The sequence below is a fragment of the Triturus cristatus genome, chromosome 1_1 (assembly GCF_964204655.1).
Source record: "Triturus cristatus chromosome 1_1, aTriCri1.1, whole genome shotgun sequence".
Classification (NCBI taxonomy): domain Eukaryota; kingdom Metazoa; phylum Chordata; class Amphibia; order Caudata; family Salamandridae; genus Triturus; species Triturus cristatus.
The window spans coordinates 172,623,189-172,695,277 of record NC_140579.1 but is presented as its reverse complement, the minus strand read 5'-3'; positions in this window follow the sequence as shown (position 1 = coordinate 172,695,277).

Here is a 72,089-nt window from a genome sequence, read left to right as displayed (position 1 = left end):
GTTCCATCTGGTCCAAAACCGAAACCATATTTACTCAAAAAGTAATTAGAGACTGTCTAAGGCTGGACCACTGTTTGCATATTCCCTGGCTCAGACATATTTATTACTGGTATAAGCTCCTTTTTAATTTGGATCCTTTTTTAATACCCGAGGAAGCTGCCAGTATATCTAAATTAGATCTCAAGGTGTCTCTCTTACGTCATTGAAGACAATCTAGAGATCTTGTCTGTGTCAAACAATGCACCTATGTTTTTTACCGCGAAAATAACTTAAGTGAAGGTTTCCAGCCTTACTTGACAGAAGTTACAAGAAGATCTCACCGTTTTGTTCTTACTCGCCTAAGGCTTGGTATAGTACACCACCTTGTGTCTTTCCCTATCACTAGGCAGCACAGTAATACTTTATGCCCCTGTGATGATTTATCCAAACAGAGTTGTTGTCATTTCATGCTGTTTTGTAAATTTTATGTGTTTTTAAGACGACATTTTTTAAAACCCATCTTTTTAACATATAATGTACGGTCTACTAGGAGTGCAATGCAGCTAATGTTTAATCTGGAAAGTGCAGATATATGTTTTTATATAGCTAACTATATTTTGAAATGTATGAGTGCCAGGAAATCCATTGTTACGTAATTCATTGGATCTCCAGTAAGTTGCACCGTCACTTTATCAAGTATCGCAAGCGCTTTCTTTGCACATGTCCAGAATTGCGGATTGCACTTTATTCTGTATATTTTGCACATTTACCGGCACGTTAGTTTTTAGGATATATAAATTATAAAGCTTATCAGAACTATCTTATCTGTTTTATATTGTTCATCCCATCATGCATTGGCTCTTTTATGGGGATGGTATCATAATTAATTTGTGGGGATAGTATCACAATTAATTTGTTTTGTATATACTCATGCAATTGGTCTATACTCTGCCTTTTTATAGTTTTACTGTATGATTGTTGTATGTTTTTATTTCATGTTTGCTATGTGGCGGTATATACATGCCGAATAAAGCATTTTTGAACTGAACTGAACTGAGACCATGCTGTCTCTTCTCCATCCAGTAAGAAGCATGGTGGCAATCTTCTGACGTGGAGAGTGAGACCATACTGTCTATTATCTATCCAGCATGAGGCGCTGTGACAGCATTCAGGCCTGGGGAGTGAGACCATGCTATCTCTTCTCCATCCAGCATTAGGCGCAGGGACAGCCTTCAAACCTGGGGAGTGAGACCATGCTAACTCTTCTCCATCCAGCAAGAAGCATGGTGACAATCTTCTGACGTGGAGAGTGAGACCATACTGTCTATTATCCATCCGTCAGGAGGCGCTGTGACAGCCTTCAGACCTGGGGAGTGAGACCATGCATTCTCTTCCCCACCCAGCATGAGCTGCTGTGACAGCCTTCAGACCTGGGGAGTGAGACCATGCTTTCTCTTCTCCATCCAGCATGAGGCGCAGGGACAGCCTTCAGACCTGGGGAGTAAGACCATGCTGTATCTTCTCCATCCAGCAAGAAGCATGGTGACAATCTTCTGACGTGTAGAGTGAGACTATACTGTCTATTGTGCAACCATCACGAGGTGCTGTGACATCCTTCAGACCTAAGAAGTGAGACCATGCATTCTCTTCCCCACCCAGCATGAGGTGCTGGGACAGCCTTAAGACCTGGGGAGTGAGACTATGCTGTCTCTTCTCCAGCCATCATGAGGTGCTTTGACAGCCTTCGACCTGGGGAGTTAGACCATACTGTCTCTTCTCCATCCAGCATGAGGCGCAGGGACAGCCTTCAGACATGGGGAGTGAGACCATGATGTCTCTTCTCTATCCAGCAAGAAGCATGGTGAAAATCTTCTGACGTGGAGAGTGAGACCATACTGTCTATTATCTATCCATCAGGAGGCGCTGTGACAGCCCTTTAGACCTGGAGAGTGAGACCATGCATTCTCTTCCCCACCCAGCATGAGGCGCTGGGACAGTCTTCAGACCTAGGGAGTGGGACCATGTTGTCTCTTCTCCATCCAGCATGAGGCGCTGGGACAGCCTTCAGACCTGGAAAGTGAGACCATGCTGTCTCTTCCCCATCCAGCATGAGGCGCTGGGACAGCCTTCAGCCCTGGGGAGTGAGACCATGCTGTCTCTTCTCCACCCAGCATGAGGCGCTGGGACAGCCTTCAGACCTAGGGGGTGAGACCATGCTGTCTCTTCTCGATCCAGCATGAGGTGCTGGGACAGCCTTCAGACCTGGGGAATGAGACCATGCTGTCTCTGCACAATCCAGCTTGGGGCGCTCGGACAGCCGTCAGACCTAGGGAGTGAGACCATGCTGTCTATTCTCCATCCAGCATGAGGCGCTGGGACAGCCTTCAGACCTGGGGAGTGAGATCATACTGTCTATTATACATCAATCAGGAGGAGCTGTGACAGCCTTCAGACCTGGGGAGGGAGACCATACTGTCTCTTCTCCATCCAGCATGAGGCACAGGGACAGCCTTCAGACCTGGGGAGTGAGACTATGATGTCTCTTCTCCATCCAACAAGAAGCATGGTGACAATCTTCTGACGTGGAGAGTGAGACCATACGTTCTATTATCCATCCATCAGGAGGCGCTGTGACAGCCTTCAGACCTGGGGAGTGAGACCATGCTGTTTCTTCTCCATCTAGCATGAGGTGCTGGGACTGGGACAGCCTTCAGACGTAGGGAGTGGGACCGTGCTGTCTCTTACCCATCTAGCATGAGGTGCAGGGACAGCCTTCAGACCTAGGGGGTGAGACCATGCTTTCTCTTCTCCATCCAGCATGAGGCGCTGGGACAGCCTTTAGACCTGGGGAGTGAGACCATGCTGTCTCTTCTCCATCCAGCATGAGGCGCTAGGACAGCATTCAGACCCAGGAAGTGCGACCATGCTCTCTCTTCTCCATCCAGCATGAGGCCCTTGGATAGCCTTCAGACCTCGGGAGTGAGACCATACTGTCTATTATCCATCCATCAGGAGGCGCTGTGACAGCCTTCGGACCTGGGGAGTGAGACCATGCATTCTCTTCTCCACCCAGCATGAGGCGCTGGGACAGCCTTCAGGCCTGGGGAGTGAGACCATGCGGTCTCTTCTCCATCCAGCCTGAGGCTCTGTGACAACCTTCAGACCTGAGGAGTGAGACCATACTGTCTCTTCTCCATCCAGCATGAGGCGCTGTGACAGCCTTTATACCTGGGGAGTGAGACCATGCTGTCTCTTCTCCATCCAGCATGTGCGCAGGGACAGCCTTCAGACCTGGGCAGTGAGACCATTCTGTCTCTTCTCCATCCAGCAAGAAGCATGGTGACAATCTTCTGAAGTGGAAAGTGAGACCATACTGTATTTTATCCATCCAGCATGAGGCGCTGTGACAGCCTTCAGGCCTGGGTAGTGAGACCATGCTATCTCTTCTCCATCCAGCATTAGGTGCAGGGACAGCCTTCAGACCTGGGGAGTGAGACCCTGCTGTCTCTTCTCCATCCAGAAAGAAGCATGGTGACAATCTTCTGACGTGGAGACTGAGACCATACTGTCTATTATCCATCCATCAGGAGGCGCTGCGACAGCCTTCAGACCTGGGGAGTGAGACCATGCATTCTCTTCCCCACCCAGCATGAGCCGCTGTGACAGCCTTCAGACCTGGGGAGTGAGACCATGCTATCTCTTCTCCATCCAGCATGAGGCACAGGGACAGCCTTCAGACCTGGGGAGTGAGACCATGCTGTCTCTTCTCCATCCAGCATGAGATGCTGCGACGGCCTTCAGACCTAAGGAGTGAGACCATGCTGTCTCTTCTCCATCCAGCATGAGGCACTTGGACAGCCTTCACACCTGGGGAGTGAGATCATACTGTCTATTATCCATCAATCAGGAGGTGCTGTGACAGCCTTCAGACCTGGGGAGTGAGACCATGCATTCTCTTCCCCACCCAGCATAAGGTGATGGGACAGCCTTCAGACCTCAGGAGTGAGACTATGCTTTCTCTTCTCCAGCCAGCATGAGGCGCTGTGACAGCCTTCGGACCTGGGGAGTGAGACCATACTCTCTCTTCTCCATCCAGCATGAGGCGCAGGGACAGCCGTCAGACCTGGGGAGTGAGACCATGCTGTCTCTTCCCTATCCAGCATGAGGTGCTGGGACAGCCTTCAGACCTAGGGAGTGAGACCATGCTGTCTCTTCTCCACCCAGCATGAGGCGCTGGGACAGCATTCAGACCTAGGGGGTGAGACCATGCTGTCTCTTCTCGATCCAGCATGAGGCGCTGTGACAGCCTTCAGACCTGGGGAGTGAGACCATGCTGTCTCTTCTCCATTCAGCTTGAGGCACAGGGACAGCCTTCAGACTTAGTGAGTGAGACCATGCTGTCTCTTCTCCATCCAGCATGAGGCGCTGGGACAACATTCAGACCTAGGGGGTGAGACCATGCTGTCTCTTCTCCATCCAGCATGAGGCGCTGGGACAGCCTTCAGACCTGGGGAGTGAGACCATGCTGTCTTTTCTCCATCCAGCTTGAGGCGCAGGGACAGCCTTCAGACCTGTTGAGTGAGACCATGCTGTCTCTTCTCCATCCAGCATTAGGTGTGGGACAGCCTTCAGACCTGGGGAGTGAGACCATGCTGTCTCTTCTCCATCCAGCATGAGGCACTGTGACAGCCTTTATACCTGGGGAGTGAGACCATGCTATCTCTTCTCCATCCAGCATGGGCGCAGAGACAGCCTTCATACCTAGGGAGTGAGACCATGCTGTCTCTTCTCCATCCAGAAAAAAGCATGGTGACAATCTTGTGACGTGGAGAGTGAGACCATACTGTCTATTATCCATCCAGCATGAGGCGCTGTGACAGCCTTCAGGCCTGGGGAGTGAGACTATACTATCTCTTCTCCATCCAGCATTAGGCGTAGGGACAGCCTTTAGACCTGGGGAGTGAGACCATGCTTTCTCTTCTCCATCCAGCAAGAAGCATGGTGACAATCTTCTGACTTGGAGAGTGAGACCATACTGTCTATTATCCATCCATCAGGAGGCGCTGCGACAGCCTTCAGACCTGGGGAGTGAGACCATGCATTCTCTTCCCCACCCAGCATGAGCCGCTGTGACAGCCTTCAGACCTGGGGAGTGAGACCATGCTGTCTCTTCTCCATCCAGCATAAGGCACAGGGACAGCCTTCAGACCTGGGGAGTGAGACCATGCTGTCTCTTCTCCATCCAGCATGAGATGCTGCGACGGCCTTCAGACCTAAGGAGTGAGACCATGCTGTCTCTTCTCCATCCAGCATGAGGCACTTGGACAGCCTTCACACCTGGGGAGTGAGATTATACTGTCTATTATCCATCAATCAGGAGGCGCTGTGACAGCCTTCAGACCTGGGGAGTGAGACCATGCATTCTCTTGCCCACCCAGCATGAGGTGATGGGACAGCCTTCAGACCTCAGGAGTGAGACTATGCTTTCTCTTCTCCAGCCAGCATGAGGCGCTGTGACAGCCTTCAGACCTGGGGAGTGAGACCATACTCTCTCTTCTCCATCCAGCATGAGGCGCAGGGACAGCCGTCAGACCTGGGGAGTGAGACCATGATGTCTCTTCTCCATCCAGTAAGAAGCATGGTGACAATCTTGTGATGTGGAGAGTGAGACCATGCTGTCTCTTCTCCATCCAGCATGAGGCGCTGGGACAGCCTTCAGACCTAGGGAGTGAGACCATGCTGTCTCTTCTCCACCCAGCATGAAGCGCTGGGACAGCCTTCAGACCTAGGGGGTGAGACCATGCTGTCTCTTCTCCATCCAGCATGAGGCGCTGGGACAGCCTTCAGACCTGGGGAGTGAGACCATGCTGTCTTTTCTCCATCCAGCTTGAGGCGCAGAGACAGCCTTCAGACCTGTGGGGTGAGACCATGCTGTCTCTTCTCCATCCAGCATTAGGTGTGGGACAGCCTTCAGACCTGGGGAGTGAGACCATGCTGTCTCTTCTCCATCCAGCATGAGGCACTGTGACAGCCTTTATACCTGGGGAGTGAGACCATGCTATCTCTTCTCCATCCAGCATGGGCGCAGAGACAGCCTTCATACCTAGGGAGTGAGACCATCCTGTCTCTTCTCCATCCAGAAAAAAGCATGGTGACAATCTTCTGACGCGAAAAGAGTGAGACCATACTGTCTATTATCCATCCAGCATGAGGCGCTGTGACAGCCTTCAGGCCTGGGGAGTGAGACCATACTATCTCTTCTCCATCCAGCATTAGGCGTAGGGACAGCCTTCAGACCTGGGGAGTGAGACCATGCTGTCTCTTCTCCATCCAGCAAGAAGCATGGTGACAATCTTCTGACTTGGAGAGTGAGACCATACTGTCTATTATCCATCCATCAGGAGGCGCTGTAACAGCCTTCAGACCTTGGGAGTGAGACCATGCATTCTCTTCCCCACCCAGCTTGAGCCGCTGTGACAGCCTTCAGACCTGGGGAGTGAGACCATGCTGTCTCTTCTCCATCCAGCAAGAAGCATGGTGACAATCTTATGACTTGGAGAGTAAGACAATACTGTTTATTATCCATCCATCAGGAGACGCTGTGACATCCTTCAGACCTGGGGAGTGAGACCATGCTGTTTCTTCTCCATTCAGCATGAGGTGCTGGGACTGGGACAGCCTTCAGACCTAGGGAGTGAGACCATGCTGTCTGTTATCCATCAATCCGGAGGCGCTGTGACAGCCTTCAGACCTGGGGAGTGAGACGATGCATTCTCTTCCCCACCCAGCATGAGGCGCTGGGACAGCCTTCAGACCTGGGGAATGAGATCATACTGTCTGTTATCCATCAATCCAGAGGCGCTGTCACAGCCTTCAGGCCTGAGGAGTTAGACCATGCATTCTCTTCCCCACCCAGCATGAGGTGCTGGGACAGCCTTCAGACCTGGGGAGTGAGACCATGCTGTCTCTTCTCCATCCAGCATGAGGCGCTGTGACAGCCTTCAGACCTCGGGAGTGAGACCATACTGTCTCTTCTCCATCAAGCATGAGGCGCAGGGACAGCCTTCAGACCTGGGGAGTGAGACCATGAATTCTCACCCCATCCAGCATGAGGCGCTGGGACAGCCTTCAGACCTAGGGAGTGGGACCATGCTGTCTCTTCCCCATCCAGCATGAGGCGCTGGGACAGCCTTCAGACCTAGGGGGTGAGACCATACTGTCTCTTCTCCATCCAGCATGAGGCGCTGGGACAGCCTTCAGACCTGGGGAGTGAGACCATGCTGTCTCTTCTCCATCCAGCTTAGGGCGCCGGGACAGCCGTCAGACCTGGGGAGTGAGACCATGCTGTCTCTTCTCCATCCAGCATGAGGCGCTAGGACAGCCTTTCAGACCTAGGGAGTGAGACCATGCTGTCTCTTCTCCAACCAGCAAGAAGCATGGTGACAATCTTCTGACGTGGAGAGTGAGACCATACTGTCTATTATCCATCCAGCATGAGTCCCTTGGACAGCATTCAGATCTGGGGAGTGAGACCATACTGTCTATTATCCATCCATCAGGACGCGCTGTGACAGCCTTCGGACCTGGGGAGTGAGACCATGCATTCTCTTCCCCACCCAGCATGAGGCGCTGAGACAGCCTTCAGGCCTGGGGAGTGAGACCATGCTGTCTCTTCTCCATCCAGCCTGAGGCGCTGTGACAACCTTCAGACCTGAGGAGTGAGACCATACTGTATCTTCTCCATCCAGCATGAGGCGCTGTGACAGCCTTTATACCTGGGGAGTGAGACCATACTGTCTCTTCTCCATCCAGCATGGGCGCAGGGACAGCCTTCAGACCTGGGGAGTGAGACTATGCTGTCTCTTCTCCATCCAGCAAGAAGCATGGTGACAATCTTCTGACGTGGAGAGTGAGACCATACTGTCTATTATCCATCCAGCATGAGGCGCTGTGACAGCATTCAAGCCTGGGGAGTGAGACCATGCTATCTCTTCTCCATCCAGCATTAGGCGCAGGGACAGCCTTCAGACTTGGGGAGTGAGACCATGCTGTCTCTTCTCCATCCAGCAAGAAGCATGGTGACAATCTTCTGACGTGGAGAGTGAAACCATACTGTCTATTATCCATCCATCAGGAGGCGCTGTGACAGCCTTCAGACCTGGGGAGTGAGACCATGCATTCTCTTCCCCACAAAGCATGAGCTACTGTGACAGCCTTCAGACCTGGGGAGTGACATCATACTGTCTATTATCCATCAATCAGGAGGCGCTGTGACAGCCTTCAGACCTGGGGAGTGAGACCATGCATTCTCTTCCCCACCCAGCATGAGGTGCTGGGACAGCCTTCAGACCTGGGGAGTCAGACTATGCTGTCTCTTCTCCAGCCAGCATGAGGTGCTGTGACAGCCTTCAGACCTGGGGAGTGAGACCATGCTGTCTCTTCTCCATCCAGCAAGAAGCATGGTGACAATCTTCTGAAGTGGAAAGTGAGACCATACTGTATTTTATCCATCCAGCATGAGGCGCTGTGACAGCCTTCAGGCCTGGGTAGTGAGACCATGCTATCTCTTCTCCATCCAGCATTAGGTGCAGGGACAGCCTTCAGACCTGGGGAGTGAGACCCTGCTGTCTCTTCTCCATCCAGAAAGAAGCATGGTGACAATCTTCTGACGTGGAGACTGAGACCATACTGTCTATTATCCATCCATCAGGAGGCGCTGCGACAGCCTTCAGACCTGGGGAGTGAGACCATGCATTCTCTTCCCCACCCAGCATGAGCCGCTGTGACAGCCTTCAGACCTGGGGAGTGAGACCATGCTATCTCTTCTCCATCCAGCATGAGGCACAGGGACAGCCTTCAGACCTGGGGAGTGAGACCATGCTGTCTCTTCTCCATCCAGCATGAGATGCTGCGACGGCCTTCAGACCTAAGGAGTGAGACCATGCTGTCTCTTCTCCATCCAGCATGAGGCACTTGGACAGCCTTCACACCTGGGGAGTGAGATCATACTGTCTATTATCCATCAATCAGGAGGTGCTGTGACAGCCTTCAGACCTGGGGAGTGAGACCATGCATTCTCTTCCCCACCCAGCATGAGGTGATGGGACAGCCTTCAGACCTCAGGAGTGAGACTATGCTTTCTCTTCTCCAGCCAGCATGAGGCGCTGTGACAGCCTTCGGACCTGGGGAGTGAGACCATACTCTCTCTTCTCCATCCAGCATGAGGCGCAGGGACAGCCGTCAGACCTGGGGAGTGAGACCATGCTGTCTCTTCCCTATCCAGCATGAGGTGCTGGGACAGCCTTCAGACCTAGGGAGTGAGACCATGCTGTCTCTTCTCCACCCAGCATGAGGCGCTGGGACAGCCTTCAGACCTAGGGGGTGAGACCATGCTGTCTCTTCGCGATCCAGCATGAGGCGCTGTGACAGCCTTCAGACCTGGGGAGTGAGACCATGCTGTCTCTTCTCCATTCAGCTTGAGGCACAGGGACAGCCTTCAGACTTAGTGAGTGAGACCATGCTGTCTCTTCTCCACCCAGCATGAGGCGCTGGGACAGCCTTCAGACCTAGGGGGTGAGACCATGCTGTCTCTTCTCGATCCAGCATGAGGCGCTGTGACAGCCTTCAGACCTGGGGAGTGAGACCATGCTGTCTTTTCTCCATCCAGCTTGAGGCGCAGGGACAGCCTTCAGACCTGTTGAGTGAGACCATGCTGTCTCTTCTCCATCCAGCATTAGGTGTGGGACAGCCTTCAGACCTGGGGAGTGAGACCATGCTGTCTCTTCTCCATCCAGCATGAGGCACTGTGACAGCCTTTATACCTGGGGAGTGAGACCATGCTATCTCTTCTCCATCCAGCATGGGCGCAGAGACAGCCTTCATACCTAGGGAGTGAGACCATGCTGTCTCTTCTCCATCCAGAAAAAAGCATGGTGACAATCTTGTGACGTGGAGAGTGAGACCATACTGTCTATTATCCATCCAGCATGAGGCGCTGTGACAGCCTTCAGGCCTGGGGAGTGAGACTATACTATCTCTTCTCCATCCAGCATTAGGCGTAGGGACAGCCTTCAGACCTGGGGATTGAGACCATGCTGTCTCTTCTCCATCCAGCAAGAAGCATGGTGACAATCTTCTGACTTGGAGAGTGAGACCATACTGTCTATTATCCATCCATCAGGAGGCGCTGCGACAGCCTTCAGACCTGGGGAGTGAGACCATGCATTCTCTTCCCCACCCAGCATGAGCCGCTGTGACAGCCTTCAGACCTGGGGAGTGAGACCATGCTGTCTCTTCTCCATCCAGCATAAGGCACAGGGACAGCCTTCAGACCTGGGGAGTGAGACCATGCTGTCTCTTCTCCATCCAGCATGAGATGCTGCGACGGCCTTCAGACCTAAGGAGTGAGACCATGCTGTCTCTTCTCCATCCAGCATGAGGCACTTGGACAGCCTTCACACCTGGGGAGTGAGATTATACTGTCTATTATCCATCAATCAGGAGGCGCTGTGACAGCCTTCAGACCTGGGGAGTGAGACCATGCATTCTCTTGCCCACCCAGCATGAGGTGATGGGACAGCCTTCAGACCTCAGGAGTGAGACTATGCTTTCTCTTCTCCAGCCAGCATGAGGCGCTGTGACAGCCTTCAGACCTGGGGAGTGAGACCATACTCTCTCTTCTCCATCCAGCATGAGGCGCAGGGACAGCCGTCAGACCTGGGGAGTGAGACCATGATGTCTCTTCTCCATCCAGTAAGAAGCATGGTGACAATCTTGTGATGTGGAGAGTGAGACCATGCTGTCTCTTCTCCATCCAGCATGAGGCGCTGGGACAGCCTTCAGACCTAGGGAGTGAGACCATGCTGTCTCTTCTCCACCCAGCATGAAGCGCTGGGACAGCCTTCAGACCTAGGGGGTGAGACCATGCTGTCTCTTCTCCATCCAGCATGAGGCGCTGGGACAGCCTTCAGACCTGGGGAGTGAGACCATGCTGTCTTTTCTCCATCCAGCTTGAGGCGCAGAGACAGCCTTCAGACCTGTGGGGTGAGACCATGCTGTCTCTTCTCCATCCAGCATTAGGTGTGGGACAGCCTTCAGACCTGGGGAGTGAGACCATGCTGTCTCTTCTCCATCCAGCATGAGGCACTGTGACAGCCTTTATACCTGGGGAGTGAGACCATGCTATCTCTTCTCCATCCAGCATGGGCGCAGAGACAGCCTTCATACCTAGGGAGTGAGACCATCCTGTCTCTTCTCCATCCAGAAAAAAGCATGGTGACAATCTTCTGACGCGAAAAGAGTGAGACCATACTGTCTATTATCCATCCAGCATGAGGCGCTGTGACAGCCTTCAGGCCTGGGGAGTGAGACCATACTATCTCTTCTCCATCCAGCATTAGGCGTAGGGACAGCCTTCAGACCTGGGGAGTGAGACCATGCTGTCTCTTCTCCATCCAGCAAGAAGCATGGTGACAATCTTCTGACTTGGAGAGTGAGACCATACTGTCTATTATCCATCCATCAGGAGGCGCTGTAACAGCCTTCAGACCTTGGGAGTGAGACCATGCATTCTCTTCCCCACCCAGCTTGAGCCGCTGTGACAGCCTTCAGACCTGGGGAGTGAGACCATGCTGTCTCTTCTCCATCCAGCAAGAAGCATGGTGACAATCTTATGACTTGGAGAGTAAGACAATACTGTTTATTATCCATCCATCAGGAGACGCTGTGACATCCTTCAGACCTGGGGAGTGAGACCATGCTGTTTCTTCTCCATTCAGCATGAGGTGCTGGGACTGGGACAGCCTTCAGACCTAGGGAGTGAGACCATGCTGTCTGTTATCCATCAATCCGGAGGCGCTGTGACAGCCTTCAGACCTGGGGAGTGAGACGATGCATTCTCTTCCCCACCCAGCATGAGGCGCTGGGACAGCCTTCAGACCTGGGGAATGAGATCATACTGTCTGTTATCCATCAATCCAGAGGCGCTGTCACAGCCTTCAGGCCTGAGGAGTTAGACCATGCATTCTCTTCCCCACCTAGCATGAGGTGCTGGGACAGCCTTCAGACCTGGGGAGTGAGACCATGCTGTCTCTTCTCCATCCAGCATGAGGCGCTGTGACAGCCTTCAGACCTCGGGAGTGAGACCATACTGTCTCTTCTCCATCAAGCATGAGGCGCAGGGACAGCCTTCAGACCTGGGGAGTGAGACCATGAATTCTCACCCCATCCAGCATGAGGCGCTGGGACAGCCTTCAGACCTAGGGAGTGGGACCATGCTGTCTCTTCCCCATCCAGCATGAGGCGCTGGGACAGCCTTCAGACCTAGGGGGTGAGACCATACTGTCTCTTCTCCATCCAGCATGAGGCGCTGGGACAGCCTTCAGACCTGGGGAGTGAGACCATGCTGTCTCTTCTCCATCCAGCTTAGGGCGCCGGGACAGCCGTCAGACCTGGGGAGTGAGACCATGCTGTCTCTTCTCCATCCAGCATGAGGCGCTAGGACAGCCTTTCAGACCTAGGGAGTGAGACCATGCTGTCTCTTCTCCAACCAGCAAGAAGCATGGTGACAATCTTCTGACGTGGAGAGTGAGACCATACTGTCTATTATCCATCCAGCATGAGTCCCTTGGACAGCATTCAGATCTGGGGAGTGAGACCATACTGTCTATTATCCATCCATCAGGACGCGCTGTGACAGCCTTCGGACCTGGGGAGTGAGACCATGCATTCTCTTCCCCACCCAGCATGAGGCGCTGAGACAGCCTTCAGGCCTGGGGAGTGAGACCATGCTGTCTCTTCTCCATCCAGCCTGAGGCGCTGTGACAACCTTCAGACCTGAGGAGTGAGACCATACTGTATCTTCTCCATCCAGCATGAGGCGCTGTGACAGCCTTTATACCTGGGGAGTGAGACCATACTGTCTCTTCTCCATCCAGCATGGGCGCAGGGACAGCCTTCAGACCTGGGGAGTGAGACTATGCTGTCTCTTCTCCATCCAGCAAGAAGCATGGTGACAATCTTCTGACGTGGAGAGTGAGACCATACTGTCTATTATCCATCCAGCATGAGGCGCTGTGACAGCATTCAAGCCTGGGGAGTGAGACCATGCTATCTCTTCTCCATCCAGCATTAGGCGCAGGGACAGCCTTCAGACTTGGGGAGTGAGACCATGCTGTCTCTTCTCCATCCAGCAAGAAGCATGGTGACAATCTTCTGACGTGGAGAGTGAAACCATACTGTCTATTATCCATCCATCAGGAGGCGCTGTGACAGCCTTCAGACCTGGGGAGTGAGACCATGCATTCTCTTCCCCACAAAGCATGAGCTACTGTGACAGCCTTCAGACCTGGGGAGTGAGATCATACTGTCTATTATCCATCAATCAGGAGGCGCTGTGACAGCCTTCAGACCTGGGGAGTGAGACCATGCATTCTCTTCCCAACCAGAATGAGGTGCTGGGACAGCCTTCAGACCTGGGGAGTCAGACTATGCTGTCTCTTCTCCAGCCAGCATGAGGTGCTGTGACAGCCATCAGACCTGGGGAGTGAGACCATACTGCCTATTATCCATCCATCAGGAGGTGCTGTGACAGCCTTTGGACCTGGGGAGTGAGACCATGCATTATCTTCCCCATCCAGCATGAGGTGCTGGGACAGCCTTCAGACCTAGGGAGTGAGACCATGCTGTCTCTTCTCCACCCAGCATGAGGCGCTGGGACAGCCTTCAGACCTAGGGGGTGAGACCATGCTGTCTCTTCTCGATCCAGCATGAGGTGCTGGGACAGCCTTCAGACCTGGGGAGTGAGACCATGCTGTCTCTTCTCCATCCAGCTTGAGGCACAGGGACAGCCTTCAGACTTTGTGAGTGAGACCATGCTGTCTCTCTCCATCCAGCATGAGGCGCTGGGACAACCTTCAGACCTAGGGGGTGAGACCATGCTGTCTCTTCTCCATCCAGCATGAGGCGCTGGGACAGCCTTCAGACCTGGGGAGTGAGACCATGCTGTCTTTTCTCCATCCAGCTTGAGGCGCAGGGACAGCCTTCAGACCTGTGGAGTGAGACCATGCTGTCTCTTCTCCATCCAGCATTAAGTGTGGGACAGCCTTCAGACCTGGGGAGTGAGACCATGCTGTCTCTTCTCCATCCAGCATGAGACACTGTGACAGCCTTTATACCTGGGGAGTGAGACCATGCTATCTCTTCCCCACCCAGCATGAGGCGCTGGGACAGCCTTCAGACCTGGGGAATGAGATCATACTGTCTGTTATCCATCAATCCGGAGGCGCTGTGACAGCCTTCAGGCCTGAGGAGTGAGACCATGCATTCTCTTCCCCACCCAGCATGAGGTGCTGGGACAGCCTTCAGACCTGGGGAGTGAGACCATGCTGTCTCTTCTCCATCCAGCATGAGGCGCTGTGACAGCCTTCAGACCTGGGGAGTGAGACCATACTGTCTCTTCTCCATCAAGCATGAGGCACAGGGACAGCCTTCAGACCTGGGGAGTGAGACTATGATCTCTTTTCTCCATCCAGCAAGAAGCATAGTGACAATCTTCTGACGTGGAGAGTGAGACCATACAGTCTATTATCCATCCATCAGGAGGTGCTGTGACAGCCTTCAGACCTGGGGAGTGAGACCATGAATTCTCTTCCCCATCCAGCATGAGGCGCTGGGACAGCCTTCAGACCTAGGGAGTGGGACCATGCTGTCTCTTCCCCATCCAGCATGAGGCGCTGGGACAGCCTTCAGACCTAGGGGGTGAAACCATGCTGTCTCTTCTCCATCCAGCATGAGGCGCTGGGACAGCCTTCAGACCTGGGGAGTGAGACCATGCTGTCTCTTCTCCATCCAGCTTAGGGCGCCGGGACAGCCGTCAGACCTGGGGAGTGAGACCATGCTGTCTCTTCTCCATCCAGCATGAGGCGCTAGGACAGCCTTCAGACCTAGGGAGTGAGACCATGCTGTCTCTTCTCCAACCAGCATGAGTCCCTTGGACAGCATTCAGACCTGGGGAGTGAGACCATACTGTCTATTATCCATCCATCAGGACGCGCTGTGACAGCCTTCGGACCTGGGGAGTGAGACCATGCATTCTCTTCCCCACCCAGCATGAGGCACTGAGACAGCCTTCAGGCCTGGGGAGTGAGACCATGCTGTCTCTTCTCCATCCAGCCTGAGGCGCTGTGACAACCTTCAGACCTGAGGAGTGAGACCATACTGTCTCTTCTCCATCCAGCATGAGGCGCTGTGAAAGCCTTTATACCTGGGGAGTGAGACCATACTGTCTCTTCTCCATCCAGCATGGGCGCAGGGACAGCCTTCAGATCTGGGGAGTGAGACTATGCTGTCTCTTCTCCATCCAGCAAGAAGCATGGTGACAATCTTCTGACGTGGAGAGTAAGACCATACTGTCTATTATCCATCCAGCATGAGGCGCTGTGACAGCATTCAAGCCTGGGGAGTGAGACCATGCTATCTCTTCTCCATCCAGCATTAGGCGCAGAGACAGCCTTCAGACTTGGGGAGTGAGACCATGCTGTCTCTTCTCCATCCAGCAAGAAGCATGGTGACAATCTTCTGACGTGGAGAGTGAAACCATACTGTCTATTATCCATCCATCAGGAGGCGCTGTGACAGCCTTCAGACCTGGGGAGTGAGACCATGCATTCTCTTCCCCACAATGCATGAGCTACTGTGACAGCCTTCAGACCTGGGGAGTGAGATCATACTGTCTATTATCCATCAATCAGGAGGCGCTGTGACAGCCTTCAGACCTGGGGAGTGAGACCATGCATTCTCTTCCCCACCCAGCATGAGGTGCTGGGACAGCCTTCAGACCTGGGGAGTGAGACTATGCTGTCTCTTCTCCAGCCAGCATGAGGTGCTGTGACAGCCATCAGACCTGGGGAGTGAGACCATACTGCCTATTATCCATCCATCAGGAGGCGCTGTGACAGCCTTTGGACCTGGGGAGTGAGACCATGCATTCTCTTCCCCACCCAGCATGAGGCGCTGGGACAGCCTTTATACCTGGGGAGTGAGACCATGCTGTCTCTTCTCCATCCAACATAAGGTGCTGTGACAGCCTTTATACCTTGGGAGTGAGACCATGCTGTCTCTTCTCCATCCAGCATGTGCGCAGGGACAGCCTTCAGACCTGGGGAGTGAGACTATGCTGTCTCTTCTCCATCCAGCAAGAAGCATGGTGACAATCGTCTGACGTGGAGAGTGAGACCATACTGTCTATTATCCATCCAGCATGAGGCGCTGTGACAGCATTCAGGCCTGTGGAGTGAGACCATGCTATCTCTTCTCCATCCAGCATTAGGCACAGGGACAGCCTTCAGACTTGGGGAGTGAGACCATGCTGTCTCTTCTCCATCCAGAAAGAAGCATGGTGACAATCTTCTGACGTGGAGACTGAGACCATACTGTCTATTATCCATCCATCAGGAGGCGCTGTGACAGCCTTTAGACCTGGGGAGTGAGACCATGCATTCTCTTCCCCACCCAGCATGAGCCGCTGTGACAGCCTTCAGACCTAGGGAGTGAGACCATGCTGTCTCTTCTCTATCCAGCATGAGGCACAGGGACAGCCTTCAGACCTGGGGAGTTAGACCATGCTGTCTCTTCTCCATCCAGCATGAGGCCCTGCGACAGCCTTCAGACCTAAGGAGTCAGATCATGCTGTCTCTTCTCCATCCAGCATGAGGCACTTGGACAGCCTTCACACCTGTGGAGTGAGATCATACTGGCCATTATCCATCAATCAGGAGGCGCTGTGACAGCCTTCAGACCTGGGGAGTGAGACCATGCTGTCTCCTCCCCATCCAGTATGAGGCGCTGGGACAGCCTTCAGACCTGGGGAGTGAGACCATGAATTCTCTTCCCCACCCAGCATGAGGTGCTGTGACAGCCTTCAGACCTAGGGAGTGGGACCGTGCTGTCTCTTACCCATCTAGCATGAGGTGCTGGGACAGCCTTTAGACCTGGGGAGTGAGACCATGCTGTGTCTTCTCCATCCAGCTTAGGGCGCCGGGACAACCGTCAGACCTGGGGAGTGAGACCATGCTGTCTATTCTCCATCCAGCATGAGGTGCTAGGACAGCCTTCAGACCTAGGGAGTGAGACCATACTGTCTATTATCCATCCATCAGGAGGCGCTGTGACAGCCTTCGGACCTGGGGAGTGAGACCATGCATTCTCTTCCCCACCCAGCATGAGGCGCTGGGACAGCCTTTAGGCCTGGGGAGTGAGACCATGCAGTCTCTTCTCCATCCAGCCTGAGGCGCTGTGACAACCTTCAGACCTGAGGAGTAAGACCATACTGTCTCTTCTCCATCCAGCATGAGGCGCTGTGACAGCCTTTATACCTGGGGAGTGAGACCATGCTGTCTCTTCTCCATCCAGCATGTGCGCAGTGACAGCCTTCAGACCTGGGGAGTAAGACCATGCTGTCTCTTCTCCATCCAGCAAGAAGCATGGTGACAATCTTCCGACGTGGAGAGTGAGACCATACTGTATTTTATCCATCCAGCATGAGGTGCTGTGACAGCCTTCAGGCCTGGGGAGTGAGACCATGCTATCTCTTCTCCATCCAGCATTAGGTGCAGGGACAGCCTTCCGACCTGGGGAGTGAGACCATGCTGTCTCTTCTCCATCCAGAAAGAAGCATGGTGACAATTTCTGAGGTGGGTAGTGAGACCATACTGTCTATTATCCATCCATCAGGAGGCGCTGCGACAGCCTTCAGACCTGGGGAGTGAGACCATGCATTCTCTTCCCCACCCAGCATGAGCCGCTGTGACAGACTTCAGACCTGAGGAGTGAGACCATGCTGTCTCTTCTCCATCCAGCATGAGGCACAGTGACAGCCTTCAGACCTGGGGAGTGAGATCATGCTGTCTCTTCTCCATCCAGCATGAGGCGCTGCGACGGCCTTCAGACCTAAGGAGTGAGACCATGCTGTCTCTTCTCCATCCAGCATAAGGCACTTGGACAGCCTTCAGACCTGGGGAGTGAGATCATACTGTCTATTATCCATCAATCAGGAGGCGCTGTGACAGCCTTCAGACCTGGGGAATGAGACCATGCATTCTCTTCCCCACCCAGCATGAGGTGCTATGACAGCCTTCAGACCTCGGGAGTGAGACTATGCTTTCTCTTATCCAGCCAGCATGAGGCACTGTGACAGCCTTCAGACCTGGGGAGTGAGACCATACTGTCTCTACTCCATCCAGCATGAGGCGCAGGGACAGCCGTCAGACCTGGGGAGTAAGACCATACTATCTCTTCTCCATCCAGCATTAGGCGTAGGGACAGCCTTCATACCTGGGGAGTGAGACAATGCTGTCTCTTCTCCATCCAGCAAGAAGCATGGTGACAATCTTCTGACTTGGAGAGTGAGACCATACTGTCTATTATCCATCCATCAGGAGGCGGTGTTACAGCCTTCAGACCTGGGGAGTGAGACGAAGCATTCTCTTCCCCACCCAGCTTGAGCCGCTGTGACAGCCTTCAGACCTGGGGAGTGAGACCATCCTGTCTCTTCTCCATCCAGCATTAGGTGTGGGACAGCCTTCAGACCTGGGGAGTGAGACCATGCTGTCTCTTCTCCATCCAGCATGAGGCGCTGTGACAGCCTTTATACCTGGGGAGTGAGACCACGCTGTCTCTTCTCCATCCAGCATGGGCGTAGGGACAGCCTTCATACATAGGGAGTGAGACCATGCTGTCTCTTCTCCATCCAGCAAAAAGCATGGTGACAATCTTCTGACGTGGAGAGTGAGACCATACTGTCTATTATCCATCCAGCATGAGGCGCTGTGACAGCCTTCATGCCTGGGGAGTGAGACCATACTGTCTCTTCTCCATCCAGCATGAGGCACAGGGACAGCCTTCAGACCTGGGGAGTGAGACTATGATGTCTCTTCTCCATCCAACAAGAAGCATGGTGACAATCTTCTGACGTGGAGATAGAGACCATACGTTCTATTATCCATCCATCAGGAGGCGCTGTGACAGCCTTCAGACCTGGGGAGTGAGACCATGCTGTTTCTTCTCCATCCAGCATGAGGTGCTGTGACTGGGACAGCCTTCAGACGTATGGAGTGGGACCGTGCTGTCTCTTACCCATCTAGCATTAGGTGCTGGGACAGCCTTCAGACCTAGGGGGTGAGACCATGCTTTCTCTTCTCCATCCAGCATGAGGCGCTGGGACAGCCTTTAGACCTGGGGAGTGAGACCATGCTGTCTCTTCTCCATCCAGCTTAGGGTGCCAGGACAGCCGTCAGACCTGGGGAGTGAGACCATGCTGTCTCTTCTCCATCCAGCTTGAGGCGCTAGGACAGCATTCAGACCCAGGGAGTGAGACCATGCTCTCTCTTCTCCATCCAGCATGAGGCCCTTGGATAGCCTTCAGGCCTGGGGAGTGAGACCATACTGTCTATTATCCATCCATCAGGAGGCGCTGTGACAGCCTTCGGACCTGGGGAGTGAGACCATGCATTCTCTTCCCCACCCAGCATGAGGCGCTGGGACAGCCTTCAGGCCTGGGGAGTGAGACCATGCGGTCTCTTCTCCATCCAGCCTGAGGCGCTGTGACAACCTTCAGACCTGAGGAGTGAGACCATATTGTCTCTTCTCCATCCAGCATGAGGCGCTGTGACAGCCTTTATACCTGGGGAGTGAGACCATGCTGTCTCTTCTCCATCCAGCATGTGCGCAGGGACAGCCTTCAGACCTGGGGAGTGAGACCATGCTGTCTCTTCTCCATCCAGCAAGAAGCATGGTGACAATCTTCTGAAGTGGAGAGTGAGACCATACTGTATTTTATCCATCCAGCATGAGGCGCTGTGACAGCCTTCAGGCCTGGGGAGTGAGACCATGCTATCTCTTCTCCATCCAGCATGAGGTGCTGGGACAGCCTTAAGACTTTGGGAGTGAGACTATGCTCTCTCATCTCCAGCCCTCATGAGGTGCTTTGACAGCCTTCAGACCCGGAGAGTGAGACCATACTGTCTCTTCTCCATCCAGCATGAGGCGCAGGGACAGCCTTCAGATCTGGCGAGTGAGACCATGCTGTCTCTTCTCCATCCAGCAAGAAGCATGGTGACAATCTTCTGACGTGGAGACTGAGACCATACTGTCTATTATACATCCATCAGGAGGCGCTGCGACAGCCTTCAGACCTGGGGAGTGAGACCATGCATTCTCTTCCCCACCCAGCATGAGCCGCTGTGACAGCCTTCAGACCTGGGGAGTGAGACCATGCTGTCTCTTCTCCATCCAGCATGAGGCACAGGGACAGCCTTCAGACCTGGGGAGTGAGACCATGCTGTCTCTTCTCCATCCAGCATGAGATGCTGCGACGGCCTTCAGACCTGTGGAGTGGGACCATGCTGTCTCTTCTCCATCCAGCATTAGGCGTTGGACAGCCTTCAGACCTGGGGAGTGAGACCATGCTGTCTCTTCTCCATCCAGCATGAGGCGCTGTGACAGCCTTTATACCTGCGGAGTGAGACCATGCTGTCTCTTCTCCATCCAGAAAGAAGCATGGTGACAATTTCTGACGCGGAGAGTGAGACCATACTGTCTATTATCCATCCATCAGGAGGCGCTGCGACGGCCTTCAAACCTAAGGAGTGAGACCATGCTGTCTCTTCTCCATCCAGCATGAGGCACTTGGACAGCCTTCAGACCTGGGGAGTGAGACCATGCTGTCTCTTCTCCATCCAGCATGAGGCACAGGGACAGCCTTCATACCTGGGGATTGAGACCATGCTGTCTCTTCTCCATCCAGCATGAGGCGCTGCGACGGCCTTCAAACCTAATGAGTGAGACCATGCTGTCTCTTCTCCATCCAGCATGAGGCACTTGGACAGCCTTCAGACCTGGGGAGTGAGATCATACTGTCTATTATCCATCAATCAGGAGGCGCTGTGACAGCCTTCAGACCTGGGGAGTGAGACCGTGCATTCTCTTCCCCACCCAGCATGAGGTGCTGGGACAGCCTTCAGACCTCGGGAGTGAGACTATGCTTTCTCTTATCCAGCCAGCATGAGGCGCTGTGACAGCCTTTAGACCTGGGGAGTGAGACCATACTGTCTCTTCTCCATCCAGCATGAGGCGCAGGGACAGCCGTCAGACCTGGGGAGTGAGACCATTATGTCTCTTCTCCATCCAGCAAGAAGCATGGTGACAATCTTGTGATGTGGAGAGTGAGACCATACTTTCTCTTCTCCATCCAGCATGAGGCGCTGGGACAGCCTTCAGACTTGGGGAGTGAGACCATGCTGTCTCTTCCCCATCCAGCATGAGCTGCTGGGACAGCCTTCAGACCTAGGGAGTGAGACCATGTTGTCTCTTCTCCACCCAGCATGAGGCGCTGGGACAGCCTTCGGACCTAGGGGGTGAGACCATGCTCTCTCTTCTCGATCCAGCATGAGGTGCTGGGACAGCCTTCAGACCTGGGGAGTGAGACCATGCTGTCTCTTCTCCATCCAGCTTGAGGCACAGGGACACCCTTCAGACTTAGTGAGTGAGACCATGCTGTCTCTTCTCCATCCAGCATGAGGCGCTGGGACAACCTTCTGACCTAGGGGGTGAGACCATGCTGTCTCTTCTCAATCCAGCATGAGGCGCTGGGACAGCCTTCAGACCTGGGGAGTGAGACCATGCTGTCTTTTCTCCATCCAGCTTGAGGCACAGGGACAGCCTTCAGCCCTGTGGAGTGAGACCATGCTGTCTCTTCTCCATCCAGCATTAGGCGTTGGACAGCCTTCAGACCTGGGGAGTGAGACCATGCTGTCTCTTCTCCATCCAGCATGAGGCGCTGTGACAGCCTTTATACCTGGGGAGTGAGACCACGCTGTCTCTTCTCCATCCAGCATGGGCGTAGGGACAGCCTTCATACCTAGGGAGTGAGAGCATGCTGTCTCTTCTCCATCCAGCAAAAAGCATGGTGACAATCTTCTGACTTGGAGAGTGAGACCATACTGTCTATTATCCATCCAGCAAGAGGCGCAGTGACAGCCTTCAGGCCTGGGGAGTGAGACCATACTATCTCTTCTCCATCCAGCATTAGGCATAGGGACAACCTTCAGACCCGGGGAGTGAGACAATGCTGTCTCTTCTCCATCCAGCAAGAAGCATGGTGACAATCTTCTGACTTGGAGAGTGAGACCATACTGTCTATTATCCATCTATCAGGTGGCGCTGTAACAGCCTTCAGACCTAGGGAGTGAGACCATGCATTCACTTCCCCACCCAGCTTGAGCCTCTGTGACAGCCTTCAGACCTGGGGAGTGAGACCATACTGTCTCTTCTCCATCCAGCATTAGGCATGGGACAGCCTTCAGACCTGGGGAGTGAGACCATGCTGTCTCTTCTCCATCCAGCATGAGGCGCTGTGACAGCCTTCGGACCTGGCGAGTGAGACCATACTGTCTCTTCTCCATCCAGCATTAGGCACAGGGACAGCCTTCAGACCTGGGGAGTGAGACTATGATGTCTCTTCTCCATCCAACAAGAAGCATGGTGACAATCTTCTGACGTGGAGAGTGAGACCATACGTTCTATCATCCATCCATCAGGAGGCGCTGTGACAGCCTTCAGACCTGGGGAGTGAGACCATGAATTCTCTTCCCCACCCAGCATGATGTGCTGGGACAGCCTTCAGACGTAGGGAGTGAGACTTTGCTGTCTCTTACCCATCTAGCATGAGGTGCTGGGACAGCCTTCAGACCTAGGGGGTGAGACCATGCTGTCTCTTCTCCATCCAGCATGAGGCGCTGGGACAGCCTTTAGACCTGGGGAGTGAGACCAAGCTGTCTCTTCTCCATCCAGCTTAGGGCGCCGGGACAGCCGTCAGACCTGGGGAGTGAGACCATGCTGTCTCTTCTCTATCCGGCATGAGGCGCTAGGACAGCCTTCAGACCTAGGGAGTGAGACCATGCTCTCTCTTCTCCATCCAACATGAGGCCCTTGGATAGCCTTCAGACCTGGGGAGTGAGACCATACTGTCTATTATCCATCCATCAGGAGTCGCTGTGACAGCCTTCGGACCTGGTGAGTGAGACCATGCATTCTCTTCCCCACCCAGCATGAGGCGCTGGGACAGCCTTCAGGCCTGGGGAGTGAGACCATGCGGTCTCTTCTCCATCCAGCCTGAGGCGCTGTGACAACCTTCAGACCTGAGGAGTGAGACCATACTGTCTTTTCTCCATCCAGCATGAGGCGCTGTGACAGCCTTTATACCTGGGGAGTGAGACCATGCTGTCTCTTCTCCATCCAGCATGTGCGCAGGGACAGCGTTCAGACCTGGGGAGTGAGACCATGCTGTCTCTTCTCCATTCAGCAAGAAGCATGGTGACAATCTTCTGACGTGGAGAGTGAGACCATACTATATTTTATCCATCCAGCATGAGGCGCTGTGACAGCCTTCAGGCCTGGGGAGTGAGACCATGCTATCTCTTCTCCATCCAGCATTAGGTGCAGGGACAGCCTTCAGACCTGGGGAGTGAGACCCTGCTGTCTCTTCTCCATCCAGAAAGAAGTATGGTGACAATCTTCTGACGTGGAGACTGAGACCATACTGTCTATTATCCATCCATCAGGAGGCGCTGCGACAGCCTTCAGACCTGGGGAGTGAGACCATGCATTCTCTTCCCCACCCAGCATGTGCCGCTGTGACAGCCTTCAGACCTGGGGAGTGAGACCATGCTGTCTCTTCTCCATCCAACATGAGGCACAGGGACAGCCTTCAGACCTGGGGAGTGAGACCATGCTGTCTCTTCTCCATCCAGCATGAGGCGCTGCGACGGCCTTCAGACCTAAGGAGTGAGACCATGCTGTCTCTTCTCTATCCAGCATGAGGCACTTGGACAGCCTTCACACCTGGGGAGTGAGATCATACTGTCTATTATCCATCAATCAGGAGGCGCTGTGACAGCCTTCAGACCTGGGGAGTGAGACCATGCATTCTCTTCCCCACCCAGCATGAGGTGATGGGACAGCCTTCAGACCTCAGGAGTGAGACTATGTTTTCTCTTCTCCAGCCAGCATGAGGCTCTGTGACAGCCTTCAGACCTGGGGAGTGAGACCATACTGTCTCTTCTCCATCCAGCATGAGGCGCAGGGACAGTCGTCAGACCTGGGGAGTGAGACCATGAAGTCTCTTCTCCATCCAGCAAGAAGCATGGTGACAATCTTGTGATGTGGAGAGTGAGACCATGCTGTCTCTTCTCCATCCATCATGAGGCGCTGGGACAGCCTTCAGACCTGGGGAGTGAGACCATGCTGTCTCTTCCCCATCCAGCATGAGGTGCTGGGACAGCCTTCAGACCTAGGGAGTGAGACCATGCTGTCTCTTCTCCACCCAGCATGAGGCACTGGGACAGCCTTCAGACCTAGGGGGTGAGACCATGCTGTCTCTTCTCGATCCAGCATGAGGTGCTGGGACAGCCTTCAGACCTGGGGAGTGAGACCATGCTGTCTCTCCTCCATCCAGCTTGAGGCACAGGGACAGTCTTCAGACTTAGTGAGTGAGACCATGCTGTCTCTTCTCCATCCAGCATGAGGTGCTGGGACAACCTTCAGACCTAGGGGGTGAGACCATGCTGTCTCTTCTCCATCCAGCATGAGGCGCTGGGACAGCCTTCAGACCTGGGGAGTGAGACCATGCTGTCTTTTCTCCATCCAGCTTGAGGCGCAGGGACAGCCTTCAGACCTGTGGAGTGAGACCATGCTGTCTCTTCTCCATCCAGCATTAGGTGTGGGACAGACTTCAGACCTGGGGAGTAAGACCAAGATGTCTCTTCTCCATCCAGCATGCGGCGCTGTGACAGCCTTTATACCTAGGGAGTGAGACCACACTGTCTCTTCTCTATCCAGCATGGGCGCAGGGACAGCCTTCATACCTAGGAAGTGAAACCATGCTGTCTCTTCTCCATCCAGCAGAAAGCATGGTGACAATCTTCTGATGTGGCGAGTGAGACCATACTGTCTATTATCCATCCAGCATGAGGCGCTGTGACAGCCTTCAGGCCTGGGGAGTGAGACCATACTATCTCTTCTCCATCCAGCATTAGGCGTATGGACAGCCTTCAGACCTGGGGAGTGAGACCATGCTGTCTCTCTTCTCCATCCAGCAAGAAGCATGGTGACAATCTTCTGACTTGGAGAGTGAGACCATACTGTCTATTATTCATCCAGCAGGAGGCGCTGTAACAGCCTTCAGACCTGGGGAGTGAGACCATGCATTCTCTTCCCCACCCAGCTTGAGCCGCTGTGACAGCCTTCAGACCTGGGGAGTCAGACCATGCTGTCTCTTCTCCATGCAGCAAGTAGAATGGTGACAATCTTATGACTTGGAGAGTGAGACAATACTGTTTATTATCCATCCATCAGGAGGCGCTGTGACATCCTTCAGACCTGGGGAGTGAGACCATGCTGTTTCTTCTCCATCCAGCATGAGGTGCTGGGACTGGGACAGCCTTCAGACCTAGGGAGTGAGACCATGCTGTCTCTTCTCCATCCAGCATGAGGCGCTGGGACAGCCTTCAGACCTGGGGAATGATATCATACTGTCTGTTATCCATCAATCCAGAGGCGCTGTGACAGCCTTCAGACCTGGGGAGTGAGACCATGCATTCTCTTCCCCACCCAGCATGAGGTGCTGGGACAGCCTTCAGACCTAGAGAGTGAGACCATGCTGTCTCTAATTCATCCAGCATGAGGCGCCGTGACAGCCTTCAGACCTGGGGAGTGAGACCATACTGTCTCTTCTCCATCCAGCATGAGGCGCTGGGACAGCCTTCTGACCTGGGGAGTGAGACCATGCTGTCTCTTCCCCATCCAGCATGAGGTGCTGGGACAGCCTTCAGACCTAGGGAGTGAGACCATGCTGTCTCTTCTCCACCCAGCATGAGGCACTGGGACAGCCTTCAGACCTAGGGGGTGAGACCATGCTGTCTCTTCTCGATCCAGCATGAGGCACTGGGACAGCCTTCAGACCTAGGGGGTGAGACCATGCTGTCTCTTCTCCATCCAGCTTGAGGCACAGGGACAGTCTTCAGACTTAGTGAGTGAGACCATGCTGTCTCTTCTCCATCCAGCATGAGGTGCTGGGACAACCTTCAGACATAGGGGGTGAGACCATGCTGTCTCTTCTCCATCCAGCATGAGGCGCTGGGACAGCCTTCAGACCTGGGGAGTGAGACCATGCTGTCTTTTCTCCATCCAGCTTGAGGCGCAGGGACATCCTTCAGACCTGTGGAGTGAGACCATGCTGTCTCTTCTCCATCCAGCATTAGGTGTGGGACAGCCTTCAGACCTGGGGAGTGAGACCAAGATGTCTCTTCTCCATCCAGCATGAGGCGCTGTGACAGCCTTTATACCTGGGGAGTGAGACCACGCTGTCTCTTCTCCATCCAGCATGGGCATACCTGGGGAGTGAGACCACGCTGTCTCTTCTCCATCCAGCATGGGCGCAGGGACAGCCTTCATACCTAGGAAGTAAAACCATGCTGTCTCTTCTCCATCCAGCATGAGGCGCTGGGACAGCCTTCAAACCTGTGGAGTGAGACCATGCTGTCTCTTCCAAATCCAGCATGAGGCGCTGGGACAGCCTTCAGACCTGGGGAGTGAGACCATGCTGTCTCTTCTCACCCAGCATGAGGCGCTGTTACAGCCTTCAGGCCTGGGGAGTGAGACCATACTATCTCTTCTCCATCCAGCATTAGGCGTAGGGACAGCCTTCAGACCTGGGGAGTGAGACCATGCTGTCTCTTCTCCATACAGCAAGAAGCATGGTGACAATCTTCTGACTTGGAGAGTGAGACCATACTGTCTATTATCCATCCATCAGGAGGCGCTGTAACAGCCTTCAGACCTGGGGAGTGAGACCATGCATTCTCTTCCCCACCCAGCTTGAGCCGCTGTGACAGCCTTCAGACCTGGGGAGTCAGACCATGCTGTCTCTTCTCCATGCAGCAAGAAGCATGGTGACAATCTTATGACTTGGAGAGTGAGACAATACTGTTTATTATCCATCCATCAGGAGGCGCTGTGACATCCTTCAGACCTGGGGAGTGAGACCATGCTGTTTCTTCTCCATCCAGCATGAGGTGCTGGGACTGGGACAGCCTTCAGACCTAGGGAGTGAGACCATGCTGTCTCTTCTCCATCCAGCATGAGGCGCTGGGACAGCCTTCAGACCTGGGGAATTAGATCATACTGTCTGTTATCCATCAATCCGGAGGCGCTGTGACAGCCTTCAGACCTGGGGAGTGAGACTATGCATTCTCTTCCCCACCCAGCATGAGGTGCTGGGACAGCCTTCAGACCTAGGGAGTGAGACCATGCTGTCTCTAATTCATCCAGCATGAGGCGCTGTGACACCCTTCAGACCTGGGGAGTGAGACCATACTGTCTCTTCTCCATCCAGCATGAGGCGCTGGGACAGCCTTCAGACCTGGGGAGTGAGACCATGCTGTCTCTTCCCCATCCAGCATGAGGTGCTGGGACAGCCTTCAGACCTAGGGAGTGAGACCATGCTGTCTCTTCTCCACCCAGCATGAGGCACTGGGACAGCCTTCAGACCTAGGGGGTGAGACCATGCTGTCTCTTCTCGATCCAGCATGAGGCGCTGGGACAGCCTTCAGACCTGGGGAGTGAGACCATGCTGTCTCTTCTCCATCCAGCTTGAGGCACAGGGACAGTCTTCAGACTTAGTGAGTGAGACCATGCTGTCTCTTCTCCATCCAGCATGAGGTGCTGGGACAACCTTCAGACCTAGGGGGTGAGACCATGCTGTCTCTTCTCCATCCAGCATGAGGCGCTGGGACAGCCTTCAGACCTGGGGAGTGAGACCATGCTGTCTTTTCTCCATCCAGCTTGAGGAGCAGGGACAGCCTTCAGACCTGTGGAGTGAGACCATGCTGTCTCTTCTCCATCCAGCATTAGGTGTGGGACAGCCTTCAGACCTGGGGAGTGAGACCATGATGTCTCTTTTCCATCCAGCATGGGCGCAGGGACAGCCTTCATACCTAAGAAGTGAAACCATGCTGTCTCTTCTCCATCCAGCAAAAAGCATGGTGACAATCTTCTGATGTGGAGAGTGAGACCATACTGTCTATTATCCATCCAGCATGAGGCGCTGTGACAGCCTTCAGGCTTGGGGAGTGAGACCATACTATCTCTTCTCCATCCAGCATTAGGCGTAGGGACAGCCTTCAGACCTGGGGAGTGAGACCATGCTGTCTCTTCTCCATCCAGCAAGAAGCATGGTGACAATCTTCTGACTTGGAGAGTGAGACCATACTGTCTATTATCCATCCATCAGGAGGCGCTGTAACAGCCTTCAGACCTGGGGAGTGAGACCATGCATTCTCTTCCCTACCCAGCTTGAGCCGCTGTGACAGCCTTCAGACCTGGGGAGTCAGACCATGCTGTCTCTTCTCCATTCAGCAAGAAGCATGGTGACAATCTTATGACTTGGAGAGTGAGACAATACTGTTTATTATCCATCCATCAGGAGGCGCTGTGACATCCTTCAGACCTGGGGAGTGAGACCATGCTGTTTCTTCTCCATCCAGCATGAGGTGCTGGGACTGGGACAGCCTTCAGACCTAGGGAGTGAGACCATGCTGTCTCTTCTCCATCCAGCATGAGGCACTGGGACAGCCTTCAGACCTGGGCAATGAGATCATACTGTCTGTTATCCATCAATCCGGAGGCGCTGTGACAGCCTTCAGACCTGGGGAGTGAGACCATGCATACTCTTCCCCACCCAGCATGAGGTGCTGGGACAGCCTTCAGACCTAGGGAGTGAGACCATGCTGTCTCTAATTCATCCTGCATGAGGCGCTGTGACAGCCTTCAGACCTGGGGAGTGAGACCATACTGTCTCTTCTCCATCCAGCATGAGGCGCTGGGACAGCCTTCAGACCTGGGGAGTGAGACCATGCTGTCTCTTCCCCATCCAGCATGTGGTGCTGGGACAGCCTTCAGACCTAGGGAGTGAGACCATGCTGTCTCTTCTCCACCCAGCATGAGGCACTGGGACAGCCTTCAGACCTAGGGGGTGAGACCATGCTGTCTCTTCTCGATCCAGCATGAGGCGCTGGGACAGCCTTCAGACCTGGGGAGTGAGACCATGCTGTCTCTTCTACATCCAGCTTGAGGCACAGGGACAGTCTTCAGACTTAGTGAGTGAAACCATGCTGTCTCTTCTCCATCCAGCATGAGGTGCTGGGACAAACTTCAGACCTAGGGGGTGAGACCATGCTGTCTCTTCTCCATCCAGCATGAGGCGCTGGGACAGCCTTCAGACCTGAGGAGTGAGACCATGCTGTCTTTTCTCCATCCAGCTTGAGGCGCAGGGACAGCCTTCAGATCTGTGGAGTGAGACCATGCTGTCTCTTCTCCATCCAGCATTAGGTGTGGGACAGCCTTCAGACCTGGGGAGTGAGACCATGATGTCTCTTCTCCATCCAACATGAGGCGCTGTGACAGCCTTTATACCTGGGGAGTGAGACCACGCTGTCTCTTCTCCATCCAGCATGGGCGCAGGGACAGCCTTCATACCTAGGAAGTGAAACCATGCTGTCTCTTCTCCATCCAGCAAAAAGCATGGTGACAATCTTCTGATGTGGAGAGTGAGACCATACTGTCTATTATCCATCCAGCATGAGGCGCTGTGACAGCCTTCAGGCCTGGGGAGTGAGACCATACTATCTCTTCTCCATCCCGTATTAGGCGTAGTGACAGCCTTCAGACCTGGGGAGTGAGACCATGCTGTCTCTTCTCCATCCAGCAAGAAGCATGGTGACAATCTTCTGACTTGGAGAGTGAGACCATACTGTCTATTATCCATCCATCAGGAGGCGCTGTAACAGCCTTCAGACCTGGGGAGTGAGACCATGCATTCTCTTCCCCACCCAGCTTGAGCCGCTGTGACAGCCTTCAGACCTGGGGAGTCAGACCATGCTGTCTCTTCTCCATTCAGCAAGAAGCATGGTGACAATCTTATGACTTGGAGAGTGAGACAATACTGTTTATTATCCATCCATCAGGAGGCGCTGTGACATCCTTCAGACCTGGGGAGTGAGACCATGCTGTTTCTTCTCCATCCAGCATGAGGTGCTGGGACTGGGAGAGCCTTCAGACCTAGGGAGTGAGACCATGCTGTCTCTTCTCCATCCAGCATGAGGCACTGGGACAGCCTTCAGACCTGGGGAATGAGATCATACTGTCTGTTATCCATCAATCCGGAGGCGCTGTGACAGCCTTCAGACCTGGGGAGTGAGACCATGCATTCTCTTCCCCACCCAGCATGAGGTGCTGGGACAGCCTTCAGACCTAGGGAGTGAGACCATGCTGTCTCTAATTCATCCAGCATGAGGCGCTGTGATAGCCTTCAGACCTGGGGAGTGAGACCATGCTGTCTCTTCCCCATCCAGCATGAGGTGCTGGGACAGCCTTCAGACCTAGGGAGTGAGACCATGCTGTCTCTTCTCCACCCAGCATGAGGCACTGGGACAGCCTTCAGACCTAGGGGGTGAGACCATGCTGTCTCTTCTCGATCCAGCATGAGGCGCTGGGACAGCCTTCAGACCTGGGGAGTGAGACCATGCTGTCTCTTCTCCTTCCAGCTTGAGGCACAGGGACAGTCTTCAGACTTAGTGAGTGAGTCCATGCTGTCTCTTCTCCATCCAGCATGAGGCGCTGGGACAGCCTTCATACCTGGGGAGTGAGACCATGCTGTCTTTTTTCCATCCAGCTTGAGGCGCAGGGACAGCCTTCAGACCTGTGGAGTGAGACCATGCTGTCTCTTATCCATCCAGCATTAGGTGTGGGACAGCCTGCAGACCTGGGGAGTGAGACCATGATGTCTCTTCTCCATCCAGCATGAGGCGCTGTGACAGCCTTTATACCTGGGGAGTGAGACCACGCTGTTTCTTCTCCATCCAGCATGGGTGCAGGGACAGCCTTCATACCTAGGAAGTGAAACCATGCTGTGTCTTCTGCATCCAGCAAAAAGCATGGTGACAATCTTCTGATGTGGAGAGTGAGACCATACTGTCTATTATCCATCCAGCATGAGGCGCTGTGACAGCCTTCAGGCCTGGGGAGTGAGACCATACTATCTCTTCTCCATCCAGCATTAGGCGTAGGGACAGCCTTCAGACCTGGGGAGTGAGACCATGCTGTCTCTTCTCCATCCAGCAAGAAGCATGGTGACAATCTTCTGACTTGGAGAGTGAGACCATACTGTCTATTATCAATCCATCAGCAGGCGCTGTAACAGCCTGCAGACCTGGGGAGTGAGACCATGCATTCTCATCCCCACCCAGCTTGAGCCGCTGTGACAGCCTTCAGACCTGGGGAGTCAGACCATGGTGTCTCTTCCCCACCCAGCATGAGGTGCTGGGACAGCCTTCAGACCTAGGGAGTGAGACCATGCTGTCTCTAATTCATCCAGCATGAGGTGCTGCGACAGCCTTCAGACCTGGGGAGTGAGACTATGATCTCTTTCCTCCATCCAGCAAGAAGCATAGTGACAATCTTCTGACGTGGAGAGTGAGACCATACTGTCTATTATCCATCCATCAGGAGGCGCTGTGACAGCCTTCAGACCTGGTGATTGAGACCATGAATTCTCTTCCCCATCCAGCATGAGGCGCTGGGACAGCCTTCAGACCTAGGGAGTGGGACCATACTGTCATTTCCCCATCCAGCATGAGGCGCTGGGACAGCCTTCAGACCTAGCGGAGTGAGACCATGCTGTCTCTTCTCCATCCAGCATGAGGCGCTGGGACAGCCTTCAGACCTGGGGAGTGAGACCATGCTGTCTTTTCTCCATCCAGCATGAGGCGCTAGGACAGCCTTCAGACCTAGGGAGTGAGATCATGCTGTCTCTTCTCCAACCAGCATGAGTCCCTTGGACAGCCTTCGGACCTGGGGAGTGAGACCATGCATTCACTTCCCCACCCAGCATGAGGCGCTGGGACAGCCTTCAGGCCTGGGGAGTGAGACCATACTGTCTATTATCCATCCATCAGGAGGCACTGTGACAGCCTTCGGACCTGGGGAGTGAGACCATGCATTCTCTTCCCCACCCAGCATGAGGCGCTGGGACAGCCTTCAAACCTGGGGAGTGAGACTATGCTGTCTCTTCTCCAGCCAGCATGAGGCGCTGTGACAGCCTTCAGACCTGGGGAGTGAGACCATACTGTCTATTATCCATCCATCAGTAGGCGCTGTGACAGCCTTCGGACCTGGGGAGTGAGACCATGCATTCTCTTCCCCACCCAGCATGAGGCGCTGGGACAGCCTTCAGGCCTGGGGAGTGAGACCATGCGGTCTCTTCTCCATCCAGCCTGAGGCACTGTGACAACTTTCAGACCTGATGAGTGAGACCATACTGTCTCTTCTCCATCCAGCATGAGGCGCTGTGATAGCCTTTATACCTGGGGAGTGAGACCATGCTGTCTCTAATCCATCCAGCATGTGCGCAGGGACAGCCTTCAGACTTGGGGAGTGAGACCATGCTGTCTCTTCTCCATCCAGAAAGAAGCATGGTGACAATCTTCTGACGTGGAGACTGAGACCATACTGTCTATTATCCATCCATCTGGAGGCGCTGTGACAGCCTTCAGACCTGGGGAGTGAGACCATGCATTCTCTTCCCCACCCAGCATGAGCCGCTGTGACAGCCTTCAGACCGGGGATTGAGACCATGCTGTCTCTTATCCATCCAGCATGAGGCACTTGGACAGCCTTCACACCTGGGGAGTGAGATAATACTGTCTATTATCCATCAATCAGGAGGCGCTGTGACAGCCTTCAGACCTAGGGAGTAAGACCATGCATTCTCTTCCCCACCCAGCATGAGGTGATGGGACAGACTTCAGACCTCAGGAGTGAGACTATGCTTTCTCTTCTCCAGCCAGCATGAGGTGCTGTGACAGCCTTCAGACCTGGGGAGTGAGACCATACTGTCTCTTCTCCATCCAGCATGAGGCGCAGGGACAGCCGTCAGACCTGGTGAGTGAGACCATGATGTCTCTTCTCCATCCAGCAAAAAGCATGGTGAGAATCTTGTGATGTGGAGAGTGAGACCATGCTGTCTCTTCTCCATCCAGCATGAGGCGCTGGGACAGCCTTCAGACCTCGGGAGTGAGACCATGCTGTCTCTTCCCCATCCAGCATGAGGTGCTGGGACAGCCTTCAGACCTGGGGAGTGAGACCATGCTGTCTCTTCTCCATCCAGCTTGAGGCGCTGGGACAACCTTCAGACCTAGGGGGTGAGACCATGCTGTCTCTTCTCCATCCAGCTTGAGGCGCAGGGACAGCCTTCAGACCTGTGGAGTGAGAACATGCTGTCTCTTCTCCATCAAGCAATAGGTGTGGGATAGCCTTCAGACCTGGGGAGTGAGACCATGCTGTCTCTTCTCCATCCAGCATGAGGTGCTGTGACAGCCTTTATATCTGGGAAGTGAGACCACGCTGTCTCTTCTCCATCCAGCATGGGCGTAGGGACAGCCTTCATACCTAGGGAGTGAGACCATGCTGTCTCTTCTCCATCCAGCAAAAAGCATGGTGACAATCTTCTAACGTGGAGAGTGAGACCATACTGTCTATTATACATCCAGCATTATGCGCTGTGACAGCCTTCAGGCCTGGGGAGTGAGACCATACTATCTCTTCTCCATCCAGCATTAGGCGTAGGGACAGCCTTCAGACCTGGGGAGTGAGACCATGCTGTCTCTTCTCCATCCAGAAAGAAGCATGGTGACAATCTTCTGACTTGGAGAGTGAGACCATACTGTCTACTATCCATCCATCAGGAGGTGCTGTAACAGCCTTCAGACCTGGGGAGTGAGACCATGCATTCTCTTCCCCACCCAGCTTGAGCCGCTGTGACAGCCTTCAGACCTGGGGAGTGAGACCATGCTGTCTCTTCTCCATCCAGCAAGAAGCATGGTGACAATATTCTGACGTGGAGAGTAAGACCATACTGTCTATTATCCATCCATCAGGAGGCGCTGTGACAGCCTTCAGACCTGGGCAGTGAGACCATGCATTCTCTTCCCCACAAAGCATAAGCTACTGTGACAGCCTTCAGACCTGGGGATTGAGATCATACTGTCTATTATCCATCAATCAGGAGGCGCTATGACAGCCTTCAGACCTGGGGAGTGAGACCATGCATTCTCTTCCCCACCCAGCATGAGGTGCTGGGACAGCCTTCAGACCTGGGGAGTGAGACTATGCTGTCTCTTCTCCAGCCAGCATGAGGCGCTGTGACAACCTTCAGACCTAGGGGGTGAGACCATGCTGTCTCTTCTCTATCCAGCACGAGGCACTTGGACAGCCTTCACACCTGGGGAGTGAGATAATACTGTCTATTATCCATCAATCAGGAGGCGCTGTGACAGCCTTCAGACCTAGGGAGTGAGACCATGCATTCTCTTCCCCACCCAGCATGAGGTGATGGGACAGACTTCAGACCTCAGGAGTGAGACTATGCTTTCTCTTCTCCAGCCAGCATGAGGCGCTGTGACAGCCTTCAGACCTGGGGAGTGAGACCATACTGTCTCTTCTCCATCCAGCATGAGGCGCAGGGACAGCCGTCAGACCTGGGGAGTGAGACCATGATGTCTCTTCTCCATCCAGCAAAAAGCATGGTGACAATCTTGTGATGTGGAGAGTGAGACCATGCTGTCTCTTCTCCATCCAGCATGAGGCGCTGGGACAGCCTTCAGACCTCGGGAGTGAGACCATGCTGTCTCTTCCCCATCCAGCATGAGGTGCTGGGACAGCCTTCAGACCTAGGGAGTGAGACCATGCTGTCTCTTCTCCACCCATCATGAGGCGCTGGGACAGCATTCAGACCTATGGGGTGAGACCATGCTGTCTCTTCTCGATCCAGCATGAGGTGCTGGGACAGCCTTCAGACCTGGGGACTGAGACCATGATGTCTCTTCTCCATCCAGCTTGAGGCGCTGGGACAACCTTCAGACCTAGGGAGTGAGACCATGCTGTCTCTTCTCCATCCAGCTTGAGGCGCAGGGACAGCCTTCAGACCTGTGGAGTGAGACCATGCTGTCTCTTCTCCATCAAGCAATAGGTGTGGGACAGCCTTCAGACCTGGGGAGTGAGACCATGCTGTCTCTTCTCCATCCAGCATGAGGTGCTGTGACAGCCTTTATATCTGGGGAGTGAGACCACGCTGTCTCTTCTCCATCCAGCATGGGCATAGGGACAGCCTTCATACCTAGGGAGTGAGACCATGCTGTCTCTTCTCCATCCAGCAAAAAGCATGGTGACAATCTTCTAACGTGGAGAGTGAGACCATACTGTCTATTATACATCCAGCATTATGCGCTGTGACAGCCTTCAGGCCTGGGGAGTGAGACCATACTATCTCTTCTCCTTCCAGCATTAGGCGTAGGGACAGCCTTCAGACCTGGGGAGTGAGACCATGCTGTCTCTTCTCCATCCAGAAAGAAGCATGGTGACAATCTTCTGACTTGGAGAGTGAGACCATACTGTCTATTATCCATCCATCAGGAGGTGCTGTAACAGCCTTCAGACCTGGGGAGTGAGACCATGCATTCTCTTCCCCACCCAGCTTGAGCCGCTGTGACAGCCTTCAGACCTGGGGAGTGAGACCATGCTGTCTCTTCTCCATCCAGCAAGAAGCATGGTGACAATATTCTGACGCGGAGAGTAAGACCATACTGTCTATTATCCATCCATCAGGAGGCGCTGTGACAGCCTTCAGACCTGGGGAGTGAGACCATGCATTCTCTTCCCCACAAAGCATAAGCTACTGTGACAGCCTTCAGACCTGGGGATTGAGATCATACTGTCTATTATCCATCAATCAGGAGGCGCTATGACAGCCTTCAGACCTGGGGAGTGAGACCATGCATTCTCTTCCCCACCCAGCATGAGGTGCTGGGACAGCCTTCAGACCTGGGGAGTGAGACTATGCTGTCTCTTCTCCAGCCAGCATGAGGCGCTGTGACAGCCTTCAGACCTGGGGAGTGAGACCATACTGTCTATTATCCATCCATCAGGAGGCGCTGTGACAGCCTTCGGACCTGGGGAGTGAGACCATGCATACCCCTCCCCAACCAGCATGAGGCGCTGGGACAGCCTTCAGGCCTGGGGAGTGAGACCATGCTGTCTCTTCTCCATCCAGCATGAGGCGCTGTGACAACCTTCAGACCTGAGGAGTGAGACCATACTGTCTCTTCTCCATCCAGCATGAGGCGCTGTGACAGCCTTTATACCTGGGGAGTGAGACCATACTGTCTCTTCTCCATCCATCATGGGTGCAGGGACAGCCTTCAGACCTGGGGAGTGAGACTATGCTGTCTCTTCTCCATCCAGCAAGAAGCATGGTGACAATCTTCTGACGTGGAGAGTGAGACCATACTGTCTATTATCCATCCAGCAAGAAGCATGGTGACAATCTTCTGACGTGGAGAGTGAGACCATACTGTCTATTATCCACCCAGCATTAGACGCTGTGACAGCCTTCAGGCCTGGGAGTGAGACCATGCTGTCTCTTCTCCACCCAGCATGAGGCGCTGGGACAGCCTTCAGGCCTAGGGGGTGAGACCATGCTGTCTCTTCTCGATCCAGCATGAGGCGCAGGGACAGCCTTCAGACCTAGGGGGTGAGACCATGCTGTCTCTTCTCGATCCAGCATGAGGCGCAGGGACAGCCTTCAGACTTGGTGAGTGAGACCATGCATTCTCTTCCCCACCCAGCTTGAGCCGCTGTGACAGCCTTCAGACCTGGGGAGTGAGACCATGCTGTCTCTTCTCCATCCAGCATGAGGCGCAGGGACAGCCTTCAGACCTGGGGAGTGAGACCATGCTAACTCTTCTCCATCCAGCAAGAAGCATGGTGACAATCTTCTGACGTGGAGAGTGAGACTATACTGTCTATTATCCAACCATCAGGAGGTGCTGTGACATCCTTCAGACCTAAGAAGTGAGACCATGCATTCTCTTCCCCACCCAGCATGAGGTGCTGGGACAGCCTTAAGACCTGGGGAGTGAGGCTATGCTGTCTCTTCTCCAGCCATCATGATGTGCTTTGACAGCCTTCAGACCTGGAGAGTGAGACCATACTGTCTCTTCTCCATCCAGCATTAGGCGTAGGGACAGCCTACAGACCTGGGAAGTGAGACCATGCTGTCTCTTCTCCATCCAGCAAGAAGCATGGTGACAATCTTCTGACTTGGAGAGTGAGACCATACTGTCTATTATCCATCCAGCATGAGGCGCTGTGACAGCATTCAGGCCTGGGGAGTGAGACCATGCTATCTCTTCTCCATCCAGCATTAGGCGCAGGGACAGCCTTCAGACCTGGGGAGTGAGACCATGCTAACTCTTCTCCATCCAGCAAGAAGCATGGTGACAATCTTCTGACGTGGAGAGTGAGACCATACTGTCTATTATCCATCCATCAGGAGGCGCTGTGACAGCCTTCAGACCTGGGGAGTGAGACCATGCATTCTCTCCCCCACCCAGCATGAGCTGCTGTGACAGCCTTCAGACCTGGGGAGTGAGACCATGCTGTCTCTTCTCCATCCAGCATGAGGCGCAGGGACAGCCTTCAAACCTGGGGAGTGAGACCATGCTGTATCTTCTCCATCCAGCAAGAAGCATGGTGACAATCTTCTGACGTAGAGAGTGAGACTATACTGTCTATTATCCAACCATCAGGAGGTGCTGTGACATCCTTCAGACCTAAGAAGTGAGAACATGCATTCTCTTCCCCAGCCAGCATGAGGTGCTGGGACAGCCTTAAGACCTGGGGAGTGAGACTATGCTGTCTCTTCTCCAGCCATCATGAGGTGCTTTGACAGCCTTCAGACCTGGAGAGTGAGACCATACTGTCTCTTCTCCATCCAGCATTAGGCGTAGGGACAGCCTACAGACCTGGGAAGTGAGACCATGATGTCTTTTCTCCATCCAGCAAGAAGCATGGTGACAATCTTCTGATGTGGAGAGTAAGACCATACTGCCTATTATCCATCCATCAGGAGGCACTGTGACAGCCTTCAGACCTGGGGAGTGAGACCATGAATTCTCTTCCCCAGCCAGCATGAGGCGCTGGGACAGCCTTCAGACCTAGGGGGTGAGACCATGCTGTCTCTTCTCCATCCAGCATGAGGCGCTGGGACAGCCTTCAGACCTGGGGAGTGAGACCATGCTGTCTCTTCTCCATCCAGCTTAGGGCGCCGGGACAGCTGTCAGACCTGGGGAGTGAGACCATGCTGTCTCATCTCCATCCAGCATGAGGTGCTAGGACAAGCTTCAGACCTAGGGAGTGAGACCATGCTGTCTCTTCTCCATCCATCATGAGGCCCTTGGACAGCCTTCAGACCAAGAAGCATGGTGACAATTTTCTGACTTGGAGAGTGAGACCATACTGTCTATTATCCATCCAGCATGATGCGCTGTGACAGCATTCAGGCCTGGGGAGTGAGACCATGCTATCTCTTCTCCATCCAGCATTAGGCGCAGGGACATCCTTCAGACCTGGGGAGTGAGACCATGCTAACTCTTCTCCATCCAGCAAGAAGCATGGTGACACTCTTCTGACGTGGAGAGTGAGACCATACTGTCTATTATCCATCCATCAGGAGGCGCTGTGACAGCCTTCGGACCTGGGGAGTGAGACCATGCATTCTCTTCCACACCCAGCATGAGGCACTGGGACAGCCTTCAGGCCTGGGGAGTGAGACTATGCTGTCTCTTCTCCATCCTGCCTGAGGTGCTGTGACAACCTTCAGACCTGAGGAGTGAGACCATACTGTCTCTTCTCCATCCAGCATGAGGCGCTGGGACAGCCTTCAGGCATGGGGAGTGAGACCATGCTGTCTCTTCTCCATCCTGCGTGAGGTGCTGTGACAACCTTCAGACCTGAGGAGTGAGACCATACTGTCTCTTCTCCATCCAGCATGAGGTGCTGTGACAGCCTTTAGACCTTGGGAGTGAGACCATGCTGTCTCTTCTCCATCCGACATGGGCGCAGGGACAGCCTTCAGACCTGGGGAGTGAGACCATTCTGTCTCTTCTCCATCGAGTAAGAAGCATGGTGACAATCTTCTGACGTGGAGAGTGAGACCATACTGTCTATTATCCATCCAGCATGAGGTGCTGTGACTGCATTCAGGCCTGGGGAGTGAGACCATGCTATCTCTTCTCCATCCAGCATTGGGCGCAGGGACAGCCTTCAGACCTGGGGAGTGAGACCATGCTAACTCTTCTCCATCCAGCAAGAAGCATGTTGACAATCTTCTGACGTGGAGAGTGAGACCGTACTGTCTATTATCCATCCATCAGGAGGCGCTGTGACAGCCTTCAGACCAGGTGAGTGAGACCATGCATTCTCTTCCCCACCCAGCATGAGCTGCTGTGACAGCCTTCAGACCTGGGGAGTGAGACCATGCTGTCTCTTCTCCATCCAGCATGAGGCACAGGGACAGACTTCAGACCTGGGGAGTGAGACCATGCTGTATCTTCTCCACACAGCAAGAAGCATGGTGACAATCTTCTGACATGGAGAGTGAGACTATACTGTCTATTATCCAACAATCAGGAGGTCCTATGACATCCTTCAGACCTAAGAAGTGAGACCATGCATTCTCTTCCAAAACCAGCATGAGGTGCTGGGACAGCCTTCAGACCTGGGGAGTGAGACTATACTGTCTCTTCTCCAGCCATCATAAGGTGCTTTGACAGCCTTCAGACCTGGAGAGTGAGACCATACTGTCTCTTCTCCATCCAGCATGAGGCGCAGGGACAGCCTTCAGACCTGGGGAGTGAGACCATGATGTCTCTTCTCCATCCAGCTAGAAGCATGGTGACAATCTTGTGACGTGAAGAGTGAGACCATACTGTCTATTATCCATCCATCAGGAGGCGCTGTGACAGCCTTTTAGACCTGGAGAGTGAGACCATGCATTCTCTTCCCCACCCAGCATGAGGCGCTGGGACAGCCTTCAGACCTAGGGAGTGGGACCATGCTGTCTCTTCTCCATCCAGCATGAGGCGCTGGGACAGCCTTCAGACCTGGAGAGTGAGATCATGCTGTCTCTTCCCCATCCAGCATGAGGCGCTGGGACAGCCTTCAGACCTGGCGAGTGAGACCATGCTGTCTCTTCTCCACCCAGCATGAGGCGCTGGGACAGCCTTCAGACCTAGGGGGTGTGACCATGCTGTCTCTTCTCGATCCAGCATAAGGCGCTGGGACAGCCTTCAGACCTGGGGAGTGAGACCATGCTCTCTCTTCTCAATCCAGCTTGAGGCGCTGGGACAGCCGTCAGACCTAGCGAGTGAGACCATGCTGTCTATTGTCCATCCAGCATGAGGCGCTGGGACAGCCTTCAGACCTGGGGAGTGAGATCATACTGTCTATTATCCATCAATCAGGAGGCGCTGTGACAGCCTTCAGACCTGGGGAGTGAGACCATACTGTCTGTTCTCCATCCAGCAATAGGCACAGGGACAGCCTTCAGACCTGGGGAGTGAGACTATGATGTCTCTTCTCCATCCAACAAGAAGCATGGTGACAATCTTCTGACGTGGAGAGTGAGACCATACTGTCTATTATCCATCCATCAGGAGGCGCTGTGACAGCCTTCAGACCTGGGGAGTGAGACCATGAATTCTCTTCCCCACCCAGCATGAGGTGCTGGGACAGCCTTCAGACCTAGGGAGTGGGACCGTGCTGTCTCTTACCCATCTAGCATGAGGTGCTGGGACAGAGTTCAGACTTAGGGGGTGAGATCATGCTGTCTCTTCTCCATCCAGCATGAGGCGCTGGGACAGCCTTTAGACCTGGGGAGAGAGACCATGCTGTCTCTTCTCCATCCAGCTTAGGGCGCCGGGACAGCCGTCCGACCTGGGGAGTGAGACCATGCTGTCTCTTCTCAATCCAGCATGAGGCGCTAGGACAGCCTTCAGACCTAGGGAGTGAGACCATGCTCTCTCTTCTCCATCCAGCATGAGACCCTTGGATAGTCTTCAGACCTGGGGAGTGAGACCATACTGTCTATTATCCATCCATCAGGAGGCGCTGTGACAGCCTTCGGACCTGGGGAGTGAGACCATGCATTCTCTTCCCCACCCAGCATGAGGTGCTGGGACAGCCTTCAGGCCTGGGGAGTGAGACCATGCGGTCTCTTCTCCATCCAGCCTGAGGTGCTGTGACAACCTTCAGACCTGAGGAGTGAGACCATACTGTCTCTTCTCCATCCAGCATGAGGCGCTGGGACAGCCTTCAGGCCTGGGGAGTGAGACCATGCTGTCTCTTCTCCATCCAGCAAGAAGCATGGTGACAATCTTTTGACGTGGAGAGTGAAACCCTACTGTCTTTTCTCCATCCAGCATGAGGTGCTGTGACAGCCTTCAGGCCTGGGGAGTGAGACCATGCTATCTCTTCTCCGTCCAGCATTAGGCGCAGGGAGAGACTTCAGACCTGGGGAGTGAGACCATGCTGTATCTTCTCCATCCAGCAAGAAGCATGGTGACAATCTTCTGACGTGGAGAGTGAGACTATACTGTCTATTATCCAACCATCAGGAGGTCCTGTGACATCCTTCAGACCAAAGAAGTGAGACCATGCATTCTCTTCCCCAACCAGCATGAGGTGCTGGGAGACCATGCTGTCTCTTCTCCATCCAGCATGTGCGCAGGGACAGCCTTCAGACCTGGGGAGTGAGACCATGCTGTCTCTTCTCCATCCAGCAAGAAGCATGGTGACAATCTTCTGATGTGGAGAGTGAGACCATACTGTATTTTATCCATCCAGCATGAGGCGCTGTGACAGCCTTCAGGCCTGGGGAGTGAGACCATGCTATCTCTTCTCCATCCAGCATTAGGTGCAGGGACAGCCTTCAGACTTGGGGAGTGAGACCAGGCTGTCTCTTCTCCATCCAGAAAGAAGCATGGTGACAATTTCTGACGTGGTGAGTGTGACCATACTGTCTATTATCCATCCATCAGGAGGCGCTGCGACAGCCTTCAGACCTGGGGAGTGAGACCATGCATTCTCTTCCCCACCCAGCATGAGCCGCTGTGACAGCCTTCAGACCTGGGGAGTGAGACCATGCTGTCTCTTCTCCATCCGGCATGAGGCGCTGGGACAGGCTTCAGACATGGGGAGTGAGACCATGCTGTCTCTTCTCCATCCAGCAAGAAGCATGGTGACAATCTTCTGACGTGGAGAGTGAGACCATACTGTCTATTATCCATCCAGCAAGAAGCATGGTGACAGTCTTCTGACGTGGAGAGTGAGACCATACTGTCTATTATCCACCCAGCATTAGACGCTGTGACAGCCTTCAGGCCTGGGAGTGAGACCATGCTGTCTCTTCTCCACCCAGCATGAGGCGCTGGGACAGCCTTCAGGCCTAGGGGGTGAGACCATGCTGTCTCTTCTCGATCCAGCATGAGGCGCAGGGACAGCCTTCAGACCTAGGGGGTGAGACCATGCTGTCTCTTCTTGATCCAGCATGAGGCGCAGGGACAGCCTTCAGACTTGGTGAGTGAGACCATGCATTCTCTTCCCCACCCAGCTTGAGCCGCTGTGACAGCCTTCAGACCTGGGGAGTGAGACCATGCTGTCTCTTCTCTATCCAGCATGAGGCGCAGGGACAGCCTTCAGACCTGGGGAGTGAGACCATGCTAACTCTTCTCCATCCAGCAAGAAGCATGGTGACAATCTTCTGACGTGGAGAGTGAGACTATACTGTCTATTATCCAACCATCAGGAGGTGCTGTGACATCCTTCAGACCTAAGAAGTGAGACCATGCATTCTCTTCCCCACCCAGCATGAGGTGCTGGGACAGCCTTAAGACCTGGGGAGTGAGACTATGCTGTCTCTTCTCCAGCCATCATGAGGTGCTTTGACAGCCTTCAGACCTGGAGAGTGAGACCATACTGTCTCTTCTCCATCCAGCATTAGGCGTAGGGACAGCCTACAGACCTGGGAAGTGAGACCATGCTGTCTCTTCTCCATCCAGCAAGAAGCATGGTGACAATCTTCTGACTTGGAGAGTGAGACCATACTGTCTATTATCCATCCAGCATGAGGCGCTGTGATAGCATTCAGGCCTGGGGAGTGAGACCATGCTATCTCTTCTCCATCCAGCATTAGGCGCAGGGACAGCCTTCAGACCTGGGGAGTGAGACCATGCTAACTCTTCTCCATCCAGCAAGAAGCATGGTGACAATCTTCTGACGTGGAGAGTGAGACCATACTGTCTATTATCCATCCATCAGGAGGCGCTGTGACAGCCTTCAGACCTGGGGAGTGAGACCATGCATTCTCTCCCCCACCCAGCATGAGTTGCTGTGACAGCCTTCAGACCTGGGGAGTGAGACCATGCTGTCTCTTCTCCATCCAGCATGAGGCGCAGGGACAGCCTTCAAACCTGGGGAGTGAGACCATGCTGTATCTTCTCCATCCAGCAAGAAGCATGGTGACAATCTTCTGATGTGGAGAGTGAGACCATACTGTATTTTATCCATCCAGCATGAGGCGCTGTGACAGCCTTCAGGCCTGGGGAGTGAGACCATGCTATCTCTTCTCCATCCAGCATTAGGTGCAGGGACAGCCTTCAGACTTGGGGAGTGAGACCAGGCTGTCTCTTCTCCATCCAGAAAGAAGCATGGTGACAATTTCTGACGTGGTGAGTGTGACCATACTGTCTATTATCCATCCATCAGGAGGCGCTGCGACAGCCTTCAGACCTGGGGAGTGAGACCATGCATTCTCTTCCCCACCCAGCATGAGCCGCTGTGACAGCCTTCAGACCTGGGGAGTGAGACCATGCTGTCTCTTCTCCATCCGGCATGAGGCGCTGGGACAGGCTTCAGACATGGGGAGTGAGACCATGCTGTCTCTTCTCCATCCAGCAAGAAGCATGGTGACAATCTTCTGACGTGGAGAGTGAGACCATACTGTCTATTATCCATCCAGCAAGAAGCATGGTGACAGTCTTCTGACGTGGAGAGTGAGACCATACTGTCTATTATCCACCCAGCATTAGACGCTGTGACAGCCTTCAGGCCTGGGAGTGAGACCATGCTGTCTCTTCTCCACCCAGCATGAGGCACTGGGACAGCCTTCAGGCCTGGGGAGTGAGACTATGCTGTCTCTTCTCCATCCTGCCTGAGGTGCTGTGACAACCTTCAGACCTGAGGAGTGAGACCATACTGTCTCTTCTCCATCCAGCATGAGGCGCTGGGACAGCCTTCAGGCATGGGGAGTGAGACCATGCTGTCTCTTCTCCATCCTGCCTGAGGTGCTGTGACAACCTTCAGACCTGAGGAGTGAGACCATACTGTCTCTTCTCCATCCAGCATGAGGTGCTGTGACAGCCTTTAGACCTTGGGAGTGAGACCATGCTGTCTCTTCTCCATCCGACATGGGCGCAGGGACAGCCTTCAGACCTGGGGAGTGAGACCATTCTGTCTCTTCTCCATCGAGTAAGAAGCATGGTGACAATCTTCTGACGTGGAGAGTGAGACCATACTGTCTATTATCCATCCAGCATGAGGTGCTGTGACTGCATTCAGGCCTGGGGAGTGAGACCATGCTATCTCTTCTCCATCCAGCATTGGGCGCAGGGACAGCCTTCAGACCTGGGGAGTGAGACCATGCTAACTCTTCTCCATCCAGCAAGAAGCATGTTGACAATCTTCTGACGTGGAGAGTGAGACCGTACTGTCTATTATCCATCCATCAGGAGGCGCTGTGACAGCCTTCAGACCAGGTGAGTGAGACCATGCATTCTCTTCCCCACCCAGCATGAGCTGCTGTGACAGCCTTCAGACCTGGGGAGTGAGACCATGCTGTCTCTTCTCCATCCAGCATGAGGCACAGGGACAGACTTCAGACCTGGGGAGTGAGACCATGCTGTATCTTCTCCACCCAGCAAGAAGCATGGTGACAATCTTCTGACATGGAGAGTGAGACTATACTGTCTATTATCCAACAATCAGGAGGTCCTATGACATCCTTCAGACCTAAGAAGTGAGACCATGCATTCTCTTCCAAAACCAGCATGAGGTGCTGGGACAGCCTTCAGACCTGGGGAGTGAGACTATACTGTCTCTTCTCCAGCCATCATAAGGTGCTTTGACAGCCTTCAGACCTGGAGAGTGAGACCATACTGTCTCTTCTCCATCCAGCATGAGGCGCAGGGACAGCCTTCAGACCTGGGGAGTGAGACCATGATGTCTCTTCTCCATCCAGCTAGAAGCATGGTGACAATCTTGTGACGTGAAGAGTGAGACCATACTGTCTATTATCCATCCATCAGGAGGCGCTGTGACAGCCTTTTAGACCTGGAGAGTGAGACCATGCATTCTCTTCCCCACCCAGCATGAGGCGCTGGGACAGCCTTCAGACCTAGGGAGTGGGACCATGCTGTCTCTTCTCCATCCAGCATGAGGCGCTGGGACAGCCTTCAGACCTGGAGAGTGAGATCATGCTGTCTCTTCCCCATCCAGCATGAGGCGCTGGGACAGCCTTCAGACCTGGCGAGTGAGACCATGCTGTCTCTTCTCCACCCAGCATGAGGCGCTGGGACAGCCTTCAGACCTAGGGGGTGTGACCATGCTGTCTCTTCTCGATCCAGCATAAGGCGCTGGGACAGCCTTCAGACCTGGGGAGTGAGACCATGCTCTCTCTTCTCAATCCAGCTTGAGGCGCTGGGACAGCCGTCAGACCTAGCGAGTGAGACCATGCTGTCTATTGTCCATCCAGCATGAGGCGCTGGGACAGCCTTCAGACCTGGGGAGTGAGATCATACTGTCTATTATCCATCAACCAGGAGGCGCTGTGACAGCCTTCAGACCTGGGGAGTGAGACCATACTGTCTGTTCTCCATCCAGCAATAGGCACAGGGACAGCCTTCAGACCTGGGGAGTGAGACTATGATGTCTCTTCTCCATCCAACAAGAAGCATGGTGACAATCTTCTGACGTGGAGAGTGAGACCATACTGTCTATTATCCATCCATCAGGAGGCGCTGTGACAGCCTTCAGACCTGGGGAGTGAGACCATGAATTCTCTTCCCCACCCAGCATGAGGTGCTGGGACAGCCTTCAGACCTAGGGAGTGGGACCGTGCTGTCTCTTACCCATCTAGCATGAGGTGCTGGGACAGAGTTCAGACTTAGGGGGTGAGATCATGCTGTCTCTTCTCCATCCAGCATGAGGCGCTGGGACAGCCTTTAGACCTGGGGAGAGAGACCATGCTGTCTCTTCTCCATCCAGCTTAGGGCGCCGGGACAGCCGTCCGACCTGGGGAGTGAGACCATGCTGTCTCTTCTCAATCCAGCATGAGGCGCTAGGACAGCCTTCAGACCTAGGGAGTGAGACCATGCTCTCTCTTCTCCATCCAGCATGAGACCCTTGGATAGTCTTCAGACCTGGGGAGTGAGACCATACTGTCTATTATCCATCCATCAGGAGGCGCTGTGACAGCCTTCGGACCTGGGGAGTGAGACCATGCATTCTCTTCCCCACCCAGCATGAGGTGCTGGGACAGCCTTCAGGCCTGGGGAGTGAGACCATGCGGTCTCTTCTCCATCCAGCCTGAGGTGCTGTGACAACCTTCAGACCTGAGGAGTGAGACCATACTGTCTCTTCTCCATCCAGCATGAGGCGCTGGGACAGCCTTCAGGCCTGGGGAGTGAGACCATGCTGTCTCTTCTCCATCCAGCAAGAAGCATGGTGACAATCTTTTGACGTGGAGAGTGAAACCCTACTGTCTTTTCTCCATCCAGCATGAGGTGCTGTGACAGCCTTCAGGCCTGGGGAGTGAGACCATGCTATCTCTTCTCCGTCCAGCATTAGGCGCAGGGAGAGACTTCAGACCTGGGGAGTGAGACCATGCTGTATCTTCTCCATCCAGCAAGAAGCATGGTGACAATCTTCTGACGTGGAGAGTGAGACTATACAGTCTATTATCCAACCATCAGGAGGTCCTGTGACATCCTTCAGACCAAAGAAGTGAGACCATGCATTCTCTTCCCCAACCAGCATGAGGTGCTGGGAGACCATGCTGTCTCTTCTCCATCCAGCATGTGCGCAGGGACAGCCTTCAGACCTGGGGAGTGAGACCATGCTGTCTCTTCTCCATCCAGCAAGAAGCATGGTGACAATCTTCTGATGTGGAGAGTGAGACCATACTGTATTTTATCCATCCAGCATGAGGCGCTGTGACAGCCTTCAGGCCTGGGGAGTGAGACCATGCTATCTCTTCTCCATCCAGCATTAGGTGCAGGGACAGCCTTCAGACTTGGGGAGTGAGACCAGGCTGTCTCTTCTCCATCCAGAAAGAAGCATGGTGACAATTTCTGACGTGGTGAGTGTGACCATACTGTCTATTATCCATCCATCAGGAGGCGCTGCGACAGCCTTCAGACCTGGGGAGTGAGACCATGCATTCTCTTCCCCACCCAGCATGAGCCGCTGTGACAGCCTTCAGACCTGGGGAGTGAGACCATGCTGTCTCTTCTCCATCCGGCATGAGGCGCTGGGACAGGCTTCAGACATGGGGAGTGAGACCATGCTGTCTCTTCTCCATCCAGCAAGAAGCATGGTGACAATCTTCTGACGTGGAGAGTGAGACCATACTGTCTATTATCCATCCAGCAAGAAGCATGGTGACAGTCTTCTGACGTGGAGAGTGAGACCATACTGTCTATTATCCACCCAGCATTAGACGCTGTGACAGCCTTCAGGCCTGGGAGTGAGACCATGCTGTCTCTTCTCCACCCAGCATGAGGCGCTGGGACAGCCTTCAGGCCTAGGGGGTGAGACCATGCTGTCTCTTCTCGATCCAGCATGAGGCGCAGGAACAGCCTTCAGACCTAGGGGGTGAGACCATGCTGTCTCTTCTTGATCCAGCATGAGGCGCAGGGACAGCCTTCAGACTTGGTGAGTGAGACCATGCATTCTCTTCCCCACCCAGCTTGAGCCGCTGTGACAGCCTTCAGACCTGGGGAGTGAGACCATGCTGTCTCTTCTCCATCCAGCATGAGGCGCAGGGACAGCCTTCAGACCTGGGGAGTGAGACCATGCTAACTCTTCTCCATCCAGCAAGAAGCATGGTGACAATCTTCTGACGTGGAGAGTGAGACTATACTGTCTATTATCCAACCATCAGGAGGTGCTGTGACATCCTTCAGACCTAAGAAGTGAGACCATGCATTCTCTTCCCCACCCAGCATGAGGTGCTGGGACAGCCTTAAGACCTGGGGAGTGAGACTATGCTGTCTCTTCTCCAGCCATCATGAGGTGCTTTGACAGCCTTCAGACCTGGAGAGTGAGACCATACTGTCTCTTCTCCATCCAGCATTAGGCGTAGGGACAGCCTACAGACCTGGGAAGTGAGACCATGCTGTCTCTTCTCCATCCAGCAAGAAGCATGGTGACAATCTTCTGACTTGGAGAGTGAGACCATACTGTCTATTATCCATCCAGCATGAGGCGCTGTGATAGCATTCAGGCCTGGGGAGTGAGACCATGCTATCTCTTCTCCATCCAGCATTAGGCGCAGGGACAGCCTTCAGACCTGGGGAGTGAGACCATGCTAACTCTTCTCCATCCAGCAAGAAGCATGGTGACAATCTTCTGACGTGGAGAGTGAGACCATACTGTCTATTATCCATCCATCAGGAGGCGCTGTGACAGCCTTCAGACCTGGGGAGTGAGACCATGCATTCTCTCCCCCACCCAGCATGAGTTGCTGTGACAGCCTTCAGACCTGGGGAGTGAGACCATGCTGTCTCTTCTCCATCCAGCATGAGGCGCAGGGACAGCCTTCAAACCTGGGGAGTGAGACCATGCTGTATCTTCTCCATCCAGCAAGAAGCATGGTGACAATCTTCTGACGTAGAGAGTGAGACTATACTGTCTATTATCCAACCATCAGGAGGTGCTGTGACATCCTTCAGACCTAAGAAGTGAGACCATGCATTCTCTTCCCCACCCAGCATGAGGTGCTGGGACATCCTTAAGACCTGGGGAGTGAGACTATGCTGTCTCTTCTCCATCCAGCATTAGGCGTAGGGACAGCCTACAGACCTGGGAAGTGAGACCATGATGTCTTTTCTCCATCCAGCAAGAAGCATGGTGACAATCTTCTGATGTGGAGAGTAAGACCATACTGCCTATTATCCATCCATCAGGAGGCACTGTGACAGCCTTCAGACCTGGGGAGTGAGACCATGAATTCTCTTCCCCAGCCAGCATGAGGCGCTGGGACAGCCTTCAGACCTAGGGAATGGGACCGTGCTGTCTCTTACCCATCTAGCATGAGGTGCTGGGACAGAGTTCAGACTTAGGGGGTGAGATCATGCTGTCTCTTCTCCATCCAGCATGAGGCGCTGGGACAGCCTTTAGACCTGGGGAGAGAGACCATGCTGTCTCTTCTCCATCCAGCTTAGGGCGCCGGGACAGCCGTCCGACCTGGGGAGTGAGACCATGCTGTCTCTTCTCAATCCAGCATGAGGCGCTAGGACAGCCTTCAGACCTAGGGAGTGAGACCATGCTCTCTCTTCTCCATCCAGCATGAGACCCTTGGATAGTCTTCAGACCTGGGGAGTGAGACCATACTGTCTATTATCCATCCATCAGGAGGCGCTGTGACAGCCTTCGGACCTGGGGAGTGAGACCATGCATTCTCTTCCCCACCCAGCATGAGGTGCTGGGACAGCCTTCAGGCCTGGGGAGTGAGACCATGCGGTCTCTTCTCCATCCAGCCTGAGGTGCTGTGACAACCTTCAGACCTGAGGAGTGAGACCATACTGTCTCTTCTCCATCCAGCATGAGGCGCTGGGACAGCCTTCAGGCCTGGGGAGTGAGACCATGCTGTCTCTTCTCCATCCAGCAAGAAGCATGGTGACAATCTTTTGACGTGGAGAGTGAAACCCTACTGTCTTTTCTCCATCCAGCATGAGGTGCTGTGACAGCCTTCAGGCCTGGGGAGTGAGACCATGCTATCTCTTCTCCGTCCAGCATTAGGCGCAGGGAGAGACTTCAGACCTGGGGAGTGAGACCATGCTGTATCTTCTCCATCCAGCAAGAAGCATGGTGACAATCTTCTGACGTGGAGAGTGAGACTATACTGTCTATTATCCAACCATCAGGAGGTCCTGTGACATCCTTCAGACCAAAGAAGTGAGACCATGCATTCTCTTCCCCAACCAGCATGAGGTGCTGGGAGACCATGCTGTCTCTTCTCCATCCAGCATGTGCGCAGGGACAGCCTTCAGACCTGGGGAGTGAGACCATGCTGTCTCTTCTCCATCCAGCAAGAAGCATGGTGACAATCTTCTGATGTGGAGAGTGAGACCATACTGTATTTTATCCATCCAGCATGAGGCGCTGTGACAGCCTTCAGGCCTGGGGAGTGAGACCATGCTATCTCTTCTCCATCCAGCATTAGGTGCAGGGACAGCCTTCAGACTTGGGGAGTGAGACCAGGCTGTCTCTTCTCCATCCAGAAAGAAGCATGGTGACAATTTCTGACGTGGTGAGTGTGACCATACTGTCTATTATCCATCCATCAGGAGGCGCTGCGACAGCCTTCAGACCTGGGGAGTGAGACCATGCATTCTCTTCCCCACCCAGCATGAGCCGCTGTGACAGCCTTCAGACCTGGGGAGTGAGACCATGCTGTCTCTTCTCCATCCGGCATGAGGCGCTGGGACAGGCTTCAGACATGGGGAGTGAGACCATGCTGTCTCTTCTCCATCCAGCAAGAAGCATGGTGACAATCTTCTGACGTGGAGAGTGAGACCATACTGTCTATTATCCATCCAGCAAGAAGCATGGTGACAGTCTTCTGACGTGGAGAGTGAGACCATACTGTCTATTATCCACCCAGCATTAGACGCTGTGACAGCCTTCAGGCCTGGGAGTGAGACCATGCTGTCTCTTCTCCACCCAGCATGAGGCGCTGGGACAGCCTTCAGGCCTAGGGGGTGAGACCATGCTGTCTCTTCTCGATCCAGCATGAGGCGCAGGAACAGCCTTCAGACCTAGGGGGTGAGACCATGCTGTCTCTTCTTGATCCAGCATGAGGCGCAGGGACAGCCTTCAGACTTGGTGAGTGAGACCATGCATTCTCTTCCCCACCCAGCTTGAGCCGCTGTGACAGCCTTCAGACCTGGGGAGTGAGACCATGCTGTCTCTTCTCCATCCAGCATGAGGCGCAGGGACAGCCTTCAGACCTGGGGAGTGAGACCATGCTAACTCTTCTCCATCCAGCAAGAAGCATGGTGACAATCTTCTGACGTGGAGAGTGAGACTATACTGTCTATTATCCAACCATCAGGAGGTGCTGTGACATCCTTCAGACCTAAGAAGTGAGACCATGCATTCTCTTCCCCACCCAGCATGAGGTGCTGGGACAGCCTTAAGACCTGGGGAGTGAGACTATGCTGTCTCTTCTCCAGCCATCATGAGGTGCTTTGACAGCCTTCAGACCTGGAGAGTGAGACCATACTGTCTCTTCTCCATCCAGCATTAGGCGTAGGGACAGCCTACAGACCTGGGAAGTGAGACCATGCTGTCTCTTCTCCATCCAGCAAGAAGCATGGTGACAATCTTCTGACTTGGAGAGTGAGACCATACTGTCTATTATCCATCCAGCATGAGGCGCTGTGATAGCATTCAGGCCTGGGGAGTGAGACCATGCTATCTCTTCTCCATCCAGCATTAGGCGCAGGGACAGCCTTCAGACCTGGGGAGTGAGACCATGCTAACTCTTCTCCATCCAGCAAGAAGCATGGTGACAATCTTCTGACGTGGAGAGTGAGACCATACTGTCTATTATCCATCCATCAGGAGGCGCTGTGACAGCCTTCAGACCTGGGGAGTGAGACCATGCATTCTCTCCCCCACCCAGCATGAGTTGCTGTGACAGCCTTCAGACCTGGGGAGTGAGACCATGCTGTCTCTTCTCCATCCAGCATGAGGCGCAGGGACAGCCTTCAAACCTGGGGAGTGAGACCATGCTGTATCTTCTCCATCCAGCAAGAAGCATGGTGACAATCTTCTGACGTAGAGAGTGAGACTATACTGTCTATTATCCAACCATCAGGAGGTGCTGTGACATCCTTCAGACCTAAGAAGTGAGACCATGCATTCTCTTCCCCACCCAGCATGAGGTGCTGGGACATCCTTAAGACCTGGGGAGTGAGACTATGCTGTCTCTTCTCCATCCAGCATTAGGCGTAGGGACAGCCTACAGACCTGGGAAGTGAGACCATGATGTCTTTTCTCCATCCAGCAAGAAGCATGGTGACAATCTTCTGATGTGGAGAGTAAGACCATACTGCCTATTATCCATCCATCAGGAGGCACTGTGACAGCCTTCAGACCTGGGGAGTGAGACCATGAATTCTCTTCCCCAGCCAGCATGAGGCGCTGGGACAGCCTTCAGACCTAGGGAATGGGACCGTGCTGTCTCTTACCCATCTAGCATGAGGTGCTGGGACAGAGTTCAGACTTAGGGGGTGAGATCATGCTGTCTCTTCTCCATCCAGCATGAGGCGCTGGGACAGCCTTTAGACCTGGGGAGAGAGACCATGCTGTCTCTTCTCCATCCAGCTTAGGGCGCCGGGACAGCCGTCCGACCTGGGGAGTGAGACCATGCTGTCTCTTCTCAATCCAGCATGAGGCGCTAGGACAGCCTTCAGACCTAGGGAGTGAGACCATGCTCTCTCTTCTCCATCCAGCATGAGACCCTTGGATAGTCTTCAGACCTGGGGAGTGAGACCATACTGTCTATTATCCATCCATCAGGAGGCGCTGTGACAGCCTTCGGACCTGGGGAGTGAGACCATGCATTCTCTTCCCCACCCAGCATGAGGTGCTGGGACAGCCTTCAGGCCTGGGGAGTGAGACCATGCGGTCTCTTCTCCATCCAGCCTGAGGTGCTGTGACAACCTTCAGACCTGAGGAGTGAGACCATACTGTCTCTTCTCCATCCAGCATGAGGCGCTGGGACAGCCTTCAGGCCTGGGGAGTGAGACCATGCTGTCTCTTCTCCATCCAGCAAGAAGCATGGTGACAATCTTTTGACGTGGAGAGTGAAACCCTACTGTCTTTTCTCCATCCAGCATGAGGTGCTGTGACAGCCTTCAGGCCTGGGGAGTGAGACCATGCTATCTCTTCTCCGTCCAGCATTAGGCGCAGGGAGAGACTTCAGACCTGGGGAGTGAGACCATGCTGTATCTTCTCCATCCAGCAAGAAGCATGGTGACAATCTTCTGACGTGGAGAGTGAGACTATACTGTCTATTATCCAACCATCAGGAGGTCCTGTGACATCCTTCAGACCAAAGAAGTGAGACCATGCATTCTCTTCCCCAACCAGCATGAGGTGCTGGGAGACCATGCTGTCTCTTCTCCATCCAGCATGTGCGCAGGGACAGCCTTCAGACCTGGGGAGTGAGACCATGCTGTCTCTTCTCCATCCAGCAAGAAGCATGGTGACAATCTTCTGATGTGGAGAGTGAGACCATACTGTATTTTATCCATCCAGCATGAGGCGCTGTGACAGCCTTCAGGCCTGGGGAGTGAGACCATGCTATCTCTTCTCCATCCAGCATTAGGTGCAGGGACAGCCTTCAGACTTGGGGAGTGAGACCAGGCTGTCTCTTCTCCATCCAGAAAGAAGCATGGTGACAATTTCTGACGTGGTGAGTGTGACCATACTGTCTATTATCCATCCATCAGGAGGCGCTGCGACAGCCTTCAGACCTGGGGAGTGAGACCATGCATTCTCTTCCCCACCCAGCATGAGCCGCTGTGACAGCCTTCAGACCTGGGGAGTGAGACCATGCTGTCTCTTCTCCATCCGGCATGAGGCGCTGGGACAGGCTTCAGACATGGGGAGTGAGACCATGCTGTCTCTTCTCCATCCAGCAAGAAGCATGGTGACAATCTTCTGACGTGGAGAGTGAGACCATACTGTCTATTATCCATCCAGCAAGAAGCATGGTGACAGTCTTCTGACGTGGAGAGTGAGACCATACTGTCTATTATCCACCCAGCATTAGACGCTGTGACAGCCTTCAGGCCTGGGAGTGAGACCATGCTGTCTCTTCTCCACCCAGCATGAGGCGCTGGGACAGCCTTCAGGCCTAGGGGGTGAGACCATGCTGTCTCTTCTCGATCCAGCATGAGGCGCAGGGACAGCCTTCAGACCTAGGGGGTGAGACCATGCTGTCTCTTCTTGATCCAGCATGAGGCGCAGGGACAGCCTTCAGACTTGGTGAGTGAGACCATGCATTCTCTTCCCCACCCAGCTTGAGCCGCTGTGACAGCCTTCAGACCTGGGGAGTGAGACCATGCTGTCTCTTCTCCATCCAGCATGAGGCGCAGGGACAGCCTTCAGACCTGGGGAGTGAGACCATGCTAACTCTTCTCCATCCAGCAAGAAGCATGGTGACAATCTTCTGACGTGGAGAGTGAGACTATACTGTCTATTATCCAACCATCAGGAGGTGCTGTGACATCCTTCAGACCTAAGAAGTGAGACCATGCATTCTCTTCCCCACCCAGCATGAGGTGCTGGGACAGCCTTAAGACCTGGGGAGTGAGACTATGCTGTCTCTTCTCCAGCCATCATGAGGTGCTTTGACAGCCTTCAGACCTGGAGAGTGAGACCATACTGTCTCTTCTCCATCCAGCATTAGGCGTAGGGACAGCCTACAGACCTGGGAAGTGAGACCATGCTGTCTCTTCTCCATCCAGCAAGAAGCATGGTGACAATCTTCTGACTTGGAGAGTGAGACCATACTGTCTATTATCCATCCAGCATGAGGCGCTGTGATAGCATTCAGGCCTGGGGAGTGAGACCATGCTATCTCTTCTCCATCCAGCATTAGGCGCAGGGACAGCCTTCAGACCTGGGGAGTGAGACCATGCTAACTCTTCTCCATCCAGCAAGAAGCATGGTGACAATCTTCTGACGTGGAGAGTGAGACCATACTGTCTATTATCCATCCATCAGGAGGCGCTGTGACAGCCTTCAGACCTGGGGAGTGAGACCATGCATTCTCTCCCCCACCCAGCATGAGTTGCTGTGACAGCCTTCAGACCTGGGGAGTGAGACCATGCTGTCTCTTCTCCATCCAGCATGAGGCGCAGGGACAGCCTTCAAACCTGGGGAGTGAGACCATGCTGTATCTTCTCCATCCAGCAAGAAGCATGGTGACAATCTTCTGACGTAGAGAGTGAGACTATACTGTCTATTATCCAACCATCAGGAGGTGCTGTGACATCCTTCAGACCTAAGAAGTGAGACCATGCATTCTCTTCCCCACCCAGCATGAGGTGCTGGGACATCCTTAAGACCTGGGAAGTGAGACCATGATGTCTTTTCTCCATCCAGCAAGAAGCATGGTGACAATCTTCTGATGTGGAGAGTAAGACCATACTGCCTATTATCCATCCATCAGGAGGCACTGTGACAGCCTTCAGACCTGGGGAGTGAGACCATGAATTCTCTTCCCCAGCCAGCATGAGGCGCTGGGACAGCCTTCAGACCTAGGGAATGGGACCGTGCTGTCTCTTACCCATCTAGCATGAGGTGCTGGGACAGAGTTCAGACTTAGGGGGTGAGATCATGCTGTCTCTTCTCCATCCAGCATGAGGCGCTGGGACAGCCTTTAGACCTGGGGAGAGAGACCATGCTGTCTCTTCTCCATCCAGCTTAGGGCGCCGGGACAGCCGTCCGACCTGGGGAGTGAGACCATGCTGTCTCTTCTCAATCCAGCATGAGGCGCTAGGACAGCCTTCAGACCTAGGGAGTGAGACCATGCTCTCTCTTCTCCATCCAGCATGAGACCCTTGGATAGTCTTCAGACCTGGGGAGTGAGACCATACTGTCTATTATCCATCCATCAGGAGGCGCTGTGACAGCCTTCTTACCTGGGGAGTGAGACCATGCATTCTCTTCCCCACCCAGCATGAGGTGCTGGGACAGCCTTCAGGCCTGGGGAGTGAGACCATGCGGTCTCTTCTCCATCCAGCCTGAGGTGCTGTGACAACCTTCAGACCTGAGGAGTGAGACCATACTGTCTCTTCTCCATCCAGCATGAGGCGCTGGGACAGCCTTCAGGCCTGGGGAGTGAGACCATGCTGTCTCTTCTCCATCCAGCAAGAAGCATGGTGACAATCTTTTGACGTGGAGAGTGAAACCCTACTGTCTTTTCTCCATCCAGCATGAGGTGCTGTGACAGCCTTCAGGCCTGGGGAGTGAGACCATGCTATCTCTTCTCCGTCCAGCATTAGGCGCAGGGAGAGACTTCAGACCTGGGGAGTGAGACCATGCTGTATCTTCTCCATCCAGCAAGAAGCATGGTGACAATCTTCTGACGTGGAGAGTGAGACTATACTGTCTATTATCCAACCATCAGGAGGTCCTGTGACATCCTTCAGACCAAAGAAGTGAGACCATGCATTCTCTTCCCCAACCAGCATGAGGTGCTGGGAGACCATGCTGTCTCTTCTCCATCCAGCATGTGCGCAGGGACAGCCTTCAGACCTGGGGAGTGAGACCATGCTGTCTCTTCTCCATCCAGCAAGAAGCATGGTGACAATCTTCTGACGTGGAGAGTGAGACCATACTGTATTTTATCCATCCAGCATGAGGCGCTGTGACAGCCTTCAGGCCTGGGGAGTGAGACCATGCTATCTCTTCTCCATCCAGCATTAGGTGCAGGGACAGCCTTCAGACTTGGGGAGTGAGACCAGGCTGTCTCTTCTCCATCCAGAAAGAAGCATGGTGACAATTTCTGACGTGGTGAGTGTGACCATACTGTCTATTATCCATCCATCAGGAGGCGCTGCGACAGCCTTCAGACCTGGGGAGTGAGACCATGCATTCTCTTCCCCACCCAGCATGAGCCGCTGTGACAGCCTTCAGACCTGGGGAGTGAGACCATGCTGTCTCTTCTCCATCCGGCATGAGGCGCTGGGACAGGCTTCAGACATGGGGAGTGAGACCATGCTGTCTCTTCTCCATCCAGCAAGAAGCATGGTGACAATCTTCTGACGTGGAGAGTGAGACCATACTGTCTATTATCCATCCAGCAAGAAGCATGGTGACAGTCTTCTGACGTGGAGAGTGAGACCATACTGTCTATTATCCACCCAGCATTAGACGCTGTGACAGCCTTCAGGCCTGGGAGTGAGACCATGCTTTCTCTTCTCCACCCAGCATGAGGCGCTGGGACAGCCTTCAGGCCTAGCGGGTGAGACCATGCTGTCTCTTCTCGATCCAGCATGAGGCGCAGGGACAGCCTTCAGACCTAGGGGGTGAGACCATGCTGTCTCTTCTCGATCCAGCATGAGGCGCAGGGACAGCCTTCAGACTTGGTGAGTGAGACCATGCATTCTCTTCCCCACCCAGCATGAGTTGCTGTGACAGCCTTCAGACCTGGGGAGTGAGACCATGCTGTCTCTTCTCCATCCAGCATGAGGCGCAGGGACAGCCTTCTGACCTGGGGAGTGAGACCATGCTAACTCTTCTCCATCCAGCAAGAAGCATGGTGACAATCTTCTGACGTGGAGAGTGAGACTATACTGTCTATTATCCAACCATCAGGAGGTGCTGTGACATCCTTCAGACCTAAGAAGTGAGACCATGCATTCTCTTCCCCACCCAGCATGAGGTGCTGGGACAGCCTTAAGACCTGGGGAGTGAGACTATGCTGTCTCTTCTCCAGCCATCATGAGGTGCTTTGACAGCCTTCAGACCTGGAGAGTGAGACCATACTGTCTCTTCTCCATCCAGCATTAGGCGTAGGGACAGCCTACAGACCTGGGAAGTGAGACCATGCTGTCTCTTCTCCATCCAGCAAGAAGCATGGTGACAATCTTCTGACTTGGAGAGTGAGACCATACTGTCTATTATCCATCCAGCATGAGGCGCTGTGATAGCATTCAGGCCTGGGGAGTGAGACCATGCTATCTCTTCTCCATCCAGCATTAGGCGCAGGGACAGCCTTCAGACCTGGGGAGTGAGACCATGCTAACTCTTCTCCATCCAGCAAGAAGCATGGTGACAATCTTCTGACGTGGAGAGTGAGACCATACTGTCTATTATCCATCCATCAGGAGGCGCTGTGACAGCCTTCAGACCTGGGGAGTGAGACCATGCATTCTCTCCCCCACCCAGCATGAGTTGCTGTGACAGCCTTCAGACCTGGGGAGTGAGACCATGCTGTCTCTTCTCCATCCAGCATGAGGCGCAGGGACAGCCTTCAAACCTGGGGAGTGAGACCATGCTGTATCTTCTCCATCCAGCAAGAAGCATGGTGACAATCTTCTGATGTGGAGAGTGAGACCATACTGTATTTTATCCATCCAGCATGAGGCGCTGTGACAGCCTTCAGGCCTGGGGAGTGAGACCATGCTATCTCTTCTCCATCCAGCATTAGGTGCAGGGACAGCCTTCAGACTTGGGGAGTGAGACCAGGCTGTCTCTTCTCCATCCAGAAAGAAGCATGGTGACAATTTCTGACGTGGTGAGTGTGACCATACTGTCTATTATCCATCCATCAGGAGGCGCTGCGACAGCCTTCAGACCTGGGGAGTGAGACCATGCATTCTCTTCCCCACCCAGCATGAGCCGCTGTGACAGCCTTCAGACCTGGGGAGTGAGACCATGCTGTCTCTTCTCCATCCGGCATGAGGCGCTGGGACAGGCTTCAGACATGGGGAGTGAGACCATGCTGTCTCTTCTCCATCCAGCAAGAAGCATGGTGACAATCTTCTGACGTGGAGAGTGAGACCATACTGTCTATTATCCATCCAGCAAGAAGCATGGTGACAGTCTTCTGACGTGGAGAGTGAGACCATACTGTCTATTATCCACCCAGCATTAGGTGCAGGGACAGCCTTCAGACTTGGGGAGTGAGACCAGGCTGTCTCTTCTCCATCCAGAAAGAAGCATGGTGACAATTTCTGACGTGGTGAGTGTGACCATACTGTCTATTATCCATCCATCAGGAGGCGCTGCGACAGCCTTCAGACCTGGGGAGTGAGACCATGCATTCTCTTCCCCACCCAGCATGAGCCGCTGTGACAGCCTTCAGACCTGGGGAGTGAGACCATGCTGTCTCTTCTCCATCCGGCATGAGGCGCTGGGACAGGCTTCAGACATGGGGAGTGAGACCATGCTGTCTCTTCTCCATCCAGCAAGAAGCATGGTGACAATCTTCTGACGTGGAGAGTGAGACCATACTGTCTATTATCCATCCAGCAAGAAGCATGGTGACAGTCTTCTGACGTGGAGAGTGAGACCATACTGTCTATTATCCACCCAGCATTAGACGCTGTGACAGCCTTCAGGCCTGGGAGTGAGACCATGCTGTCTCTTCTCCACCCAGCATGAGGCGCTGGGACAGCCTTCAGGCCTAGGGGGTGAGACCATGCTGTCTCTTCTCGATCCAGCATGAGGCGCAGGGACAGCCTTCAGACCTAGGGGGTGAGACCATGCTGTCTCTTCTTGATCCAGCATGAGGCGCAGGGACAGCCTTCAGACTTGGTGAGTGAGACCATGCATTCTCTTCCCCACCCAGCTTGAGCCGCTGTGACAGCCTTCAGACCTGGGGAGTGAGACCATGCTGTCTCTTCTCCATCCAGCATGAGGCGCAGGGACAGCCTTCAGACCTGGGGAGTGAGACCATGCTAACTCTTCTCCATCCAGCAAGAAGCATGGTGACAATCTTCTGACGTGGAGAGTGAGACTATACTGTCTATTATCCAACCATCAGGAGGTGCTGTGACATCCTTCAGACCTAAGAAGTGAGACCATGCATTCTCTTCCCCACCCAGCATGAGGTGCTGGGACAGCCTTAAGACCTGGGGAGTGAGACTATGCTGTCTCTTCTCCAGCCATCATGAGGTGCTTTGACAGCCTTCAGACCTGGAGAGTGAGACCATACTGTCTCTTCTCCATCCAGCATTAGGCGTAGGGACAGCCTACAGACCTGGGAAGTGAGACCATGCTGTCTCTTCTCCATCCAGCAAGAAGCATGGTGACAATCTTCTGACTTGGAGAGTGAGACCATACTGTCTATTATCCATCCAGCATGAGGCGCTGTGATAGCATTCAGGCCTGGGGAGTGAGACCATGCTATCTCTTCTCCATCCAGCATTAGGCGCAGGGACAGCCTTCAGACCTGGGGAGTGAGACCATGCTAACTCTTCTCCATCCAGCAAGAAGCATGGTGACAATCTTCTGACGTGGAGAGTGAGACCATACTGTCTATTATCCATCCATCAGGAGGCGCTGTGACAGCCTTCAGACCTGGGGAGTGAGACCATGCATTCTCTCCCCCACCCAGCATGAGTTGCTGTGACAGCCTTCAGACCTGGGGAGTGAGACCATGCTGTCTCTTCTCCATCCAGCATGAGGCGCAGGGACAGCCTTCAAACCTGGGGAGTGAGACCATGCTGTATCTTCTCCATCCAGCAAGAAGCATGGTGACAATCTTCTGACGTAGAGAGTGAGACTATACTGTCTATTATCCAACCATCAGGAGGTGCTGTGACATCCTTCAGACCTAAGAAGTGAGACCATGCATTCTCTTCCCCACCCAGCATGAGGTGCTGGGACATCCTTAAGACCTGGGGAGTGAGACTATGCTGTCTCTTCTCCATCCAGCATTAGGCGTAGGGACAGCCTACAGACCTGGGAAGTGAGACCATGATGTCTTTTCTCCATCCAGCAAGAAGCATGGTGACAATCTTCTGATGTGGAGAGTAAGACCATACTGCCTATTATCCATCCATCAGGAGGCACTGTGACAGCCTTCAGACCTGGGGAGTGAGACCATGAATTCTCTTCCCCAGCCAGCATGAGGCGCTGGGACAGCCTTCAGACCTAGGGAATGGGACCGTGCTGTCTCTTACCCATCTAGCATGAGGTGCTGGGACAGAGTTCAGACTTAGGGGGTGAGATCATGCTGTCTCTTCTCCATCCAGCATGAGGCGCTGGGACAGCCTTTAGACCTGGGGAGAGAGACCATGCTGTCTCTTCTCCATCCAGCTTAGGGCGCCGGGACAGCCGTCCGACCTGGGGAGTGAGACCATGCTGTCTCTTCTCAATCCAGCATGAGGCGCTAGGACAGCCTTCAGACCTAGGGAGTGAGACCATGCTCTCTCTTCTCCATCCAGCATGAGACCCTTGGATAGTCTTCAGACCTGGGGAGTGAGACCATACTGTCTATTATCCATCCATCAGGAGGCGCTGTGACAGCCTTCTTACCTGGGGAGTGAGACCATGCATTCTCTTCCCCACCCAGCATGAGGTGCTGGGACAGCCTTCAGGCCTGGGGAGTGAGACCATGCGGTCTCTTCTCCATCCAGCCTGAGGTGCTGTGACAACCTTCAGACCTGAGGAGTGAGACCATACTGTCTCTTCTCCATCCAGCATGAGGCGCTGGGACAGCCTTCAGGCCTGGGGAGTGAGACCATGCTGTCTCTTCTCCATCCAGCAAGAAGCATGGTGACAATCTTTTGACGTGGAGAGTGAAACCCTACTGTCTTTTCTCCATCCAGCATGAGGTGCTGTGACAGCCTTCAGGCCTGGGGAGTGAGACCATGCTATCTCTTCTCCGTCCAGCATTAGGCGCAGGGAGAGACTTCAGACCTGGGGAGTGAGACCATGCTGTATCTTCTCCATCCAGCAAGAAGCATGGTGACAATCTTCTGACGTGGAGAGTGAGACTATACTGTCTATTATCCAACCATCAGGAGGTCCTGTGACATCCTTCAGACCAAAGAAGTGAGACCATGCATTCTCTTCCCCAACCAGCATGAGGTGCTGGGAGACCATGCTGTCTCTTCTCCATCCAGCATGTGCGCAGGGACAGCCTTCAGACCTGGGGAGTGAGACCATGCTGTCTCTTCTCCATCCAGCAAGAAGCATGGTGACAATCTTCTGACGTGGAGAGTGAGACCATACTGTATTTTATCCATCCAGCATGAGGCGCTGTGACAGCCTTCAGGCCTGGGGAGTGAGACCATGCTATCTCTTCTCCATCCAGCATTAGGTGCAGGGACAGCCTTCAGACTTGGGGAGTGAGACCAGGCTGTCTCTTCTCCATCCAGAAAGAAGCATGGTGACAATTTCTGACGTGGTGAGTGTGACCATACTGTCTATTATCCATCCATCAGGAGGCGCTGCGACAGCCTTCAGACCTGGGGAGTGAGACCATGCATTCTCTTCCCCACCCAGCATGAGCCGCTGTGACAGCCTTCAGACCTGGGGAGTGAGACCATGCTGTCTCTTCTCCATCCGGCATGAGGCGCTGGGACAGGCTTCAGACATGGGGAGTGAGACCATGCTGTCTCTTCTCCATCCAGCAAGAAGCATGGTGACAATCTTCTGACGTGGAGAGTGAGACCATACTGTCTATTATCCATCCAGCAAGAAGCATGGTGACAGTCTTCTGACGTGGAGAGTGAGACCATACTGTCTATTATCCACCCAGCATTAGACGCTGTGACAGCCTTCAGGCCTGGGAGTGAGACCATGCTTTCTCTTCTCCACCCAGCATGAGGCGCTGGGACAGCCTTCAGGCCTAGCGGGTGAGACCATGCTGTCTCTTCTCGATCCAGCATGAGGCGCAGGGACAGCCTTCAGACCTAGGGGGTGAGACCATGCTGTCTCTTCTCGATCCAGCATGAGGCGCAGGGACAGCCTTCAGACTTGGTGAGTGAGACCATGCATTCTCTTCCCCACCCAGCTTGAGCCGCTGTGACAGCCTTCAGACCTGGGGAGTGAGACCATGCTGTCTCTTCTCCATCCAGCATGAGGCGCAGGGACAGCCTTCTGACCTGGGGAGTGAGACCATGCTAACTCTTCTCCATCCAGCAAGAAGCATGGTGACAATCTTCTGACGTGGAGAGTGAGACTATACTGTCTATTATCCAACCATCAGGAGGTGCTGTGACATCCTTCAGACCTAAGAAGTGAGACCATGCATTCTCTTCCCCACCCAGCATGAGGTGCTGGGACAGCCTTAAGACCTGGGGAGTGAGACTATGCTGTCTCTTCTCCAGCCATCATGAGGTGCTTTGACAGCCTTCAGACCTGGAGAGTGAGACCATACTGTCTCTTCTCCATCCAGCATTAGGCGTAGGGACAGCCTACAGACCTGGGAAGTGAGACCATGCTGTCTCTTCTCCATCCAGCAAGAAGCATGGTGACAATCTTCTGACTTGGAGAGTGAGACCATACTGTCTATTATCCATCCAGCATGAGGCGCTGTGATAGCATTCAGGCCTGGGGAGTGAGACCATGCTATCTCTTCTCCATCCAGCATTAGGCGCAGGGACAGCCTTCAGACCTGGGGAGTGAGACCATGCTAACTCTTCTCCATCCAGCAAGAAGCATGGTGACAATCTTCTGACGTGGAGAGTGAGACCATACTGTCTATTATCCATCCATCAGGAGGCGCTGTGACAGCCTTCAGACCTGGGGAGTGAGACCATGCATTCTGTCCCCCACCCAGCATGAGTTGCTGTGACAGCCTTCAGACCTGGGGAGTGAGACCATGCTGTCTCTTCTCCATCCAGCATGAGGCACAGGGACAGCCTTCAAACCTGGGGAGTGAGACCATGCTGTATCTTCTCCATCCAGCAAGAAGCATGGTGACAATCTTCTGACGTAGAGAGTGAGACTATACTGTCTATTATCCAACCATCAGGAGGTGCTGTGACATCCTTCAGACCTAAGAAGTGAGACCATGCATTCTCTTCTAGGCCTGGGCAAAAATTTCGTTCCGTTCGCGGAAATTGCGATAATTTGACATTTTTGCGTTCCGCGGAGAGCGCGAAAATGTCAAAAATTCCGGTTTCCGCAGCTTGGCGATAATTTGTTTCTTGCTCGCGCTGTAAAATGATACATTCTCGCGCGCGCGCGATCGCCTTACCTGAATCCCTGCGTTCGCCGACAAGTTTTCTTGATCCGGTCGCGTTCTCCATGAGATGTTGTATTGTTTTTAGCCATTTGCGCTGTCTCGCGACAGTTCGCGCCCGCAGTGACGTCATGCGTCGCGCGATCACGTCTTTCTTCTCGCGATCATGCACCGCGAGAACAACTCAAAACAAGATGGCCGCGCCCGCAAGCAACCACATGGGTAAGTTGGCGACCCGCAACCATGCAGAAAATCTCGCGAACATGCCGGAAAAAAACTTCCGCATCTTCGCGATATTTCTGCTTGTTTGCGATAATTTTAAACATTCTCACGATAATTTGCGAAGGTTAATTCCGCAAATTCCGCCCACCCCTATTCTCTTCCCCACCCAGCATGAGGTGCTGGGACAGCCTTAAGACCTGGGGAGTGAGACTATGCTGTCTCTTCTCCATCCAGCATTAGGCGTAGGGACAGCCTACAGACCTGGGAAGTGAGACCATGATGTCTTTTCTCCATCCAGCAAGAAGCATGGTGACAATCTTCTGATGTGGAGAGTAAGACCATACTGCCTATTATCCATCCATCAGGAGGCACTGTGACAGCCTTCAGACCTGGGGAGTGAGACCATGAATTCTCTTCCCCAGCCAGCATGAGGCGCTGGGACAGCCTTCAGACCTAGGGGGTGAGACCATGCTGTCTCTTCTCCATCCAGCATGAGGCGCTGGGACAGCCTTCAGACCTGGGGAGTGAGACCATGCTGTCTCTTCTCCATCCAGCTTAGGGCGCCGGGACAGCTGTCAGACCTGGGGAGTGAGACCATGCTGTCTCATCTCCATCCAGCATGAGGTGCTAGGACAGGCTTCAGACCTAGGGAGTGAGACCATGCTGTCTCTTCTCCATCCATCATGAGGCCCTTGGACAGCCTTCAGACGAAGAAGCATGGTGACAATTTTCTGACTTGGAGAGTGAGACCATACTGTCTATTATCCATCCAGCATGAGGCGCTGTGACAGCATTCAGGCCTGGGGAGTGAGACCATGCTATCTCTTTTCCATCCAGCATTAGGCGCAGGGACATCCTTCAGACCTGGGGAGTGAGACCATGCTAACTCTTCTCCATCCAGCAAGAAGCATGGTGACATTCTTCTGACGTGGAGAGTGAGACCATACTGTCTATTATCCATGCATCAGGAGGCGCTGTGACAGCCTTCGGACCTGGGGAGTGAGACCATGCATTCTCTTCCACACCCAGCATGAGGCACTGGGACAGCCTTCAGGCCTGGGGAGTGAGACCATGCTGTCTCTTCTCCATCCTGCCTGAGGTGCTGTGACAACCTTCAGACCTGAGGAGTGAGACCATACTGTCTCTTCTCCATCCAGCATGAGGCGCTGGGACAGCCTTCAGGCATGGGGAGTGAGACCATGCTGTCTCTTCTCCATCCTGCCTGAGGTGCTGTGACAACCTTCAGACCTGAGGAGTGAGACCATACTGTCTCTTCTCCATCCAGCATGAGGTGCTGTGACAGCCTTTAGACCTTGGGAGTGAGACCATGCTGTCTCTTCTCCATCCGACATGGGCGCAGGGACAGCCTTCAGACCTGGGGAGTGAGACCATTCTGTCTCTTCTCCATCGAGTAAGAAGCATGGTGACAATCTTCTGACGTGGAGAGTGAGACAATACTGTCTATTATCCATCCATCAGGAGGCGCTGTGACAGCCTTCAGACCAGGTGAGTGAGACCATGCATTCTCTTCCCCACCCAGCATGAGCTGCTGTGACAGCCTTCAGACCTGGGGAGTGAGACCATGCTGTCTCTTCTCCATCCAGCATGAGGCACAGGGACAGACTTCAGACCTGGGGAGTGAGACCATGCTGTATCTTCTCCACCCAGCAAGAAGCATGGTGACAATCTTCTGACATGGAGAGTGAGACTATACTGTCTATTATCCAACCATCAGGAGGTCCTGTGACATCCTTCAGACCTAAGAAGTGAGACCATGCATTCTCTTCCAAAACCAGCATGAGGTGCTGGGACAGCCTTCAGACTTGGGGAGTGAGACTATACTGTCTCTTCTCCAGCCATCATGAGGTGCTTTGACAGCCTTCAGACCTGGAGAGTGAGACCATACTGTCTCTTCTCCATCCAGCATGAGTCGCAGGGACAGCCTTCAGACCTGGGGAGTGAGACCATGATGTCTCTTCTCCATCCAGCTAGAAGCATGGTGACAATCTTGTGACGTGAAGAGTGAGACCATACTGTCTATTATCCATCCATCAGGAGGCGCTGTGACAGCCTTTTAGACCTGGAGAGTGAGACCATGCATTCTCTTCCCCACCCAGCATGAGGCGCTGGGACAGCCTTCAGACCTAGGGAGTGGGACCATGCTGTCTCTTCTCCATCCAGCATGAGGCGCTGGGACAGCCTTCAGACCTGGAGAGTGAGATCATGCTGTCTCTTCCCCATCCAGCATGAGGCGCTGGGACAGCCTTCAGACCTGGCGAGTGAGACCATGCTGTCTCTTCTCCACCCAGCATGAGGCGCTGGGACAGCCTTCAGACCTAGCGAGTGAGACCATGCTGTCATTTGTCCATCCAGCATGAGGCACTGGGACAGCCTTCAGACCTGGGGAGTGAGATCATACTGTCTATTATCCATCAATCAGGAGGCGCTGTGACAGCCTTCAGACCTGGGGAGTGAGACCATACTGTCTCTTCTCCATCCAGCAATAGGCACAGGGACAGCCTTCAGACCTGGGGAGTGAGACTATGATGTCTCTTCTCCATCCAACAAGAAGCATGGTGACAATCTTCTGACGTGGAGAGTGAGACCATACTGTCTATTATCCATCCATCAGGAGGCGCTGTGACAGCCTTCAGACCTGGGGAGTGAGACCATGAATTCTCTTCCCCACCCAGCATGAGGTGCTGGGACAGCCTTCAGACCTAGGGAGTGGGACCGTGCTGTCTCTTACCCATCTAGCATGAGGTGCTGGGACAGAGTTCAGACTTAGGGGGTGAGATCATGCTGTCTCTTCTCCATCCAGCATGAGGCGCTGGGACAGCCTTTAGACCTGGGGAGAGAGACCATGCTGTCTCTTCTCCATCCAGCTTAGGGCGCCGGGACAGCCGTCCGACCTGGGGAGTGAGACCATGCTGTCTCTTCTCAATCCAGCATGAGGCGCTAGGACAGCCTTCAGACCTAGGGAGTGAGACCATGCTCTCTCTTCTCCATCCAGCATGAGACCCTTGGATAGTCTTCAGACCTGGGGAGTGAGACCATACTGTCTATTATCCATCCATCAGGAGGCGCTGTGACAGCCTTCGGACCTGGGGAGTGAGACCATGCATTCTCTTCCCCACCCAGCATGAGGCGCTGGGACAGCCTTCAGGCCTGGGGAGTGAGACCATGCGGTCTCTTCTCCATCCAGCCTGAGGTGCTGTGACAACCTTCAGACCTGAGGAGTGAGACCATACTGTCTCTTCTCCATCCAGCATGAGGCGCTGGGACAGCCTTCAGGCCTGGGGAGTGAGACCATGCTGTCTCTTCTCCATCCAGCAAGAAGCATGGTGACAATCTTTTGACGTGGAGAGTGAAACCCTACTGTCTTTTCTCCATCCAGCATGAGGTGCTGTGACAGCCTTCAGGCCTGGGGAGTGAGACCATGCTATCTCTTCTCCATCCAGCATTAGGCGCAGGGAGAGACTTCAGACCTGGGGAGTGAGACCATGCTGTATCTTCTCCATCCAGCAAGAAGCATGGTGACAATCTTCTGACGTGAAGAGTGAGACTATACTGTCTATTATCCAACCATCAGGAGGTCCTGTGCCATCCTTCAGACCAAAGAAGTGAGACCATGCATTCTCTTCCCCAACCAGCATGAGGTGCTGGGAGACCATGCTGTCTCTTCTCCATCCAGCATGTGCGCAGGGACAGCCTTCAGACCTGGGGAGTGAGACCATGCTGTCTCTTCTCCATCCAGCAAGAAGCATGGTGACAATCTTCTGACGTGGAGAGTGAGACCATACTGTATTTTATCCATCCAGCATGAGGCGCTGTGACAGCCTTCAGGCCTGGGGAGTGAGACCATGCTATCTCTTCTCCATCCAGCATTAGGTGCAGGGACAGCCTTCAGACCTAGGGGGTGAGACCATGATGTCTCTTCTCCATCCAGCTAGAAGCATGGTGACAATCTTGTGACGTGAAGAGTGAGACCATACTGTCTATTATCCATCCATCAGGAGGCTCTGTGACAGCCTTTTAGACCTGGAGAGTGAGACCATGCATTCTCTTCCCCACCCAGCATGAGCCGCTGTGACAGCCTTCAGACCTGGGGAGTGAGACCATGCTGTCTCTTCTCCATCCGGCATGAGGCGCTGGGACAGGCTTCAGACCTGGGGAGTGAGACCATGCTCTCTATTCCCCATCCAGCATGAGGGGCTGGGACAGCCTTCAGACCTAGGGAGTGAGACCATGCTGTCTCTTCTCCACCCAGCATGAGGCGCTGGGACAGCCTTCCGACCTAGGGGGAGAGACCATGCTGTCTCTTCTCGATCCAGCACGAGGCGCTGAGACAGCCTTCAGACCTGGGGAGTGAGACCATGCATTCTCTTCCCCACCCAGCATGAGGCGCTGGGACAGCCTTCAGGCCTGGGGAGTGAGACCATGCTGTCTCTTCCCCATCCAGCCTGAGGCGCTGTGACAGACTTTATACCTGGGGAGTGAGACCCTGCTGTCTCTACTCCATCCTGCAAGAAGCATGGTGACAATCTTCTGACGTGGAGAGTGAGACCATACTGTCTTTTATCTATCCAGCATGAGGCACTGTGACAGCCTTTAAGCCTGGGGAGTGAGACCATGCTATCTCTTCTCCATCCAGCATAAGGTGCAGGGACAGCCTTTAGACCTGGGGAGTGAAACCATGCTGTCTCTTCTCCATTCAGCCAGAAGCATGGTGACAATCTTCTGACGTGGAGAGTGAGACCATACTGTCTATTATCCATCCATCAGGAGGCGCTGTGACAGCCTTCAGACCTGGGAATGAGACCATGCATTCTCTTCCCCACCCAGCATGAGCCGCTGTGACAGCCTTCAGAGCTGGTGAGTGAGGCCATGCTGTCTCTTCTCCATCCAGCATGAGGCGCAGGGATAGCCTTCAGACCTGGAGAGTGAGACCATGCTGTCTCTTCTCCATCCAGCATGAGGCGCTGCAACAGCCTTCAGACATTAGGAGTGAGACCATGCTGTGTCTTCTCTATCCAGCATGAGGCGCTGGGACAGCCTTCAGACCTGGGGAGTGAGATCATACTGTCTATTATCCATCAATCAGGAGGCGCTGTGACAGCCTTCAGACCTGGGGAGTGAGACCATGCATTCTCTTCCCCACCCGGCATGAGGTGCTGGGACAGCCTTAAGACCAGGGGAGTGAAACTATGCTGTCTCTTCTCCAGCCAGCATGAGGCGCTGTGACAGCCTTCAGACCTGGGGAGTGAGACCATACTGTCTCTTCTCCATCCAGCATGAGGCTCAGGGACAGCCTTCAGACCTAGGGAGTGGGACAATGCTGCCTCATCTCCATCCAGCATGAGGCGCTGGGACTGCCTTCAGACCTGGGGAGTGAGACCATGCTGTCTCTTCCCCATCCAGCATGAGGCGCTGGGACAGCCTTCAGACCTGGCGAGTGAGACCATGCTGTCTCTTCTCCACCCAGCATGAGGCGCTGGGACAGCCTTCAGACCTAGGGGGTGAGACCATGCTGTCTCTTCACGATCCAGCATGAGGCGCTGGGACAGCCTTCAGACCTGGGGAGTGAGACCGTGCAGTCTCTTCTCAATCCAGCTTGAGGCGCTGGGACAGCCTTCAGACCTAGTGAGTGAGACCATGCAGTCTCTTCTCCATCCAGCATGAGGCGCTGGGACAGCCTTCAGACCTGGGGAGTGAGATCATACTGTCTACTATCCATCAATCAGGAGGCGCTGTGACAGCCATCAGACCTGGGGAGTGAGACCAGGCTGTCTCTTCTCCATGCAGCATGAGGCACAGGGACAGCCTTCAGACCTGGGGAGTGACACTATGATGTCTCTTCTCCATCCAACAAGAAGCTTGGCGACAATCTTCTGACGTGGAGAGTGAGACCATACTGTCTATTATCCATCCATCAGGAGGCGCTGTGACAGCCTTCAGACCTGGGGAGTGAGACCATGAATTCTCTTCCCCACCCAGCATGAGGCGCTGGGACAGCCTTCAGACCTAGGGAGTGGGACCGTGCTGTCTCTTCCCCATCCAGCATGAGGTGCTGGGACAGCCTTCAGACCTAGGGGGTGATACCATGCTGTCTCTTCTCCATCAAGCATGAGGCGCTAGGACAGCCTTTAGACCTGGGGAGTGAGACCATGCTGTCTCTTCTCCATCCAGTGGGACCGTGCTGTCTCTTCCCCATCCAGCATGAGGTGCTGGGACAGCCTTCAGACCTAGGGGGTGATACCATGCTGTCTCTTCTCCATCCAGCATGAGGCGCTAGGACAGCCTTCAGACCTAGGGAGTGAGACCATGTTGTCTCTTCTCCATCCAGCATGAGGCCTTTGGACAGCCTTCAGACCTGGGGAGTGAGACCATGCATTCTCTTTCCCACCCAGCATGAGGCGCTGGGACAGCCTTCAGGCCTGGGGAGTGAGACCATGCTGTCTCTTCTCCATCCAGCCTGAGGTGCTGTGACAACCTTCAAACCTGAGGAGTGAGACCATACTGTCTCTTCTCCATCCAGCATGTGGCGCTGTGACAGACTTTATACCTGGGGAGTGAGACCATGCTGTCTCTTCTCCATCCAGCATGTGCGCAAGGACAGCCTTCAGACCTGGGAAGTGAGACCATGCTGTCTCTTCTCCATCCTGCAAGAACCATGGTGACAATCTTCTGATGTGGAGAGTGAGACCATACTGTCTTTTATCGATCCAGCATGAGGCGCTGTGACAGCCTTCAGGCCTGGGGAGTGAGACCATGCTATCTCTTCTCCATCCAGCATTAGGTGCAGGGACAGCCTTTAGACCTGGGGAGTGAGACCATGCTGTCTCTTCTCCATCCAGCCAGAAGCATGGTGACAATCTTCTGACGTGGAGAGTGAGACCATACTGTCTATTATCCATCCATCAGGAGGCGCCGTGACAGCCTTCAGACCTGGGAGTGAGACCATGCATTCTCTTCCCCACCCAGCATGAGCCGCTGTGACAGCCTTCAGACCTGGTGAGTGAGACCATGCTGTCTCTTCTCCATCCAGCATGAGGCGCAGGGATAGCCTTCAGACCTGGGGAGTGAGACCATGCTGTCTCTTCTCCATCCAGCAAGAAGCATGGTGACAATGTTCTGGCGTGGAGAGTGAGACCATACTGTCTATTATCCATCCATCAGGAGACGAAGTGACAGCCTTCAGACCTGGGGAGTGAGACCATGCATTCTCTTCCCCACCCAGCATGAGCCGCTGTGACAGCCTTCAGACCTGGGGAGTGAGACCATGCTGTCTCTTCTCCATCCAGCATGAGGCGCTGGGACAGCCTTCAGACCTAGGGAGTGGGACCATGCTGTCTCTTCTCCATCCAGCATGAGTTGCTGGGACAGTCTTCAGACCTAAGGAGTGGGACCATGCTGTGTCTTCTCCATCCAGCATGAGGCGCTGGGACAGCCTTCAGACCTGGGGAGTGAGATCATACTGTCTATTATCCATCAATCAGGAGGCGCTGTGACAGCCTTCGGACCTGGGGAGTGAGACCATGCATTCTCTTCCCCACCCAGCATGAGGCGCTGCGACACCCTTCAGACCTGTGGAGTGAGACTATGCTGTCTCTTCTCCAGCCAGCATGAGGCGCTGTAACAGCCTTCAGACCTGGGGAGTGAGACCATACTGTCTCTTATCCATCCATCAGGAGGCGCTGTGACAGCCTTCAGACCTGGGGAGTGAGACCAAGCATTCTCTTCCCCACCCAGCATGAGGCGCCGGGACAGTCTTCAGACCTAGTGAGTGGGACCATGCTGTCTCTTCTCCATCCAGCATGAGGCGCTGGGGCAGCCTTCAGACCTGGGGAGTAAGACCATGCTGTCTCTTCCCCATCCAGCATGA